Source organism: Triticum urartu, chromosome 4 (assembly GCF_003073215.2).
Source record: "Triticum urartu cultivar G1812 chromosome 4, Tu2.1, whole genome shotgun sequence".
Lineage (NCBI taxonomy): Eukaryota > Viridiplantae > Streptophyta > Magnoliopsida > Poales > Poaceae > Triticum > Triticum urartu.
Window position 1 is genome coordinate 39377453 of NC_053025.1, and position 72089 is coordinate 39449541.

General features: G+C 44.5%; 2 protein-coding genes across 2 annotated transcripts; one reads left to right on the forward strand and one right to left on the reverse strand.

The window, feature by feature from the left end:
* The first annotated feature begins 18844 nt into the window (after positions 1–18844).
* LOC125550517 (cathepsin B-like protease 2) lies at positions 18845–22745 on the forward strand. Its single transcript, XM_048713534.1, has 11 exons — positions 18845–19094; positions 19756–19800; positions 19892–19972; positions 20073–20226; positions 20372–20376; positions 20478–20552; positions 20655–20780; positions 21581–21799; positions 22106–22219; positions 22303–22338; positions 22428–22745. The coding sequence occupies exons 1-11, from the start codon at positions 19023–19025 to the stop codon at positions 22554–22556; spliced, it is 1056 nt and encodes a 351-aa protein (XP_048569491.1). The 5' UTR covers positions 18845–19022; the 3' UTR covers positions 22557–22745.
* A 309-nt stretch (positions 22746–23054) lies between these two features.
* LOC125550516 (leishmanolysin homolog) lies at positions 23055–35583 on the reverse strand. Its single transcript, XM_048713533.1, has 16 exons — positions 35147–35583; positions 34353–34712; positions 34126–34266; positions 33865–33997; positions 33674–33787; positions 33438–33586; positions 27662–27754; positions 27452–27512; positions 26988–27320; positions 26183–26309; positions 25990–26089; positions 25377–25446; positions 25141–25293; positions 24697–24792; positions 24106–24422; positions 23055–23635 (listed from the first exon to the last, which is right to left on the reverse strand). Exons 1-16 carry the CDS (start codon positions 35195–35197, stop codon positions 23444–23446), a joined length of 2490 nt encoding a protein of 829 aa, XP_048569490.1. The 5' UTR covers positions 35198–35583; the 3' UTR covers positions 23055–23443.
* Between the last annotated feature and the right edge of the window lie 36506 nt (positions 35584–72089).

Sequence of the window (72089 nt, forward strand, 5' to 3'; positions counted from 1 at the left end):
CCTCTGCCTAAGGTTCAGCTCCTTCTGGGTGAAGATGTACTTCAAACTCTTGTGATCCGTGTACACATCACAACGGTTTCCAATAAGGTAATGTCTCCAAGTCTTCAACGCATGCACTACGGCTGCTAGGTCCAAATCATGCATAGCATAATTCAACTCATGAGGTTTTAGTTGTCATGAGGCATACGAAACAACTCTTCCGTCCGGCATAAGCACACATCCAAGTCCTAAGCGAGAGGCATCGCAATACACTTGGAACTCCTTATATATATCTGGCAGTACTAGCACTGGGGCTGTAGTCAAACGTTTCTTCAACTCCTGGAAACTTGCTTCACAATCTTTTGTCCATTTAAACTTGGTATCCTTCTTCAACAGTTTAGTCATTGGTTTTGCAATCTTGGAAAAATTCTCAATGAATCTCCGGTAGTATCCTGCGAGTCCAAGAAAACTGCGGATCTCGCTAACTGTGGTGGGTGCCAACCATTCAGTGACTGACTGAACCTTGCTGGGGTCTACTGCTATACCTTATCCTGATATAACATGTCCAAGGAATCCGACTTCCTTCAGCCAAAACTCGCATTTGCTAAACTTAGCATACAACTGGTGTTCCCTGAGCTTCTCGAGAACTAAATGCAAATGCTCTTTGTGCTCCTCCTCGTTCTTCGAGTATACCATGATATCATCAATAAACACCACAACAAACTTGTCCAAATACTCCATGAACACCTTGTTCATCATGCTCATGAAGTAGGCAGGGGCGTTAGTCAGTCCAAACGACATGACCATGTACTCATATAATCCATATCGCGTTGTGAACTTCGTCTTTGGTATGTCCTTCTCTCGTATCTTCAACTGATGATACCCTGATCGTAAATCGATCTTTGAGAACACTTTAGCTCCTTGCAACTGATCAAACAGATCGTTGATCATCGGCAGTGGGTACTTGTTTTTTATCGTCACTTCATTCAAGGCTCGATAATCAACAACCATCCTTAGGGATTTATCTTTTTTCTCAACCAAAAGTACTTGGGCTCCCCATGGTGATGAACTCCTTCGGATGTATCCTTTCTCCAATAACTCCTTGATTTGTTTCTTAATTTCCTCCAGATCATTCGCGGGCATCCGATAGGGTCTCTTGGATATTGGTCCTGTTCCTGGTAATAGCTCTATCAAAACTCAATATCTCTATCCGGTGGCATGCCTGGTAACTCCTCTGGGAAAACATCCGGGTAATCCTTCACTACAGGCATTTCCTCCTGAACAACTCCCGTAAGGGCATTCACTTGGCTCCTTTTAGGCACATGCCTAGACACATACTTAATCCTTCTTCCTTCCGGGGTGGTGAGATAAATCGACTTACTAGCATAGTCAATGCTTCCTCCATACTTTGACATCTAGTCCATACCCAATATTACATCCAATCCTTGCAACTCCAAGATAATTAGGTTGGATGGAAACACATGTGTGCCAATGGTTAAGGGTATCTGGTCACCCCATCGGCTAGCCATATATTCTGCTCCGAGTGAACTCACTAAAAGAGGGGTCCTAAGGGTTTGGGTTGGTAGTTTAAACTTATCCACAAATCCCCTTGATATGTATGAATGCGATGCACCAGTATCGAAAAGAACAAGAGCGGTAAATGACTTAACCAAAAACTTACCTATTACCGCGTCCGTCTGTTCTTCAACCTCCTCCATGTTAACGTGGTTCACTTGTCCTTTGTTGAAGGGCTTCCTCCCAGCGCTTCCATTTCCATTTCCATTCCTTCCTTCGGGGCAATCATTGGCATAGTGCCCTGTCTTCCCGCACTTAAAACAGGTAACCTGACTTAAGTCTCTTTTGGCGGGAGTGGATGGGTTGGAGCGGTTCTGATTGTTGTTAGCTCCGTTCCCATTCCCATTCTTAGCACCATTGTGGCTATGTGATCCTCCTCCAGTGCTGTTGTGACCTCCATGGTTATGAACAAGTCCTCCCGAGTTCGGGGTTAGGCGAGGCTTCTGCTGAGCTCCTGAGTTATACTTCCCTTGTCCATATTTTCTCTTGCGGCTCTCAATCTGCTGTTGTTTCCCTTCAATCATAAGGGCCTTATCTACCAACTCCTGGTAGTTGTTGAAGGTTTCTACCATCAACTGCATGCTCATCTCATCATTCAGCCCTTCCATAAACTTCTCCTGCTTCACGGCATCTGTGGCCACATCATCAGGGGCATAGCGTGATAACTTGCTAAACTCATCCACGTACTGAGCCACAGTATGGTTCCCCTGGCGTAGGTTGCGAAACTCCCGCTTCATCATCTGCATAGCTCCAGTTGAGACATGGGCGGTGCGAAAAGCTTGCTGAAACTGGTCCCAAGTGACATTGGCTACAGGAAAAGTGGTTGTGTAATTCTCCCACCATGAGGCTGCTGGTCCATCCAATTGATGTGCGGCAAAGCGCACCTTCTCAGCATCTGTGCAACCTGCGATGGTCAACTCCCTTCCAATATGGCGTAGCCAATCATCAGCAACTATGGCTCGGTGCTACTGGAAAATACCGGCGGCTATAACCTTAGGAAACGGGCTAGGTTGTCCACTGGCGGTGGGTTGTTGTTGTTGTTGTTGCCCTGGTTCTGAACTAGCAATTGCATCAAGGCATTCTGCTGCTGGATCAACTGGGTGAGCTCCGGCGGAAAGGCAAAACCGATGTCACGTCTCGGAGGCATCTGATGGGTTTAGATGGAAGAGATTTAGAATAGAAAAGGGGCCTAATGAGAAGGCACTACCCATATGCAGATGAGACAAACACAATCATTTCACTCAATCAATCAAGCAAGGGCATACAAACGGTCTAGAACTATCACAAAAGTGCTCACTACTACTATATACATGGGGGAAATACTACTAATAGTTGGTGGTCATCTAGAAATTTTGATCGGTGGAAGACTCCATGATGTCTGCTCCAGCTTCGTCTTCAAAGTCATCATCACTAGGATCGGAATCGGTGTCGTCGATGATGATGTAGTCCTCGGGGCGTATTTCCTTGGGTTCTTCTTCTTCTTCTATTGGTGCTGGTCCTCCCATGAATACTCTGATCTTCTTGACTAGGTCGTCATTCTTCTCCAGTAGGGTCTTGATTTCCTCCTCATATCCATTGTGGGTAAACTTGAGTTCTTCCTCTAGCTCGATGATCCTAGTCTTCGCCTTCTTCAAATCCATCATGTCCGCACACATCTGGTTCTCCTGACGTCGAATGTGCTGGTTTAACTCCTGGATGAAAGATGCAATGGATCTATCTTTCTTAGTGCTGATTATTTCCCATTGCTCGTTTCGGCACCCACATATTTGGTAAATAGTGTCCTTAAGCTCCCTATTGTAAACTTCTCCAATGCATCCCATGGTGATGTGGGCTACCATACTCTTTCCTAAACTCCAGGTTGGTGCATCGAAGGAAAATTCTATGGGTTTAGAGGTTGGCGAGAATGTCCTTCCTGGAACTTGTACTTGAATCATCCAGCACTCCTCTTCAGGTAAAGTGGCGTTGTACGTCCTGCTGAAGCTTGGTATTCCAATATTCAAATACCTAGTGACTTCCTTCAAGTGGCATCCAAAAGGTGTGTCTTCATCCGGTTGTGCAAACTTGTTCTTCATCTCCGTCATCCTAAAGAGTAGAAAATGGAGAGGAGTCAGAAATGAGAAGAGAAGTGTGACCTAGGGTTTATCTTAGTGGTCGTGTCCTACACTCAGCGTGTGCTCTGATACCATCTTGTAGCGACCCGACCTCAGATGGTCAAGTCTCTGTGCTTCAGTGTCATCCCTGGATCGGTAATGCTGACACACACAGTACTCGAGGATTTATAACAGAGTAGCAATCACACACTTATTACATCAAATGTCTCTGAAGAGAACTTATTACACGAATATGGCTTAAGGCCATCTAATGCGATAACAGCGGAAGGCTTGGAAGATAAAGTGAGTCCATCAACTCCAATGGCATAACTGAGCTGCACGGCAACGACCTAACGAACCTTACTCCTCGTCTGAAAAGTCTGCAACATAATACGTTGCAGCCCGAAAACGGGTCAGCACATGGAATATGTTCGCAATATAAGACAGTAGAGCAGAAACAGAATAATGCTATCACTACATGCATATATGGCTGGTGGAAAGCTCTAGGGTTTTAGTTTTTGCGAAAAGCCAATTTTTTCCTACAACAAAGGAATAGATTTTTAATTTAACTATCATGGTGGTTGAAACATCATTGAGAAGGTACCCCCCACTCAATCCCAATTAAAGTGATTAACAACCCAACAGTATTAATTAAAAATGGTGAGATACATGTGATAACCCAAGTACTAGATACTCAAGAATTGTCCATAACCGGGGACACGGCTAACCATGATTAGATTGTACACTCTGCAGAGGTTTGCGCACTTTTCCCCACAAGACTCGATCGCCTCCGTTGGATTTCTCGCACTGCACGGTGTTTGAGAAACGGATGACCGAGACACAGTCTTTCAGAAACGTTAACTCTCTACTCCGGGCACACCATACCAAACCTACAACCCTCTACCTGCTGATCCACCTCTTCAAGAGCTTCACGTAACTTACTCAACTATGCTAGAGCCCATAATAGCTTGTGGCTGCACACGGAAGTTTCTAGCATGAATCATCTCAGTTCCCTTTGAGCCTGGGTGGCGGTCCATAGGAAGATCACACGGGTACCCCGGGATTTCCAAAAAAAATACAGACAACACTGGGTTCCCTAGGTGCCTCAATCCACCCAGTTGTTTGATTAAGTTGCCACCTTAAGTTGAACCATTATTAAACAATCTCACATCTGTCATGAATTTCACTCAAACCCAAACCACGTCTACGAGCATAGCATAGCAATATAAGCAATACGTAGAAGTAACTCCCAAGGGTTTGAATATAACAGGGCAATAGGTTCTACCTCAACAACTACTTCCCAACCCACAAGTTAATGACACCCTAATCATGCAATGTTTGAGGATTGGAACTAATGCATAAAAACTGGGTAATAATGGGATACGATCAAAGTGTTACTTGCCTTGCTGACGATCCGCGAATCCTAGAGACTCGTAGTAACACGCTTCGCACTCCGGGAATTCTATCACAAGCAAACAATAGCATACATAAGTAACAAGCAACGATGCACAAACAAAACTCAAATAAGAGAGGTTGACCAGAAAGTTCAATTTAAGAACTCCAGTATGCAAAAAGAATCAAATCAAACGAAGCAACGAAAGTCAAACGGCGAAAGAAAGAACCTTCGTTTACTAATCTAAAACTAGGTCAAATTTTACAGTAGAAAAAACTTGTTTGAGTTGATTAAACAGAAAGAGGGTTTCGAGACAAAACTCCACGCGCTTGAATCGCCTGATTCCGGTAAACGTGCGAGAAGAAAAACAAAAATTAAGATCGGACCCGAAATCGCGATCAGAAAAAACGCAGAATAAAACCGAGAAAAAGAAAAACGTCGAACAGATTAACGAACGAACGTTCGTTATCTGGATCTAAACGTAGAACGCGTTCGTTAAAACGAACAAACGAGTGAACGCTCACTAAATAAATAAACCAGAGAAAAACCGATCTATTTAGAAGAAAAAAACGAAAACTAGGGTTTCTAAAAAAACTCGAACGGTTTTTCTTTAGAAAACCGGGGCGGTGCGGCGGCTACCTTGGCTCGGCTCGGGCGGGGCTCCGGCGAGGCGGCGTGGGGTGGCGGGGCTGCGGCGGCGGCGGCGGAAGGCGGCGGCGGCTGCTGCGGGAGGCGGTGGCGGCTCCTGGCGGCGGCGAGGGCGGCTGCAGGAGGCGGGGCGAGGGGCTACGGGCGGCGGCGGCTTGGGCTCCAAGGGGGGGCGGCGGCGGCGGTATTTAAAGAGGAGGGGGGGCGGCGGCGGTATTTAAAGAGGAGGGGGCGGCTGCTTGGGGAAGGGGGCAAGGCAGCGGCGGTGGTGGGGAGTCCGGCTCGGACTTGGAGCCCGGGTCAGCGGCGGCGCGCGCGCGCGGGAGGCGGTGGCGGCTTGGGCCCAGCCGGGCGGGAGATTTTTTTTTAAATAATTCCGCCGACAGAAGAAAAATCCTAGAAAAATAAATAAAAATCTAAAAATGCCAAAGCAAATTTTCACCGTCCAAATAAAATATTTAGGACGAGTTGAACATTTTCTTGGCCCTAAAATGCAGTTTTGAAAACGTGCAATTTTTCTAATGCAAATAAAATCCGAATAAAACCAAATAAAATCCAATAAATGATTTTAATATTTTTCCTCCAATATTTCAATTATTTCGGAGAAGTCATATTATCCCCACTCATTTGATTAATATAAAATATTTCGGAGAGGAAAATTATTAAAATCAAAATCCTCATTTCATTATTTGATAAAAATCAAATATGAAAACAAGAAAATCCCCAACTCTCTCCGTGGTTCCTTGAGTTGCTTAGGATTTCGAGGATTGCGGAACGGAAATGCAATAAATCATGATATGCATGGATGATCTATGTATAACATTCCAAATTGAAAATTTGGGATGTTACATGCAGGGGCTCGTGTGTTGCAGAGAGAAAGAGAGGTGGGTGTAGGCAGTGGCCATGATGGCCATTTGAGCTCGGGCAGGGGGGCTGGGGCAGAGGGAAGAGAGTGGATTTGTCTAGCTGCAAAAGTAGCTAGTTCCCAAGATGGGTGGACAAAGAAAGGTCAAAGAGAGAGCTAGGGTGGCTAATGAGAGAAGAGAGAGAGAGAGAGATGAGTTGCTATCATGGGATGGTTTAAGTGGTAAATGAATTTTTACATAGTCAAATGAATCAAATCAAGTTGCTAGAGTAATAAGCAATGATAGATAGAGTTGAGGTAAAAAATTGATAGCAAATGGATCAAGTTTGATTTGAATTTCATTCAAAACTATATTTGAGCATAATTAGTTTTAAGATGGAATGATCTACCTAGGCTAAATATTTTCTTTAGAACCTTGATGAAATGATAGGGATGCATAGAAGATGCTTTGGACAAAGTTTGAACCAAAGAGGGTTCAATTTAATTTGTTTAGGATAAATATTTTCTTTCGAACCTTGATGAAATGATAGGGATGCATAGAAGATGCTCGAGACAAAGTTTGGAAATATTAAATAGGGGAGAACTGATTTTAGGATTGTTTGATCAAGCTAAACTATTTTGAAGTTTATGAAACATGGCAAGATCAACATTGGTGACAAATGCGACTTGCTGAAATTTTCCTGAATTTATTTGAGAATATTTCTGATGGAAATATTTCAAATACTTGAAATGTCCATAAAGTTATTTTTAAGGTTTTCATAAAGATTATGAACATAACCATGTGGTGGAACTCATATATATGGAACATATATGTCCTATGAGCTTCTCTAAATTTTCTCATGTATTTTTGAAACAGAAAAGTATTTTTTATCATTTATTTGCCTTTCCAGGCCTTTCCAAAAATAAGTCAAAAAAGAATCTTAAATACTTTTCAAATGTCCATTCTTCTTATAAATAGTGGCACTATATGTAGTAGGCCTCAAGTATAATTTTAATAACCAACTCCTTTGTAGAAAGAAATACTTAATAGTTCAAATCTGCATTTTGGGGTTTTTGAAAATGAAAATATATTAAGTACTTTTTGAACAGTGAATATTGCAATAAAAATAGTTTTAGGACCTAATCACATGTCATGATCATTGGGCAAAGTTTTAACTCAACGGTAGAGAGTATAAGAGTAGGAGAATTTTTTATGAATTTAGGGCACTCGCAACAAGCAATGTAAATAAATCTAATAAGAAGCCAATGACGATCCAACACTTTTAATTGGTCCAAATTTTCAACCACATAAACTCAGTAATTTGTTTTACGAAACACAGGATGTTACAGACCCCCCCCCCCTTACACAGAATCTCGTCCCTAAGATTCCGGTAGATCTGGGTCATGCACAAGTATCTTTCCCTTCCCCCACTTACACCTTTATGATGAGAACATGCTAGTTCTCGGGAAAGCAGCAAACCTTGACGTTAGTTATTCACCCAACCTAGGGGCAATACTTTTGCTACGCCTCGCACATCAAGCAAATCATGCACAAGAATATATCGTGTGTGGAGGAGTGATCACCATGTTAGCCAACTCCCTTGGTCTCAACTACACTCACCTTCACCCCATTGTTGGTAACATCCTAATTGATATTCATGTTCTTACTAGCGCTGGAATGGTAGTTGTTCGTAATGGCCATCATTGCATTAGAATTCCTGGAGTGGCACACTTCTTACCTACTCCTATGCCTAACCATTTCTCCATCAAGCATGGACAATTGCATTATGTTGCATAGGAAGGAGATGCAGCTTTTGACTAAGAAGGCCCAGAACCAGAACAAGTAGATGAAGAAGAACTCGCCATCGACAGAAGAAGACCAGCCACAAAAAGTAGACTACACCACCTACGCGGACCTCAGCAGCCTCCAGGGCTCTATTGATGATATGCACAACCTCGTTGCATCCCATCGAGGCATGTCCGCCTACATGAACATGAACTTATCCAAGTGGAGCCAAGAGTGGGCCCTGACCAACCGCCGCAATGATCTCGCCGGTTTGGGCTTGCAAAAGTCTAAACTTGGGGGAGGTTACCACCACTTCTACATCAAGATGTGGTGATATTTGAATAATTTGTAATGAGGTTGTGCTTAAGCTCGTGGAGCTTCGAAGCACTCGGGTTGGTCTGTTCCAACACTTTCCTTTTATTTGCTTTTGATTTTTATATATTATCTTTTGCCTTTGCAACTTTTTTGGTTGCAAGTTAGTTTTCAAAAAACAAAAAAAAAGAATAAGCTTTGCTTTGCTCTTGCTCTTTATCTATCCCTTTGGAGTTCGTTTGCATTTTGTTTTCAAAGGAGTTGATCAATGCCGGACAATGAGGAATGCAATAGTAAGGAAGAGAAGTGTGTAAATTTGCAACCATGAAGGTATGTCCTATGACCCCCACCTTTTGCATTAGAAATACTTAGAGTAGATGTAGTAGTAGTATGTGTGATATGTGTAGATGGGAGTAAGTCTTGATAGTTAAGACAAAGGTTTTGTTCTAGTAGCTAAAATAATTTTGTAGCATTTGTTCTATTTAGTTTAGACAACCAAGACTTGCCGTGGAACTATTTTTTAAATGAAACAATATTAACAATGAATAATTTTGCACAAGAGAAAGTCTTTCAAGGCTTGGGAGTTGGGAAAATTGAAGTGGAAGTGATGTTTTAATTGATCAACCCCATGTTGTTAATTTTATTAGACTTGATAGCACTTGTGTATTAAATTGTCTAGAGGAACTTAGTTGAAGGGTGAATGAGATCATGCCAAAAATATGTGTTGTATCTCTTACATGGTGCTTCAGCTCCTTGCTGGTACTATGGCCCCGCTACTATATGCACGTGTACGTGTGTAAATGTGGCTTCATCACCTTTCTTGATGTTATGATGAGGACTCTGTTGGCCAATGAATGATCCATCAAGAGCGATAGCTCAGATTTCGGCTATGAGTTTGTTACCGTACCTAGTGGCAACACTATAAACACATATTATTTGGCTTTCTCTTGAAATGATGATTATGTCATAAATAAAGGGGGCTGATCAAAAGAGCTCGAAAGATACATATATCAGAGATCCATAGTTACCAAACATTAAGCCATAGCGGAAACCATATGCATGATCATTTAGTTGGCATAATCTCGTCATGTGACAATCAAAGTTTCAGCAAACAATGATTGAAATAAAGTGCTTGAGAGCCTTGAGGAGGAAATGATTGTGGGTGTGCTTATGAGCATTAGATCATCATATTTTTACTACATGCTTTTTACTCCCTAACTTATGTTTTAATGGCTCTATCAAAGAAAACTCTGTTGGAAATATGCCCTAGAGACAATAATAAATTGATTATTATTATATTTCCTTGTTCATGATAATCGTTTATTATCCATGCTATAATTGTATTGATGGGAAACTCAGATACATGTGTGGATACATAGACAACACCATGTCCCTAGTAAGCCTCTAGTTGACTAGCTCGTTGATCAATAGATGGTTACGGTTTCCTGACCATGGACATTGGATGTCATTGATAACGGGATCACATCATTAGGAGAATGATGTGATGGACAAGACCCAATCCTAAGCATAGCACTAGATCGTGTAGTTCGTATGCTAAAGCTTTTCTAATGTCAAGTATCATTTCCTTAGACCATGAGATTGTGCAACTCCCGGATACCGTAGGAGTGCTTTGGGTGTGCCAAACGTCACAACGTAACTGGGTGACTATAAAGGTGCACTACAGGTATCTCCGAAAGTGTCTGTTGGGTTGGCACGAATCGAGACTGGGATTTGTCACTCCGTGTAAGCGGAGAGGTATCTCTAGGCCCACTCGGTAGGACATCATCATAATGTGCACAATGTGATCAAGGAGTTGATCACGGGATGATGTGTTACGGAACGAGTAAAGAGACTTGCCGGTAACGAGATTGAACAAGGTATAGGGATACCGACGATCGAATCTCGGGCAAGTACAATACCGCTAGACAAAGGGAATTGTATACGGGATTGATTAAGTCCTTGACATCGTGGTTCATCCGATGAGATCATCGTGGAAAATGTGGGAGCCAACATGGGTATCCAGATCCCGCTATTGGTTATTGGCCGGAGAGGTGTCTCGGTCATGTCTGCATGGTTCCCGAACCCGTAGGGTCTACACACTTAAGGTTCGATGACGCTAGGGTTATAAAGGAAGTTTGTATGTGGTTACCGAATGTTGTTCGGAGTCCCGGATGAGATCCCGGATGTCACGAGGAGTTCCGGAATGGTCCGGAGGTAAAGATTTATATATGGGAAGTCCTGTTTTGGTCATCGGAAGAGTTTCGGGGTTTATCGGTAACGTACCAGGACCACCGGGAGGGTCCCGGGGGTCCACCAAGTGGGGCCAAATGCCCCGGAGGCTTGCATGGGCCAAGGGTGGTGAGGGATCAGCCCCTAAGTGGGCTGGTGCGCCTCCCACAAGGCCCAAGGCGCAGCAAAGGAGGAGAGAGGGGAAACCCTAGGCCTAGATGGGCCTAAGGCCCACCCTAGGGGGCGCCCCCTCTCTCCCCCTCTTGGCCACCTCCCCTTTCCCATCTAGGGCTGCCGCCCCCCCCCTAGGGGTGGGAACCCTAGAGGGGGCGCACCCTCCTCCCTCTCCCCTATATATAGTGAGGCCTGGGGCTGCCCATAACACGCGATCTGATCTCTGCCTGTTGGTGCAGCCCTCCCTCTCTTTCTCCTCATATCCCGTGGTGCTTGGCGAAGCCCTGCAGGATTGCCACGCTCCTCCACCACCACCACGCCGTTGTGCTGCTGCTGGATGGAGTCTTCCTCAACCTCTCCCTCTCTCCTTGCTGGATCAAGGCATGGGAGACGTCACCGGGCTGTACGTGTGTTGAACGCGGAGGTGCCGTCCGTTCGGCACTAGGATCATCGGTGATTTGGATCACGACGAGTACGACTCCATCAACCCCGTTCTCTTGAACGCTTCCGCTTAGCGATCTACAAGGGTATGTAGATGCACTCTCCTTCCCCTCATTGCTAGTTTCTCCATAGATAGATCTTGGTGACACGTAGGAAAATTTTGAATTTATGCTACGTTCCCCAACAAACTCTTCTGTGCATTCCCGACAAGCAAGTGTTGTCTAGAATAGATAGAATAGAGTGTTGCAAAGGTTTTTTATCTAGTAGATCAAGAACTTTGTGTTGATTATCTTTGCTTCACTAACACTTGCACTATAAACATGCCAACGCTACAGCTATGCTAAGTTTTCAGGTTAAGAAGCGGAGGGCTATCTCGACGTACCGATCGTAAGTGAACCAAAACATTCTCGTTAGTTATGTTTAAACAACTGAGTTCCTTATGATTCAGATTTCTCTTTATGTTGGTTTAAACATGGGGGAGTTGATGAGTGATATGTTTACACTCATTTTACCTTTGTTTAAACTAAGATATTTCATTTAAAAGAGACATTCGCTCTGATATTGCCACTAATGACTAATAAATGCAAAGGATTCCACAAATCCTCTCTTTGATGTGTTTCCACATGAAATGGGCTAAAAGGGGAAGAAATCACGTGTGGAAATGGAAGGGGAGAAGAATGAAGGAAGAAGGAATCAATAGGAGGCGTCCATACAAAAATGGAACATAAGACTGTGTTCCATATAGGCGCGAGCGCCCGTATGAGTGCCCTATTGGCATGGATTCCGAGGCAACTCGTCCACCTAAACAACTTTTATTAAAGGGCCCCCATCGAAATATCAACAGAATGAGCACCAGAGCGACGAACACAGCAGCCAGGACCTCTTCTTCATCATTCGCAAACCCTAGCCGCCGCCATCTCCATAGCCATCTCCACCACCACCGTAGTGCTCTTCCATCTATTTCATACTTGCAATCGTGCATCGCACAAGGCATCCACTGTAAGACATATTGCAATCAGTCAATCTCAAGATGTGTTCTTCAATGTTTTCTTCTCGGGATCTGATTTCCATTTGTGAGTAGTTCGGTAAGGTATGGGTTGAGGCATGAGCCTTGCAACCCAAGGTATTTGTTGAAGGGATCAACGGAAGAATTTGACATAACGTCCCATATGTGTGAAATAAAATTGTTTCGTGAAGATGTCTCTTGTCTTGTCTGTGATCTTTATCCCTACAGGTACCCAGGATCATGGAGATCGAGCACCAGTGAGGCTAGGAGCAAGGAGACTATGAAGTGTTATACCGAACACCGGTGACAGTAAGGTTCAGTAGGATAACATGGATCATATCCTTGGGGATAAATGAGGTGTAGTCATTAAACGCCCAAAGCTCTTGTCTGATTTTATTATCTTAATTATCGAGGCAACCTCGCGCGACGGATAGGGCATGTGGTAGGACAACTTTGTAACGCCCCTAGACCGATGTGCCAGGTGTCGTGCAGTTATTCATTGTTGTTGCATTGTCATTGCTTGCGTGTCATGCATTGCATATCATGTCATCATGTGCATTTCATTTGCATACGTGTTCGTCTCTTGCATCTGAGCATTTTCCCCGTTGTCCGTTTTGCATTCCGGCGCTCCGTTCTCCTCCGGTGGTCATTTCTACCTTTCTTTCATGTGTGGGGTTTAAACATTTCCGGATTGGACTGAGACGTGCCAAGCGGCCTTGGTTTACTACCGGTAGACTGCCTGTCAAGTTTCGTACCATTTGGACTTCGTTTGATACGCCAACGGTTAACCGAGGGACCGAAAAGGCCTCGTGTGTGTTGCAGCCCAACACCCTTCCAATTTGGCCCAAAACCCACCTAAACCTCTTCCATCATCTCGGTCGTTCGATCACGATCGCGTGGCCGAAAACCGCACCTCATTTGGACTCTGCTAACTCCCTCTACCTATAAATATGTGGCCATCCCTGAAATTTTCGCGGATGAACCCTAACCTTCGTCCACCTCGCGCCGCCGGACAAATTCGTCCGCGCCGGACATGTCCACCCCGCCCGGCCACCTCGCTCCGACCAATGGGAGCGCGACACCTCAGCTTCGCCGCCGCCCTCAGCCACTCGTGACGCGCCACTTGGCACCGCCGCCTACCTCCACCGCGCGGGCCCGCGGCGCCCAGATCTGGCCCGCCCGGGCCCGGATCCCCGCCGCCCGTCTCCGCATCCCGCCGCTGCCCGAGCGCAGGAGCTCGCCCGCGCGCCTCGCCGCGCCTCCTGCCCGAGACCGGCCGCCGCCGCCTGCTTCGCCCGGCCATCGCCGCCTGCCTCGCCGGGGCGCGCCGCCCCAGCTTGACGCCGGCAGCACCCGCCGCCACCGAGCATCGACGGCGTCGCCCGCATCGCCTCGCCACCTCGCCGGATTCGACCACTCCGGCCACCTCCCCCAACTCCGGCGAGCTCCACGGCCGTCCTCGTCACCCGCGCCAATTGGGATGAGATGCACCCATCCCTCCAACCAAACGTTCCCTCCGATCTGGATCCGCGTCGTCCCGCACCGCGCCATCCCGCGTTGACTTTTTCCGAGGGTATATTTTTTTCACTAAGTCCCGAAATTCCCAGATCCAAGTGCCCATGTTCATAGCATCGTAACTTTGCATCCGTAGCTCCGATTCGTGCATATAGCATATCAAAATGTTCATCTCAGAGAGTACATCATTTCATTCCATTGCATCATTTTCATTTGAGTTCATCTTGATGCCCGGAATGCTGTTAGAAGAGGGCTACTTGAGATAATTGTTGGATCTACTACTCCGTTTAGCTTTTTATCATTTTTACCATGATTATTGTGTGCATGATATGCCCTGATGCTCTACACATGTGTGTGGTGACTAGCACAAGCTTGCCAAGTGAGGCACTTGGTAATTCTGATTTCAGGGACTTAGCATTTCCACTAAGTCCTTGATCTGTTTATCTCATGATGCCATATGTTTATGTTGTTTCCGAGTGATCCGTGCCTCTTTTGAGGATGATTAGTAAGGATGATTTGTTAATCTTATAGTGCTCTACCCATCTATGTCTTTGTTTGCAATTATGGAGCACCCTAGCTTGAGTCAATCGAGTTCTACTTTTGCTACTTTGTGAATCTGGGCAGATTGTCAACTTGTTTGCAATTTTGCCGATGATGTTGTAGTTGATCCGTGCATGCTATGCTATTGTTCTTGCCATGTCTAGATTGCATTTTGTGTGTTCTTAATGGGTGTATGCTTAGATTGTCATGACTTGCACCTTAGTGAGTGCATCGAGCTCGTAAACATGCCTACTTGAGATATGTTTCAGCATGTGCCAGTTTTCACTAAGTCTAAAAAACTGATTATGTTTTTGCTATGTTCACATGCTTGCAATTGTATTTTCTAATCCCTTTTGGCTCAAGGTCACTAAGGGACTTTTGTTAAGCTCTTTGAGTAGCTTCATGCCATGCTTTACTTTGTCATGTTCAGGTCCTGTATCATGTAGTTTTGTCGCTCCGAAGAGGGCTACCTGATCTGATATTCCAGACAAGTGTTAATTTCACTAAGTCTGAGATCTGTTTGCCATATGCATTTTTGCCATGCTTGCTTGAACCTGTTAATGGATGAATTGGCCGTAGCTCAGTGCTAGACTTTTGTTTAGCATCTTGAATGCATCCCTGCCATGTATTTTGTTGTCATGTTTGGGTGCTGTAGTATGTTCATCTCATTGCATTTAGATGGCTACTTGCTGTAAATGGCAGACCGGTGTCATATTTGAATCGCTTGCCATTTCCAAACCGTAACTCCGATTCCGGCGTTCTTTATATCGTTTTCAAGCGATTTCATCTCACCCTTCTAGTGGCACACTTGGATTTCCAAGTTGAGGCCAGGTTCATGTATTCCTTGTCCAATCATGCATATGCATCGCATACCGTATCTCGCATATCATACCATGTTCATGTGTTGGTTGTTTACTATGTTGTGTGCTTCTTTTCCGGTGTTTGCTTCTTCGGGTTGGTTCCGGTAACGTTGTGCTTGTGAGGACCCGTTCATCTACGTCCGTTTGTCTTCTTCATGGACTCGTTCTTCTTCCTTGCGGGATTTCAGGCAAGATGATCATACCCTCGAAATCACTACTATCTTTGCTTTGCTAGATGCTCGCTCTTTTGCTATGCCTATGCTGCGATACCTACCACTTGCTTATCATGCCACCCATATTGTTGAACCAAGCCTCTAACCCACCTTGTCCTAGCAAACCGTTGATTGGCTATGTTACCGCTTTGCTCAGCTCCTCTTATAGCGTTGTTAGTTGCAGGTGAAGATTGAAGTTTGTTTCTTGTTGGAACATGGAGAGGTTGTTCCTTGTTGGAACATGTTACTTGTTGGGATATCACAATATATCTTATTTAATTAATGCATCTATATACTTGGTAAAGGGTGGAAGGCTCGGCCTTATGCCTGGTGTTTTGTTCCACTCTTGCCGCCCTAGTTTCCGTCATATCGGTGTTATGTTCCCGGATTTTGCGTTCCTTACGCGGTTGGGTAATAATGGGAACCCCTTGACAGTTCGCCTTAAGTAAAGCTCTTCCAGCAATGCCCAACATTGGTTTTACCATTTGCCACCTAGCCTTTTCTTTTCCCTTGGGAGTCGCGCTCCTGAGGGTCATCATTATTTTACCCCCCCCCCGGGCCAGTGCTCCTCTGAGTGTTGGTCCAAACTAGAGTCCTGTGCAGCGCCCCCTCGGGGAAACTCGAGGTTTGGTTTTAGTTATATGGAGCGCTCATCTGAGTGTGCCCTGAGAAAGAGATATGTGCAGCTCCTATCGGGATTTGTCGGCACATTCGGGCGGTGTTGCTGGTTTAGTTTTACCCTGTCGAAATGTCTTGTAGAACCGGGATACCGAGCCTGATCGGAATGTCTTGGGAGGAGGTCTATTCCTTCGTTGACCGTGAGAGCTTGTGATGGGCTAAGTTGGGACACCCCTGCAGGGATTTGAACTTTCGAAAGCCGTGCCCGCGGTTATGGGTAGATGGGAATTTGTTAATGTCCGGTTGTAGATAACTTGAACCTTAACTTAACTAAAATATATCAACCGCGTGTGTTACCGTGATGGTCTCTTCTCGGCGGAGTCCGGGAAGTGAACACGGTGTTGGAGTTATGTTTGACGTAGGTTGTTATAGGATCACTTCTTGATCATACTTTCTTGAACGTGCTTTGCCTTCTCTTCTCGCTCTCATTTGCGTATGTTAGCCACCATATATGCTAGTCGCTTGCTGCAGCTCCACCTCATACCTTTACCTTACCCATAAGCTTAAATAGTCTTAATCGCGAGGGTGCGATATTGCTGAGTCCCCGTGACTCACAGATACTCCCAAAACCAGCTTGCAGGTGCCGTTGAACAGAGCAGGTGACGCAACCAAGCTCAAGGAGGAGCTCGATGAAGATCTTGTCCTTTGTGTTGTTCCGTTCTAGTTGATCAGTAGTGGAGCCCAGTTGGGGTCGATCGGGGACCTTTGTCGCATTTGGGGTTCTTCTTTTATTTTGGTTCCGTAGTCGGACCTTGAGTGTATTTGGATGATGTAATGCTTTATTCATGTAATTGTGTGAAGTGGCGATTGTAAGCCAACTATGTATCTCTTTCCCTCATGTATTACATGGGTTGTGTGAAGATTACCTCACTTGCGACATTGCTTTCAATGTGGTTATGCCTCTAAGTCGTGCTTTGACACGTGGGAGATATAGCCGCATCGAGGGCGTTACAAACTTATTCTTGATGCAAGACTCGTGTCGGTCAAGATGTTATTTGGACACATCGCCCACCTTGATCCGTAAAGCACATCTCGATGGGTGACTTCTAGCGCACAAATTAATATCCTATTTGATCCCCGCGTAAGTACAAGGTTGTAAGCATAAGACCTCATACACGTACCTCTTTTTATTATAAGTGTTTAAATCACTATTTGGTTGCTGATCCGGTCAAAAGCTGGATTTGACAATTTGACAAAAACTTGCTAGAGACCATCGCTTCAAGGGAATCTCCCCTCGTGGGTTCGACAACTCAGTGTCACCTCTGGGAAATAAGTGCGGAATACTCTTTTTTGTTCTAATACCGGATCAATAAAAGGAGGTATTAAGGGTTGCTAACTTTATTGCCCTCAAAAATTGCATGGTATTGGTCTGGAATTAGGCCAACATGAAATTGAGGATGTACCTTCTTTTTTTCAACTCCATGTTTGGGTGTGCATGTGGAGGGTTTTCCGCATACTCTCCGCCATTTATTTGGCTTTTGGGTAGTTGGTTCCTTGTTTGGATTAATGGAAGATGTTGACCTTCTGTGCCTTTGCGGGGTATTCACGTGTTTGTGCTAAACATTGTTGCCTTCATTGTGAGTAAGGTTCGGTGCATGCATGTGCGTGAGAGACAGAGAGAGCATGAGAAGGCAAGTTGTTTGCACAAAGCCGGGAGAGAAAAAAAAAAAGCTTGCTCAAAATGGCCTATAAATAACCTGATCAAGCGACATCATACATTTATTAAGAATTAAATCAAGAATGTATTTCTTGCATTTTGTGGATTGTTGGCCCAATAAACCCAATGAGAGGGAGCATGGCCTGAGGGTAGATGCATGAGAAGTCTCGCAATATGTTCAGTTTTAATAAGTTGATTGTGTTTGGCTAGTCATGTCATGTCGATGCCGTCTAATAAATGCCCCAAAGGACATCTGCAGGATGGTGATGTGTTTCACTAAACAGAGCAAATATACGCTAGCCATGTCATGTCGATGCCTTCTAACAAATCCCCCCAAAAGAAATCCATGGGATGGTTTTGCGTTTCACTCAACGGAGCAAATGTACAAAATTGCAAGAGGATTCGCTCAAACAGAAACATCGAAGGGCCTATTTGCAAGATTTTAAAAGCGTGATAGTAAAGGGAAAAAACACGGGAATTGAGAGTCACATCACTACATGCCTGTGTATAAGAGAAACATGAAATTCTTCACGCAAGGTTGGAGTGTGGGAAACTTCCTCTGAAATCTAGTACGAACAAATGAAACGAGTCTTAAGAAGGAAAAAGAACGTGACCCTACAAACCAAAGAACACACGTAGGGAAAAGAAATCATAAGAATTAGAATCCTCTAAAACTCTCCTACAAATCATTTCAACCAAAGAGACCCCGAAGCAACGGCAACGCAAATAAAGCTGATATATACTCTCGCAAAATACAGAGAGAGAATAAAGCTGATATACTAGTACGTTTTAAACAGCAAGCCGTTGATTCTGGCGTGGCCGCACCCGCGCCGTTGCCGGATGCTGATGCCGCACGCCACGCAGCGAGATTGGCCAGGAACGGAAAGGGACCGCGCGCGTCACTCCCACGGTCATCTCCATCTCATCGAAGTAGTCACACAGGCGTGGCGTAGGGAGGCCGGGAACCAATAAAAAAGGCCGTGTCGGGCGAAGAGGAGAATCAAAGCGACTCTCCTGGTAGCAGCAGCTAGCCAGCGACTCCTGCTTTGCTTTGCTTCCTCGTCGAGGAAGAGGAAGAAGAAGATGGGGGGCGTCGGCGTCTCCCTTGCGCTGCTCGTCGCCGTCGTCCTCTCCGCCGTCGCTGCTGCCCCGCAGGTTCGCTTCTTCTCCCCCGACCGATCCCGTCGCCGCTCGAGTCAACTCTCGAAGATCCGGTTTGGTTCGTTACCTAGCTTGCGGAGATAGGGGAACTTTGAGGATCGCAAGCTTAATGGGCCCCGACCGTCCTCGGGGAAGCAACCTCGCTGGGACCCGCAGCGGAGGGGCCTCCCGCGCCGAAGCGCCGTGCTGGTGGAGCTCGATGGCGAGCCAACCGAGGGCCTTTTCTCTGATATAAGCTGATGCCAAACGCTGAAAGAAAGTCGAATAGCTCTGAAATTCTTCTAAAAAAAGCTCTGAAATGAAAATCTGTTTTTTTAATGTTTTTGTGCTGACCTTCTCAGGAAGGCATGTCAGAACGAATGTTTTTATGGCAATTTTAGTTGCCGCGACGATAACAAATTCAGCTAGCAAACACGGCAAATCCTGGCAAGAAAAAATGAACTGAACGGATTTGCCACGCCTACCCACTAAACTTGCCATCCACGGACAACAAAATTTGCCAGACGTTCGCTAGTTATGAGGGTTCTTTTTATTTTGTTCTTTGTGTGCAAATAAGAACAAAAACCCGATCCTAGCACCGAATAGATAGGATCAGGGTGTTACTCGGTTAGCTGAATCACATATATGTTTGCTTAAAATCTCTATGTACATGCAGCTAGCCGGCACAGCCAAGGCAGAGCATTCCCTAGGAATCATCCAGGTGACTTTTAGTCCCACTCAAATTGACACCATCTTCATATCTATTGTTTGTATTACTCTTCATGATATGGTGTTGTATTGTACTGTCGCAGAAGGACATCATTCAGACGGTCAACAAGCATCCCAATGCCGGGTGGACGGCTGGACACAACCCCTACTTTGCAAACTACACTGTAAGCACTAAACAGCAACACCCTCCTGTTGTTCTCATCATCAAGGCAACATTTTTTCCTTCCTTGTATTCTGACCTGAAAATCACCCTCTTCCATGCAGATTGAGCAATTCAAGCATATCCTGGGAGTGAAGCCAACGCCTCCGGGTTTGCTCGCTGGTGTTCCGATCAAAATTCATCCAGAAATGGATCTCCCCAAGGAGTTTGACGCTAGAACTCAATGGTCCAGTTGCAGCACAATTGGGAACATACTTGGTAGGTTCAACAAGATAACTCAATGTTGACCCACTTTCAAGTTTCAGCCAGAAATTGGTTTCCTGCGTCTTTTTTATTACTTTGACTAACTCCATTTCCTCTCTACCTTTCCAATACACTGGAAAACGCGGAATCTCATGAGCAGATCAAGTAAGAATATTCACACTACCTTAAATTGTTAGCTCCATGAATGCTTACTGAATCATGCAAGATGCTCAAGGTATTATGTATGTATTGGTTAACAATGGCAGGGTCACTGTGGTGCCTGTTGGGCCTTTGCTGCCGTGGAAGCTCTCCAGGATCGTTTCTGTATTCATCTCAACATGGTGAGTGCATATGAACGACGTACCTGCTCTCAGACTACTTTCAAACAGGCACGTTTAGTCCTTATCCTTACATAACAAAGTTGCTGTTTGTACTCCTTGCAGAGCGTCTCCCTTTCGGTCAATGACCTACTGGCTTGCTGTGGTTTTCTGTGTGGTAGCGGTTGTAATGGAGGATATCCTATCAGCGCATGGCGCTACTTCCGTCGCAGTGGCGTCGTCACTGAGGAGGTATATATGATACTTTTCTACTTTGTACCATTTGAATGTTCCGATCCTCCAAGAGCGATAAGTTTCTGTTATCTAATAAAGTGGTTGGTGTGTGGAATGTCAAACAGTGCAATGTAAACTCAACGTCTCGGCAGTTGTTAATGCAAGATGTACTGAAATTCTTCCGTAAATCTTACAGTTGAGTTAATGCATAGATGCTATGTGGTGTGAAATGCTAACAGTGTAAATTTGAACCAAAACATAAGGGAGTTATTTCCTCTGTTCACTATTATAAGATGTTCTAACTTTTTTCTAAATTGGATGTATGTAGACACGTTTTAGTGTGTTTGTTCACTCATTTCAGTCCGTATGTAGTCCATATTGAAATATCCAAAATGTCGTATAATAGTGGATGGAGGGAGTAGTGGTTAGTAGGAGCATATTGTATTCTACAGTTTTACTGATTATGTAAACTCATCCCAAGTTGCTTTGAGAAAAAAATACATGTGTCTTGTTTAAAGCATAGGAAATTTCTTGCAGCTTAACACGAAACATAAAATACATGAACCATCGTCAAAATTTCCATTAATCTTCATGAAAATTGATCCCAATTCACATATGTGGCTCCTCTTTCCTCGCCTACCATGGCTGAAAGTTAGATCATGTCCACCCTTGGTGGCTGCTTTGTTAGCTTCATCATTTTGGGTTTTCTCCTGTTCCATATTAATGTATATTTACTTAAATAGCGCTTTCCCATACTGTTTGCTGTATAAAATTCTGCTTGGCATACCATTAACCTGGAAAAAAACACTTTTTGGCAGTGCGATCCATACTTCGATCAGACTGGTTGCCAGCATCCTGGATGCGAGCCAGCTTATCCTACACCAAAATGTCAAAGGAAATGCAAGGTGGAGAACCAAGCGTGGAAGGAAAATAAGCATTTCAGTGTTAACGCGTACAGAGTACATTCTAATCCCCATGACATCATGGCAGAGGTCTACAAAAATGGCCCTGTAGAAGTTGCTTTCACCGTTTATGAGGTAACTTCAGTATTTTTCCTATTTCTGACTTTTAACCCGAGGTTCTAAAAATTGCTATTTAGCAGAAGTCGTGGCGGATCCTGGGTTGGTTGCAGTTACTGAAGTAAATTATTAGCAAAAGCTTAGAAACAACTAACATAGGCACTCTAGTGAGTAAGATGAAGCATGCAATGCTGTTGTACGGTGTTTCTTCAGTTCGCTAGTCATTTGATATACAGCTCATATGCTTGGTGATAAGATGACAAAGAGTCAAAAGGAAGTATCTTATTTCTCGGGTTACTGATTTAGTACTGCCAAATTTTGAAGGACTTCGCACACTACAAATCAGGAGTATACAAGCACATCACAGGTGGCGTGATGGGAGGTCATGCCGTCAAGTTGATCGGTTGGGGAACCAGTGATGCTGGCGAGGATTACTGGGTACCTTGTTGATTCCCCATATCACACTATATGTTGAACAATGATCAAGTCCTGATATGTTTTCTTTGTCTTCTGCTTTTCAGCTTCTTGCAAATCAGTGGAACAGAGGCTGGGGTGATGTAAGTTTGTGACAAATTCCTCGCATTGTTAAATGTTATTAACAGAGTATTGGGCTGAATTAATAAAGAAATATGGTAATGCATTGTAGGACGGATACTTCAAGATCATAAGGGGCGAGAATGAATGTGGCATCGAAGGCGATGTTACTGCCGGTATGCCCTCGACAAAGAACACGGCCAGAAACAATGATGTCGCCTTTGGAACGGCCATACTTTGAGGAGAGCACGAACACAGTTGAAATTAGCTGTTTGCATGTCAAATGAAGCCACTAATTTAACTCTGTGGGTTCCAGGATACTGTATTCTGTACACTAGCGCAAACGCTGATATGTTGTTCAAACAACACTTGTTCAGAAACAGAAGGGGATAATAATGTCAATAAAAACATAAGGATGTCATCTCTTCAATCATTATGTGCTATGTTTCATTTTTAGTGTGCAGAGTTGATCTGTACCACAGAGATGAGCTCATGATGAACGGTACTGTAAAATGGAAGAATCCAAGTAGAGCCACCAGTGCACATGAACTATGATACAAATCGGTGAAATCTGATAGAAGTGTCACTCAGGAAAATTATTCAACGATAAGATGTCGTGTTGGTAACATTTTATCATGAGCTCACTAGCATTCACTCTTTTGACGAATTCAGATTTGACAAGAAAAGGCAGGTATATCATGAATGTGTGTGGATATGAGCATCGGGTTAACATTGATCATGCAAGGCAAAGCACAGGGTCTTCTTCTCTCATTGAAATGCTCTGTTAAGAATGTAGTCATGGATTACAACACACATTAACATTTACATTCTTCCCTCCACTATTCTCCGACGAAGAAGAAAAAGGAACCTACCACCCACCACCCAGCTTCCCACTCCCTGCCCCCTCCAGTCAGACTAACCTTCTAAACAAAGAGAAGACCCAGATACTGACACCAGGCACCCATCTTCGGGTGCCCAGGTGAAATGGACCTCTACTTTCCGTATCCTACAATTGGAAAGCATTGGCTAAAAACGAAAATGAATATGGATAGGGCAATGCGGCTTATACTTTACACCTCTGAGCTTCAGCCAGAGTAAAAAGGGGAAGAAGCGCTCCCCGGGAAGTTGTCATATCCAGGAAGACTTCTTCTCGCCGTATCCTGTGCATGGAACGCCCTTCTCTTCTTCCTCCCTCTTGCTAAAAAGGGTCTGGTCCGAGCAATCAAGACCCGCCCCACATGCCGTATTGTACAACTCGCAAGCGGAGTAGCATACCCGAAGCCTGTTGTCCCCATCCTCGTCGCACCTTTGAATTGAGATCTGATCAATGGAGTAATAAGAATGAGATGAGAAGACAGTTTTCCCTCTTAACAGCACAAACCTATAAGGCCACATATACAAGGAGGGCATAGCCGCATGGCCAATAAAATTGTCTATTAACTTAAACATCACCACTACTTGGCATCGTACATACTGCAATCTATTTAAGTATATATGCTTCTTCAAAGTGGCATCTATTGGTCTATTTGAGGTAAGTTGTGCAACTTAATCTATTATGCTTGTTTTTAGAAGCTGTAGTGAGAGCTAAACTTCTTGTAAGTATGCAGCTGAAGTTAAACATTCCAAAAATAGGAAGATAATCTAAGTGCCACTATTCACCCACTTAATGCTTGCAGCAATTAACAGCAAAATATAATCTCATGGGTAAGCAACTGTGGCTACACAAGTTTGAAATATCAGAAGGAAGTTAATGACATAAACATTTGAGAAATGGTCAGAGGGAACAGTACCCAGCAAGCCAGCCGCTTCGCCGCTGCTGCACAATTGGCATTGTTGAAGAAGTTAAGGAAGGTCCGCCCACTTGGCATCAATCTATTGTAATTTGGCACAAGAACTACTGCTTCGAGTTGCTGTAGTATGCTGAGTTCACTTGGTGCACAATGCTGCCCATCAGAATCCCGAACCAGTACATCATGACACATTGACAGGCTGGGCAGTATTGTCGAACCCTTTTGACAAGTGTAGCCCGCATAATCTGAACATCGAAACTCACATTTACCATTGTCACAAACCCCTCCATGCAAACTACACTGCTCATCACAAACCGCTGCATACAATGAAAACAAGACATTACTATTGCTTGTTCAATCAAGAGCAGAGCAACTAATCAACGCATTGTGAGTTTCCGATGTTTGATCATTCTAAAATTGCAAACTTTACTGATATCACAAACCATGTCTTTCATCCCACAATGCAAATGGATTTGTTCAATATAGGTATGTGAAATTCTTCAGGCCTTCACCATGGCCTAAACCTCATGAATACAGCCCGCAGTAATAGATGTGTGCATCTATAGAGACTTTCAGTTATTAAGCTTTTACCTGTTGAGCAGTCAATTCCCGTCCAGCCACTTTCGCATTCACAGATCCCATTAGCTTTGCATATACCATGACCACTGCACTTGTCTGGGCAAGATCCTGTTGACCCAAACCAACACTAGTTAGTAAACAGAATGAGCACTTCAACATATCAGGATGGCGATCATGCCAATTTCTCAAGAAATGAAGGACTACACATTCTTCGTATGACCAATAATTGCAGATTGTACATGTTGGCTATTTGCCTCATCCTGATTGACAATTCACATGAAAAAGAACACGACAAAAGTTGCATGGCACATTTGCCACCAAAAGAATGTTTCACTTGAACCTCCAGGTTATTCATCATCATTCCCAGGATACAAAATTAGAGAATTTGTGCTGAAAAAGTTAATAACTGGAAGAAAAAATAAAGACACGTCCAGGGCTGTGCAGCTGTATACTCACTTCTACTGCAGTCATGGTCATGAAACCCAGGGAAGCAGTGGCAGGTTCCAGCAATGCAATCACCATTGAAACTGCACGACTTGGGGCACTGGCCGCTTATTTGGACTGGTACGGTGTTGCATAATTCATGATATGCCGGGCAAATCAAGTCCCCTTCAGCACAAAATTAACTTGGGTGAGAAGTGAGAACTAAAGAACAGAGCTTGATTTAATACACCTTAGACAACAAAACACACCATTGAAGCCTGGGAACTGAACTGGGCCACCAGATTCTGGACATGACTTCCAGACGCCGTCAACAGCAACCTATCATTGTTCAACAGCATTTTAAAATTGACAGTAGGAACATGATTCATAATTCATTGCTTGAGCAAATGTGATGTGGCCAGTATCAGAAACAGTATGATGATGCGTTAAAAAACACAAAACATGAAGATAATCACCCAAGAAAAAGAGAAAGCTAGCTGAATGACTGCATTGTAGGTAGCAAAAATAGTATAATCACGTGGCACATCAATCTCCATACAAATCCAATGGTGACAAGAGTTATCGATCAAATCCATAACCATATTCGACATTTTAAAATCTGCACACAAGATTACCATTGGTGCACGTGAAGTAGACTAAACTTACTGTCATTGTCATTTAGTATTTTAGGAGTGAAGAACCGAACATAAGTTCTTATAGCCATAGATTATATTTTGGCAATTATTATGATGAACATTACAAATAACAGACACCACACATGGAATGGAAATATAACACTGCACGAGAATATTTGGAAAAAGACAGGGTCCAAGCACAGTTTAACTTTGTGCAAAGTGATATAATAAATGAAACAGTAGTCACCTCTAAGGAGTTATTTGTGCAGCGATGCTGATAACAGCCATTTCCCTGGGTCATAGATCCACGGACAAACCCAGTTCGCACTAGTGTTGAAGCCATACACCTGTACGTTGGCGAATTTTCAGAAAACAGTCAGAATTGTGAAACGGGGTGTTTTATAATGAGCATGCATCCAAATTATCTTCAGCAGTCTCACCTCGAGTTACTTCCTCGTACTTCACCTAACATTCTGTCAGGTGCTCGTGCACTATTTACGTCAGTGCACGAGCCATCGGAATAAGCAACAAAATATGTGCAGTAATCAGCTAATGATGACTGTCCACCTACAGATGTGAAATTGTGTATGAGAAACTCAAAACATAACATGCTGACATACAAGTATCGAAGGATTAAGAAGGAAAGAAGATAAAAAGGGAGGGTCCTTCTGTTGTTGTGTGTTGTGACGTAATCTAATTACTAGGTGATCTGTACTCATTTTCTGGTGTGCAAGTAATATGTCTCTGTTACAGCACGACAGCAGCCAAAGAAAATGAAGTGCTTTCTGAAACAAAAAATGCATAACAGACCCTAAGATTGAATAGAACATGAAAAAAAGACTTCCAGAAAGAATAATTGATTTTTTAACCTCAAGAGATAGTTCTAAAACTGATCCCCTCAATAGCTTATCAGGATCACCTCTTGGATTAGGTGATTCAACTTACTCTGCAATGGGAGATTATTGCGAAACAGCAGCAGAAGGCAAAGCTTTGCACACTTTTCAGAGAGGATAGAGTGGATTGATGGGGTACTCCCAAGTCCTAACATACCAACAACTATATACTAATTGCACCCAACCAAAGTTATGCATTTAGTACAAAAAAAATAGTGTGCCTCCCCCCCTCAACTAAGAGGAGGTGTAAGAACTAACAGCGATTAAACAGAAAACTTAAATCCATATTAAGAGTTCTCTATGTCATTTGAACAGCCCGTATAATGTCAGAAAAAAGGACCATTTATCTCACCTTTATTGGCTTGAGGGAAATATTGAGCCCACTTGGGCAAGTCCCCACTATAGCTAACTATAGGACAGTAACCTTCTGCCTCCCTATTGTATGTGCATCCTGATAGTTGAGTTGTGTTGCAGCGGTATGCCCCTTTCCATGAATTGCAGGGGGAGATCGCAAACTCTGTTCCCTGATTTCGACCCCAGTCTAAATGCTCAGCCATGCTATAATTAGCTTGATACCATCCACTGTCCTCCAATAATGCTAAAGTCATCTTTGAAACCACTGATCTTGTATCCACCGACCCAGTCATGATCTCATTCATTAAGAGTCTTTTCTCCCAATGTGAACCTGTTAAGAGTGTCAAATGTTAGTGAAGGTTGGAAATCTACACAACTGGGGGTATTCTCAACTCATATAATACGTAAATGTCAGAAAATACAAACATCAAACTATGGAGACTTATGTTATGGCAGCAGTACCTGAGGTACCCCTGCCTCCGCCATCTTCCAATTCCAGCCCACTGAAGTTCTGGGAAAATGCCTAGCACGATGAAGAAATGTATCAATTAGTATGAAGCAGCTTTCTTTATGTAGGTACCATATAAAAATGGAGAAGCGATTGACAGGTGGCAATCACATGAACAATCCAAAAGATTCAACATAGCTCACAAATCTTCAGTTACTACTTACTCCATAATGATGCCTAGAGTGCATTACAACTCGAGGAAGGACAACACGGGTAACCATTCTTCCAAGCTTTTCGTCCAAAGCCTGAACAGTAACCTGAAAAGAGAGAGATTGAGATCAGTGTGCAATGTGAACTAGGCAAGGGGCATAAGCTATCATCAAAAAGAGATATGGCAGAAGTACTTCCACATAGTTTTTCAGGCTATACTACTAATCAATGGAAGTAAACAGAGAAGTTTTGCACTGGAGAAACTGAATATATGTGGTGATGTATATTCTTTCTAAAGCTCTTCTCCCTCAGACTCTAAGAGGTACCCCAAGTATGCTCCTTTGCAGAAAACTTTTTTCCCCACAAACAACTGAACGATATGACTGCACAGTAGGATTTTTTTAGCAGAAGGGACAATAATTGCCAACATAATGCCTCAACTAAATCCTTTACCTAACAGGAAAGAGATATTTTGTGAATCTCTGAACATCAGTGTGCACAAGAGCAGAAGACCGAAAAGATGAGCACCAAACAATGGCCTGTCTTTGTGCCAAACCAATGGACTCAGAACCTAGTGCTGAAGACCAGGTGGCAGGCGTGATGAGGAATCTTTAAATCATTCAAAAGAAGAACCTGGTGCTGAAGGGCTCAAAGATTACAAAAACATGATCCCGGTTTACTACGGTCACAAGGTGCAAATCCATCATGAGCTACACATGCGGAAATCAGTTGTGCACACCCTTGATCATCCTGTGGGGTGTGGATCATGGGCCCACAGGCTGATAAGATAGTTCATTCGCTAAATACTTGTTTGTTGCTACTGAAGTTAAATGCTCATGCATTGTTATATAAGTTCTTTTTATTGCCTGAGTTGTTTAAACGCATGTGTCATCGTAGTCCCCAGCTTTGTGCAAATAAAGAAATATCTCAAAATGTACTTCAACCGGACCAGCTAATCAAAGGTCTTGATACATCTGTCCACTACATAGAATATATGATAACTGTGGTAACAAATTTCTTGCCAACTTAAGAGGTAATCTTTGAAGGTGAACACCACCAACTCAGATGTTTATAAGAGTTATTACTAGCAGAATGCCCGTGTGTTGCTACTATGAAACGATAAAATACGAGTTAGGTCACTTGCTTAGGAAGTCGTCAAAATACGTTGGTGTCCTGCGGCCTTTGCACGTGATTCATGATTTAAAAGTGAAAATATATCAAAAGATCATGCTGCAGGCATTGGAGAATCTTAAGCAATCAGGGTAGGTTCTTTGCAAGACATGATATTTTGAATGTTGAAACATATGAGAATAGGCATTAGTAAGTTGAGTAGTTGACTGCACAAGGTCGTCTATCAGGTAGATGGGCAAGGTCTACCATCGCTTTGGAATTACAATTTGTTCACTCGTTCTCCGATAAAGGATTGGAAGAGCTTGGTTGGAATGAGAAACTGAAAACAAGAGCATAATTTTGAGTTGGAGTCACATTTTTGCATTTGTTATTTGTGCATTCTGCAAGTGTTGGTCTCACATGAAAGTAGTAGCGTACTTGTTTGTTAGTTTTAGGTCCCAGATGTGAGTAAAAGTACATTTGATTATTTGTGTCCCTTGGAAGGTTGCTAGTCCCACATGTGGGTAAGGGACTAAGGGTGCATTTTTTTATTGGTGAAGATTGTTGGTCCCACATGTGAACTCACCACGAACTCCAACCTTTATAAACAAGGAAGATAAGGAAGAGAAATAGAGAACAGAGTTAAGAGTTGAGATCGTCTCTTTAAGAATCCAGAAATTAAAGAGAATCCAGAAATTCACTTGCACAGAACATACACGGTTAACTCCGCCTATGTTGTCTCAACATAGCAAGTAGCCCAGGTAAAGGAGGAGGGTTGTAATAGGCTTGGCGAGCCAACATCAAAACTCAGCCACTCTTATGGAGATGAAACCCAAAAGATAATCGTTGGGGTGTAACCATCTCAGCGACGCGCCATATTAGAGAACCCGGGTGTGGTGTCAAATGGGGGTCGGGCCATCACCCCCTGGTGGCCTGTCATATCTTGATCTGGATACGGTGGCAAGTGAGCAAGGATCGGGTCGTTGCATCCTTAGTGGCACGCTACATCGGCGCCCGGGTGAAGTGAAAAATGAGCAAGGGTCTTCGCATTTGACTCGACGAGCACGAAGGGTTAGGAAGGTAGCCGAGCCTAGGAGGATCCGCTTAGGTAGCTGGAACGTAGGGTCCCTGACAGGTAAGCTTCGGGAGCTAGTTGATGCAGCTATGAAGAGAGGTGTTGATAGTTGGGGACTTAGTTCTCAATGTTATCAGTGTGTATGCCCCGCAAGTAGGCCCCAATGAGAACACCAAGAGGGAGTTCTGGGAAGGCCTGATGGACATGGTTAGGAGTGTACCTATTGGCAAGAAGCTCTTCATAGGAGACCTCAATGGCCACGTGGGTACATCAATCACGGGTTTTGAAGGGGTGCATGGGGGCTTCGGCTATGGCATCAAGAATCAAGGAGAAGATGTCTTAAGCTTTGCTCTAGCCTACGACATGATCATAGCTAACACCCTCTTTAAAAAGAGAGAATCGCATCTGGTGACTTTTAGTAGTTGTCAACACTCTAGCCAGATTGGTTTCATCCTCTTGAGAAAAGCAGACAAGCATGCTTGCCTAGATTGTAAGGTGATACCTGGAGAGAGTGTTGTCCCTCAGCATAAGCTTGTGGTGGCTGACTTCCGCTTTCGGATTCGTGTCCTTCTCCTTCATAGCCTTCTGGGCATCATCGTTCCACCACCAGGTATCTCTAGCTTCACTTCTACTTCCCCTGGATAGGAGTGTAGACAACATAGAGAAGTACAAGGTGCCAAAGAAGGCTGCCAAGCGAGCTATGAGTGAAGCAAGGGGCCGGGCGTATGAGGACCTCTACCAACGGTTAGGCACGAAGGAAAGCGAAAGGGACATCTATAAGATGGCCAAGATCAGAGAGAGGAAGACGAGGGATGTCAACCAAGTCAAATGCATCAACGACAGAGCAAACCAGCTCCTAGTGAAGGATGAGGAGATAAAGCATAGATGGCGGGAGTACTTCGACAAGTTGTTCAATGGGGAGAATGAGAGCTCTAGCATTGAACTGGATGACTCCTTTGATGATACCAACATGCGTTTTGTGCAGCGAATCCAGGAGTCTGAGGTCAAGGAGGAAGGATGAAAGGAGGCAAGGCGATGGACCCTGATTGTATCCCCATTGAGGTGTGGAGAAGCCTCGGAGACATAACGATAGTATGGGTAACTAAGCTTTTCGACCACATTTTTCAGGCGAACAAGATACCAAAAGAACGGAGATGGAGTATATTAGTATTAATCTTTAAGAACAAGGGGGATGTCCAGAGTTGTACTAATTACCATGGAATTAAGCTGATGAGTCATACAATGAAGCTGTGGGAGAGAGTCATTGAGCACTGCTTAAGTAGAATGACAAGCATGACCAAAAATCAGTTTGGTTTCATGCCTGAGAGGTCGACCATGGAAGCCATTTTCTTGGTACGACAACTTATGGAGAGATACAGAGAGTAAAAGGATATGCATATGGTGTTCACTGACTTGGAGAAGGCATACGATAAGATACCACGGAATGTCATGTGGCGGGCCTTGAAAAAACACAAAGTCCCAGCAAAGTACATTACCCTCATCAAGGACATGTACGTTAATGTTGTGACAAGTGTTCGAACAAGTGATGACGACACTGATGACTTCCTGATTAAAATAGGACTGCACCAGGGGTCAGCTTTGAGCCCTTATCTTTTTGCTTTGGTGATGGATGAGATCACAAGGGATATACAAGGAGATATCCCATGGTGTATGCTCGCGGGTGATGTGGTGCTAGTCGATGATAGTCGAACAGGGGTTGATAGGAAGTTAGAATATGGAGACAAACCTTGGAATCAAAAGGTTTTAGACTTAGTATAACTAAAACCGAGTACATGACGTGCGGTTTCAGTACTACTAGGCATGAGGAGGAGGTTAGCCTTGATGGGCATGTGGTGCCTCATAAGGACACCTTTCGATATTTGGGGTCGATGTTGCAGAAGGATGGGGATGTCGGTGAAGATGTGAACCATCGATCGGATGGATGATTGCCACCAAGCTTCTGCGTTCTCTGTGACAAGAGAGTGCCACAAAAGCTAAAAGGCAGGTTCTATAGGACGGTGATTCGACCCGCAATGTTGTACGGCACTGAGTGTTGGCCAACTAAATAGTGACACGTTCAACAGTTAGGTGTGGCGCAGATGCGCATGTTGAGATGGATGTGTGGCCACGCAAGGACCAGGTCCAGAATGATGATATACGAGATAGAGTTGGGGTAGCACAGATTGAAGAGAAACTTGTCCAACATCGTCTGAGATGGTTTGGTCATATTCAGAGGCCTCCAGAAGCTCTGGTGCACAGCGGACGGCTAAAGCATGCTGATAATGTCAAGAGAGGTCAGGGTAGACCGAACTTGACATGGGAGGAGTCCGTAAATAGAGATCTGAAGGACTGGAGTATCACCAAAGAACTAGCCATGGACCGCGTGGAAGCTTGCTATCCAATGCCAGAACCATGAGTTGGTTGGAGATCTTTTGGGTTTTAGCTCTAGCCTACCCCAACTTGTTTGGGGCTAAAGGCTTTGTTGTTGTTGTATGGAACATACACGGTTCTCCCAATCATGGTCCTCACTTATGGGACATTCTTGCGTAGGTTTGTTTCCAACTAGTTGAGTGAGAAGTGATGCGCTGCCTATTGCACCAAGGCATGGAAGAAAATTATGGTCTATCATTCTATATGAATCATATGTAGTGAATATCAAGCCACCTGGGTATACTCCTTAGCAAGGCATGCCCGCATCAGCTATCATGCCAGCCAGTTAATGCTCATTACACATAAAAAGGCTTTAGCACAGATATCATATGGCTGTTGTGAGAGATTTGAAAGCATCAATGCATAGTGGACTATTTAACCACAAGTGTTGAGGTTTGCCAATTGGTTGTTCCTCAATATGCGTACAGGCCTTTCTGGCTTTTCTTATAATTATTGCAATTAATAATATGAGTACAGGCCTTTCTGGCTTTTCGTATATAATGGATTGCGATTCATAAGAATAATCTCATAAGCTGGGTTTATAGCACATATGCCAAACATTCCAACAGGCTCATTTCTTAATAGATAAGCCCCAAAAGTTGTGCAAATATCTCCTGACTTATTAGTACTTATAAACTTGGAGATTATTCATGACTTCTCAGCTTAAACCTAAGTCGTAATACTAGGCTGATATGGTAAGGTGGCAACTAACATGTAAGGCTGCCCAACAACTGTAGTGCCCACTGGATTGTTGAGCGCTTCAGTCATAAACCCTTTAAAGATACTCCCTCTGGTCCTTTTTAGTTTGCATATAACATTTGACTGAAGTCAAGCCTCATAAAGTTTGACCAACTTTGTAGAAAAAAGTGCCAACATTCACGATCTGAAATCAATACCACTAGATGTGTCATGACTTAAAGTTTCATATTATATAATTTTAGCATGGCAGATGTTGATATTTTTTCATATAAATACGGTCAAACTTTGTGAAGTTTGACTCCAGAAAATTCTAATATGCAGAGTAAAAAGGACCGGAGGGAGTAAAAGGTAAATGCAGTTTTGACTGTTACATCTAACCCAAATACAATAAAGCAATCATCGGCACTTAACACTGGGATCCACAACAGCAGATGGAAATATACTACACCAATAAGAGGAAAGACATTGTCAATTACCTGATCACGCCTTCTTTTCCTTTCGTCACGAAAATGTGTGAAGGCATGAGGATCAAAGCCTAGAACATGCATGACCTCATGTATCAAAGTAGCAGAAAGTAACGTTTCTGCTTCAGCCGTCAAATGACGAGGGGCCACATTAACATGTCCTACAAAACATGCATATGTTCAGAATAGCACTAGAACCTCTCCTGCCTGTTAATATTTGTATGTGAAGCTTGAGTGGGTTAACAAACCTGCAATTGCACGACCCCATTGGTCCCGTTCACAGGCTACAGCCCACGCAAGGGTGTTGCCTGTTGTTGGTCTAGTTGTTACTAAGAGTACTAAATCAGCATTAGCAACACCATCTGCAATTCAGGGGAAAAATCAATGGAGAACCAGATCAAAAAGGCTACAAGATGGCCTAATTATAACGGCAAATTACCTTCAATATACGCATGGGGAAGCTGTACGCCTCCATCCTGGCCACAAGCAGAGTACCCACTGAGCCGCAGGTTCCCCTTGACAGGTTCGACAGCTAAAGCTTTTCTGAACCACTCTACTGTTTGTCCCAGTGCCTGCCAGTAATCCAACTCAGCATTTAGCACACAGAATAACATGACAATAGCGTATCCTGACTTTTTTAAGCTACGCCACATTTCAGATCAAGTGACAGACAGAACCACCAAAAGCACAAGAACTGCACCTTCCGAAGTCGTTGCTTCTTGTCCTCCCCAGCTATATCTTCAAAGGTGCAATTGTACCAGCAATCTCCCACCAATGGTGGGTCTCCGTGAGGAGAACAGATAGGTGTTCCTGGTGCTGATGGTACAGGCGGTTCACCAAGCTAGCAAAACCAAACAGCAAACTGAGGATTAGAACCAGGATATTAAAGCAGCTCCTGGCGCGATCATAAGCTTCCGCCAGACCTACCTTGACAATGTCACCGACATTTTTACAATCCCGGTCGGGTGAGTGCCCAACAGCATCATAGTTGAGGTATATCCGTATTGGCTTCTTGACATTGCTCCGTGGAGCACGCCAAGATGACACCCCCAACAATTGCCTGCCTCTTACGCGCTCCACTTTCTCTCGGGGCACATGGTATACTTGTGGCATGACAGAATACTCCTTCCGACCAGCGCGTCGCCGCTGATGCAGTATCTCGTCGTGGATGCAGGAATGGCTAAGGTAAACATCCTTGTCTCCAGCATCAGCGCTTTCCAGAGACAATGTTTTGCCGTCGTCGGAATTTGCACTAGCTCCTCCAGACCAGACTAGAATCAAAACAATCTGCAGCACAAGCAAGAAGGAAAGAATTAGTTACGGGTAGCAATATAAATGCAGCAGCTCCTTGTAATGGTACTGGACCACAGGCGGTAAGAACTGCATCAGCAAATTGAATAGGCAAACAGCAAGGAATCCATCCAAAAACGGCAAGTTTTGATTCATCTGCTTTCACTAGTCTAACTGCGACCCAGATGCCCAAAAATAGTAGCTCCTCCGGGAGAAACATTCCCTTCCTTGCCCAAGAAAGTCCGCGGCGGAACAGTAAAACCCTACACCAGAGAGGGCAGGCCAAATCTACCAAATCGCCACGAGAAATCCAAAATGCGAACCAATTCGTACGAAATCCCTCCCAAGGCGAAGTGAATATCTGGACCATTTCGCCCCAAATCCACGAAACCCGGGGGGCTGACCCCGGCCGGATCGAGGGAGCAGCTCACCTGGAGCCTGACGAGCCAAAGCACCCTCCCGCGGCGGCCGCTCGCGTCCATGTAGTAGTAAGCTGGCCCCCGCAGCGTCCCGCCGCTCCCATTCACCGCCGCCGCCTCCCCGTCTCCGCCAGCCTCCACCTCATCCCTGGTCCGCACGGAATCAACGCCCCCTCCTCCTGCTCCTCCTTCCGCCTCACGCCGCGCGCAGCCTCCGCCGGGGCGACGGGTCCTGACCACGGCGCCTCCGCGCGGGCGGGGGCGCAACCGCCGGGAGCAATCAACCAGATCGAGGCCGGCCGGCGGGCGGGCCACCGCCCCCGAATGATTAGGGTTTGGTGGAGGCCCTAGCCTACCCCGGGGCTCCGTCCGAAGAGGGGAGGGGAGGGAGTAGGAAGGAGGAGACGACGCGGGTGGGGGTGGGGGTGGGGGGACGTGTGAGTGGTGGATTTAGTCGTGAAGGCTACTACTTAGTTGTTGTTGCGGCAGCAGTACTGTCGAGACGAGGGGGGGAGGGGAACGGCAACAGAGACAGAGACCGGATTAATAACGGGAATCAATCAGTCAGTCGATCCAACGAACGAAGCGAACGGGTTACTACTAATTATCGAACTCTGTCTCCGTTTGGTTCTCTCTCGTCCCCCTTTCCGTGCCTCGGAATTTCTGGCCCCCCTCGGCCACGGCCTTTTCACGCCCGTGCCGGCCAGCGCGCGTGTGGCGTGGGGTGGGGTAGGGGTAGGGTGGGGTGGTGGTATTTTTACGGCTGATGTACCATCGGGCGGTTCGGTTCGGTGGCCGCGCACCGCGGGCTTTCGGGGCGGATACGCGGAGCCGTTTCGCGTTTTTTATCGTTGCTTTTTATGTTTTCTCTCTACCGTTGTGGCCTTTTCCTTTTTAAAAATCAAAAAATCGCCTTTGACGGCTTCCGTTTCCGTTGGTGTCGGGCGCTCGCCCGTACTAACGTAACTTCACCAACTTCCTGCCCTGAGAAGTGAAAACAACGCGAGATTTAAGCGAGTCCGAAATCGAACAAGGCTCCTAGCGTGCGTGCACGCGCCCGTGTGCTTTGCTTCAGGTTTTCCTCTCTCCTGGGTCGCACGTACGCCACACACACGCGCGCACTGCTTCTACTTTTGCTTTACGTGCTCTTCTCTTCTCTTCTCTTCCAGAAAAAGAAAGGAAAGGAAAGGAAACAAGCCTGCATTATTCCTATTCCACTGCGGCAGAGGGACGATGCGACGCGCCGATGCGCTTCGCCATCGGCGCAATCACCACTCACTCACCGGTCGCCAGCCAGCCAGCCTCCTGACACCTACCACGAGACAACGAGTCGTCGGGTCTGCGTCGTTCAGCTCATCTGTGCTTTTGCTTCCGCAAATGGGCGGGCTGACGCGGCTCCGCGAAGCACTAGTTGGGTCTGCGGCTCAGCTAACCCCAGCGTACTAATTGGGTCAGCGGGGCCGGGCCGGGCTAACCACTCCCGCCTCGCCCGTCGTCAAATCCGCCGCTGCCAAATGGGCGCCGCCGGCGCAGCGGTGGAAGCCGTCAGCAGCTACCACGCGCCGAGCACTAGGACTGGGCGGCAGCGCTGGCTCCCGGGTTTTGGAAAGGGCCGGGCAATTTTATACTATGGTGAAATGAAAAAGACGGTACGTGCTGCTGAACGGCACGATCATTTGATCCAGATCTGTGTTCGGCTCACGTGGCCCACTTGATCGCCTTATCCACCGAGGTGGCTGGGGGCTTTGATGGCCAACGATCGGGTCGACTGGTTTTTGGCGCATGTAAGTCAAACTTCTGATGATGATGGTGTGGGCGGCCACCCGGTGGATGCATGCCTACTCTTCCTGCTCTGCTCGGTGTGTCGTTATGGATAACGGACGGTTCCATGCCGACCGTCTGCCAGCATCTTTATATGTTTTTCGTGGTATACTTGTTTTCCTCTATTTTATTCCCTCCGTCCCATAATATTAGATGTTTTGAGGAGTACTTTGTTTCATGCTACTACGTGGTTCCAGATTTATAACTAGTTATATGTCAGCATCCCTCCTCATGGACCGATAGCTATGGGCTAGGCCCACCTACCTCACTACTGCAGGAGCTACAGCCGCAGCCCCCATTGCAACTACAAGTATCGGGAACAACGTACAGGGCCGGCTATCCAGTGGATCAACGAACCGGCGGCGGTGACTACCTCTCTCCCTTATCTCCTTCCTTTTCCTTTCCTCCAGTTCATGTGTTCTTCCTCCATTAGTGTAACCATTCCTCTGTAATCATCATCATGTACCGAACCTTGTGTTGGAGTGAGATTAATCTAGAGGGAGATCGCTACTCTAACATCTGGTATACAGAGCCAGGCACCACCCTTCCCCAAATTCTTCCCCCATTTTTTCCCAACCACCAGACCATGGATCCGTTCCTCCAGGAGTATCTCGAGCGGCTCGGCGCCAGGCTCGACGCCTACACCAACGCCGCCAGGTTCCCTCGCCGAGAAACTGAACGCCCTTGACGTCAGTTGGACCACCAGTTCACCCGCAGTCGTCCACAACCCACCATCAGCAACAACTTCACCGGAGAGCACAACCAACGCGTCGGTGCCGGTCCCGGACGTCTCCGGCTCCACCACCAAGGCCCAGGAGATCCCCACGGTTGCCCATGATGCAGCCCCGATGTGCATCACGATGGTGCCCGTCACCTGTTCGATGGAGTGCTCGACCCAAGTTGACACCATCGACAGCGTCGACGAGGTCCATGACGCCGCTACCGCCGTCCACCTCGAGCCCACGGTCGATTCGATCCACCAAGCAGTTGATCAGCTCGCTCCGGTGCAGGCAATGGCCTACATCGGCACCAACACTCCCTCTTGTGACGAGGTTGTTTCTCCCGTGACGACCACCACCAACGTCGACCCCAAGGCTGGCGTGCAGGAGCTTGATGCCCTCTCTGTTAACACCTCCACCCACCTGACGAGCAAGGCGGACCACGACGTCGCCCTCATCATCCGCAGCGACCCTGCTCCGCCGGTGCTGACCAGCTGTTTGACAGACGGCCTACTCCAGGATGGCGAATGGGTGAAGCCTGTTCATCTGGTGGACAGGAGCAAAACCTCATGCCTGCCACCGATACAGCAGGGAATCGGGCAGCAACCATGGCCGTCACCTGTGCGAGTGAGAACCAGACATAGCGGACACCTATTCAGGCCTATGCCATGGTCGTCTTTCAAGTTTCATTCAGATGCAAGTTATCAGGAGGAGACATGTTCAGTTTCTTGTTGTGAGGTAATTGTCGTGGAAGATGATGTTGTTTTGTGCCTTGGCATTGCTGGCGGATGCATCACTAGTGCTTCTGATTATGTTTGGTGGCCACCGGACCATCAGGCAAAGACGAGGAGCACATTACAACAATTTATATATGACGCTCAGTTGCATATTTTCATGGGAGTATCAGTGGAGCAGCAGTCCTGGCCTATTGAGCAGCTTACCTTCTTGGTTTCCAATGAGCCAAGGGACTGTTTTGATGGGACTAGTGCACATGCTGGAACAAAGAGAATGGAATTCAACATTCAGTCTGCTTTTCCTAACTCTCTTGAACAATTCCAATGGGAAGTTGCATGGACATTCGGTTCTGGGAGGAAAACATCTGCTGCTAGGCCCTGCCTTATGCATAATATGCAGTTTCCCTTGCCACCCGACAAGCCTCGAGCAGTGCAAGGCATACTTCATATTATACCTATCTCATTGCGTTGGATTTTTTTTGATCCAAGAAGAATTTAAAGGCAGTGGTCGTGCTTCAATCAACTTCCGAGTAGTGTCTACCTTCAGTTCATGCAAATTTGGCCATTTCTGTCTTTTGCTCCAGCTGGTATCACAATGCAATGGCAGTGGGGCAAGCATCAATCGAGGACAAAAATTCACAACATATTTTTATGTTGCCTCGTCCCCTTTCTGAACCAATATCATGTGAAGTTAATCATGGCTGGTATTTGGACACTCTCGAACTATTTGTGATTCAGGCTGTACATTTTGCAACAGTGCTTCATTATTCAGATAATTCTATTGTCGGTGTTATGGTTCTTGTCGTTGATGGAAGCAACATGGGTTCTCTCTTGGATAGCCTATCACTTACCTGGCTGGGTTCAGACAGAGTTCACTGGTGCAGAATGTTGTATAATGCAGGGGAGAGCAACAATTTGAATTGCAGCTGTTGCATATGTTTGGGCATCCCACTGGCAGGAACTAGGTTAATTCTGATTGCTTTGGAACTTCTTATCACACAACCAGGGAAGCATATGCCCTTGTTGCAACCCAAGACTCCATGGTCACATCTCGTCCCACAAAATCTTCGTACAGAGTTCAGAAGCAACACGAGAACTACTTCAGAATATCTGCACCTCACTAGGGTTCTTTTGGAGCTGACTCAGTTTTGGGTCTTTGCCGGTCATATCAGTACCTCGTCAAAATATGGGTGGTGCTCTTGTTGTGGTACACCCCCAGATGCATATCTCATTGTTGCTCTTGATTGGTTGGGCTATAGCATCAATGGTTTATTGCAAGAAGGGAGGCCATGGAATTCTAGAAGTTCTGCTACCTGTGGTGGCTTCCATGCAATGAACTCTAGTTCCGAAAATGATCCTCAAACTCTTATCACGATGCGACAATTCAGTTGTGGGCTGCTCTCAGTTGAGGACTTGCATCTATTCCAGTACCCTTATTACAGGTTCCCTTGCTGTAGGTATGAGAGGTTCAAATCTGAGGGAGTGCAAAGCGATGAACAGTGTGCAGTGAAGTTAATTCTGCCAGCACTTTCTTCTTGTGAGCAATGGAATCTAGGACGAATGAACTTTGCAAATGTTGAAGGCCTGCAAGTACCATGTTCTATTCCCTGGCTCTCGTATCGCACTCTGCATATGCTCAGGCTGGTGTTCGCAAGGAACCACTCCTATGAATCAGCAGAGAAAATGCACCCTGCAAATGGCTACGTCCTCGACTCCTTTGGTGGGGCTTCTGCCAGCCACAACAACCACTTCTACCAATCAAGGATGTCTTGGGATCCAGGAGGATTGAGCTTGCAGTCCAGGGCTTGCGAGTACCATGTTCTATTCCTTGGCTCGTTGATCGCACCCTGCATATGCTCTTGCTGCTATGTACAATGCAACTCCCCTATGGACCGGCAAAGAGCGGGAACCGGCTTGAGGGCAAGCCGGTTGTTAAGGGGGAGGGGATGTCAGCATCCCTCCTCATGGGCCGATAGCTATGGGCTAGGCCCACCTACCTCACTACTGCAGGAGCTACAGCCGCAGCCCCCACTGCAACTACAAGTATCAGGAACAACGTACAGGGCCGGCTATCCAGTGGATCAACGAACCGGCGGCGGTGGCTACCTCTCTCCCCTATATCCTTCCTTTTCCTTTCCTCCAGTTCATGTGTTCTTCCTCCATTAGTGTAACCATTCCTCTGTAATCACCATCATGTACTGAACCTTGTATTGGAGTGAGATTATTCTAGAGGGAGATCGCTACTCTAACATTATAAATGTCTTCTGGGGTGAAAATACAGTTAAATCAAGTAAATGTAGGATAAAGTTAGCGTAAACATTCAAGTGGCAACTATGATCTTCTCGCCTTCTTCACCCTCGACTCACACCCCCTCGTAGTCTCCCTCTGCTCCATGCCTTCCCCGACACACCAATACGCAAGCACCTGCTCCAAATTTCAATATCATATTATATGAACAACAAAACTAGGGACGAGATTTGGGGGTCTAAAAGGACAATTCGTCATATTTATCATAGCTATAACAAGGAAACTGACCAACAAGTGCAAGAAGTGGAACATAGTAGAAGCTCACCCTGAATCATGTCATCGTACTAGACATTGTTTCTCTACTTCTGTCGAGAGAAGTGCATATTACACCCCTCAACTCTAGCCCTAGTCTAATATACAACCCCCAACTCCAATACCATCTAGTTTACACCCTCCAACTCTCAAAACCAGGCGGAATTCAACCCTCCCCTCCCCGGTGACCGGTTTTGACCTGTTGACTGGGTGAACAGTAAATTCAAAAGAAATATATTTTTAAATACGTTTTTTCACCGGCTGAACAGTAAAATTTTAAAAAGTTCTAAATAAATAATAATAAAATAATTTTGATTTTTTAAAATGTTGATTTTTTGTCCGGGTGAACAGTAAATTTCAGTAAAAAATAAGAAAACAAAAATTTCTGAATTATATTTGCATGAAATAGTTAACAGTTCGGGCTGATATATTTTTTTTGTTAAGAGACCACTGAAATGTCCAAACAAGCTGAAAATTGTCACAGACATCACGCGCTGAAAAATCGTCCACGCAAAAATAATTCGGTTTTTTTGGAAAAAAAGTATTTTTGGAATTTACTATTCACCAGGTAAAAAATCGAAACTGCTTGTTGAATTTTATTTCCAACTTTTTTTTGAATTTACTGTTCACTCATTGGAAAAACCAAAATATTTTTTGATTTTTTTGTTACTGTTCATCCAGTCAACATGTCAAAACCGGTCAACTGGGTTAAAACCGGTCAACGGGGAGGGGAGGGTTGAATTCCGCCTGGTTTTGAGAGTTAGGGGGTGTAAAGTAGATGGTATTGGAGTTGGGGGGTGTATATTAGACTAGGGCTAGAGTTGACGGGTGTAATATGCACTTCTCTCACTTCTATCATATATGAGATTGTTAATCACACTTTCTTAAAAAACTTGATAAAGGAGGCTTTGTTACTTAAAAGTTTGAGCACTAAGTAGATTTAAGATTAATCTTTTTCTCCGGAGAAAAATGATTTAACCTCAATTTTACACATGTGGTGCCTTTTGAAGCACCATATCAAACATCCATTAACAAAAATAACAGATCCCACAAAGCCATCACAGTGATGCCAACATGTACCTTTTACATTGTACATTAAAAGAATTTGTTTTATACTTGTATGATGAACAGAATAGCTAACATGCTTTGAAACCTATGAAGACTGTGAAAGAAAGCAAAAGTTTTATGCCACATAATGAGGTTTTTGTTGGAAAACATAGTAGGAACAAAAAAGTCCGTACCTATGAATAAAACTAGCAGCACTATGAAGATGCAGGTCCTAATTAGATCGCTTACCAACCTAATGCAACGGCTGGTCAGGCATTTTGTCGTCGCTAATAGCGAATATAGATGGTTCGCGCCGACCAGCCATGAAGCAACACCGAAAAATTTATCAACAAGCGCGAGGAGCAGCTGGCTTGGAGCAACCGTGGTTGGGCATTTCATGATCAGACTGTTATTGCCAAGGTGAAGAGTTCAAAGGACAATATGAAGTCCAACAAACACATAAAAATGAGATTAAAAACTGTCAGAAAATTAAGAAACTCCAGAGTGATAGCATTGGATTATATTCAAACAGCTAAGAATCTGACAGCTCCCTTTACTAAAGGGCTATTATGTGTTGTGATAGAAAGTGCATCGAGGGAGATGGGTATAGATGGGTATGAGACTCACATGAGTTGCCATGGTGGTAACCCAACCTATTTGATTGGAGATCCTGTGAAGTAGGACCTGGGGAAACAGACCAATGGTAATTTGAGGAGAGTAACTTTAACTAACCCACTCCGTTGAAGATGTAATGCTTTCGGATATTGCATGGTAGGATGACTACTGTCTTAATGTGTTCTGGAGCTTATGTAAGCAAGATGCTATCCTACAGAGCTCTCTCTAGAGGAACACACCTATATGAGCTCGACTGCTGGTCACAGTCTATGAGATTGGGGTGATCTCGAGCAAGCTCATGAATAGGCCAGGAGTGTGACTAATATGCTTCACCCGAGGTGTCAGCCTTCAACACTCTAGTACTAGTAAGACATGTGGTGAAACTTATTTACGCCAAACTGACAATTCAAGACATACTCCACTGTTCAGTTGTGAAGGAGTGTAACTACTTGCTCTAGGTGAAGTTCAACCTTAACAGGTCTTCACTGAAACACTGGTATATCAAAACAGCAATCGGAACAGAGGACACAATGGACCCTCCAGATCTGTTGGCGGATTGTTGAAATATGGGGTGGGCTTTAGGTCCGTCTTACAATTTCAGAAAAATCTCTAAGGGCCCATGTAGGTGTCATGACAAGGGATGGTGGAAAGTTTAGCCCCCTGCTAGTGGAGAAGGAGTTGGACCTTCTTATAAGAGATTCTCTTCAACATGCTATTGGAGCTTGAGAAGAGAAGAGGCCCTCGCGCACTCCTCCTCCGTCGCCTGCCTTGCCACACCTCATCACGATGCGCCACGGATTGCGGGAATGAGCCAAGCCGAGCTCACACCTATGCGATTAGCCAAACCCTAGCCGCTACGAACATTTCACATTTGCTCCACGCGCACCGCCCCTGTCGTTCCTTTTGCCCTTTTGTTGCTGCTGCCGCCAGCGACTCCATTCCGTTCACCGCGTACAGGGTTGACAGGAGAGCAAGCCTCCGAAACCTCGCCTCTTCGGATCCTGTACAAGAGAGGGGCGATTAAGTTTTTGGGGAGCGACTACACGACTGCTCGCCTTCGATCGACCACTTCCTTTATGTCTGCGTCGCCTTCGTCATCACCATGTCCATCGGCACCGAACATGCCGCTGCCGAGAAGAAGGCCGCCGAGGATGCCGCCGCCGCAGAGCCTCTGCCTGGCCTACTAGAGGGTATAACTCGCTTTATCTCGCTCCTATTGATTTCTATTTTAGCCATGCTAGCGTTATACTTAGATGGATCTTCTATTAGCGTAGTATATGCTTGCATGATCGAATATCAACATGTGTTTATTTTTATCAATGTTATGCTAATTTTTTTGTGGATTAATTCAGTCAAAAACTACCTATTTACTCAACATGTTTATCCAAATATAATTTAGCTTACGGTGTACCGAGGCTCTGGCAATTTGCTAGCTCCGCCATTGGTTTTTACCGTAGCCCCAAACTTTGCTACCAGCAAACATTCGCTAGATTTTTTTTTCTCCAACCGGGCTCACAACCCCTTTCCATTAATTTTGCAATCAATGGAAATACATCAATCTGTCTGTAGTATCAGTTCAACATCACACACTAACTAGGCACCGAGCCAAATAGAGCAACTACCAGCAAAAGGGGACTGAAAGGGGGGAGCGAGTTGGTGCATCGCGAGGAAACCCACCGCATGATGACCCTGAAACGGACCATCAGCTATGGGGCGAAAACCTAACGACACAACAAACCAGCGTTCAGATAAAAGACCGTCTAGGAGATAAGACTCCTCAAAGGAGGTGCCAAAAGACAACAACAATGATCCAGCGGGCATCAAACCCCTGTGGATGAAGGCTATGCTAGAATAAGATGAAAAGCTAGCCGGTCTGGATACCATCACCATCTCCCAGAAGAAGCCTGCCTCGCGAGTATGATCTGTCCGCCAGAGCAGCCGCCACATGAGCCAGCCTCTTCACACCTGCCTGGAACTTCGTCTTGTCCTCCTCCTTAAGTAGCCCTGCCCAATATAGCATAAACGAACGAGGGTGAAGACGGCCTCTAAAGGAGTGCGAGCATCATATTTTTCAAAGGTAACTTTGTTACGAAGGCACCAAATCCCCCACCAAATGCCTACAATTATCATCATATAGAATTTGTCCCCTCCCGGAAATATTTTGTATAACCAAGTCAGACTTTGCCATAGAGATCGGGGGCAGCAGGAGACCCCTACTGTCAATCCCAGCACACCCCAGACTGTGCGAGCGAGCGGGCAAGTAAAAAAAGAGATGATTAGTAGTTTCCATGTTAGTACAGAATGAACACACAGGATCCCCTGGCCAATTCCTGCGGCGCATGTTGTCACACGTAAGCACTGCATTTTGAAACAACTACGACAAGAAAATTTTATTTTTCAAGGGGGTTGTAGCTTTCCACACCCATTTGTAACTGGGACCAGATAAATCTCTCTCCAACCATTCATATACAGATTTAGTGGTAAATTTCCCTTTACTAGTCAAAGACCAGGATACTGAGTCTGGGTCATCATTTAGGTTTTTTTTCTTGCCTCGTCTACCACCCACTTCCATTGATCCTCTAGCTCACCAATGAGCCTACGCCGAAAGGTAAGTTCATAGTTGTTTTCTACGAAAGAAGCAATAGTGCAATCTTGGTTCTGACAAATGTCAAATAGAACAGGGAAGCGATCTCATAGAATACTATCATCTAGCCATGGGTCATGCCAAACCCTGGCCAAATCCCCACAATTGATGTTAATTTTCCTCCTAGCCATATATGTTTCCTTGACTTTCATGATGGATTTCCAACAAGGAGAATCAGAGAAACGACTGCGGATGTTTGCAACAGTTTTGTTTCTGAAATATCTTGCACGGATAATACGTTGCCACAGCCCATCACTAGTTTCGAGCTTCCACCACCATTTGAGCAGGAGGCTAATGTTTTGTTTATGAAGATCCTTTATACCCAAGCCTCCAATTTTTTAGATCGACAAAATCCTGGTCCATTTGACCATATGACAGGCACATTTCTTATTCTTCCTCCTCCAAAAGAAACGCCTACGATGTTTATTCATTTTTTCAATAAAGGTTTTGTTAAAGAGAAACATGGACATCAAATATGATGGGATTCCATCAAGACTAGAGTCCAATGGTGTTATCCTAGCCCAGAGGACGCTGCATAGGCCACCCATGCATCCAGTTTTTTGATCATCTTAATATCCAGGAAGTCCAACTCAATGTTCTTAAGAGTGGAATAGGTGACTGGCACCCCCATGTATCTCATAGGTAAAGTGCCCACCCGATAACCAAACATCTCTGCATATACCAGGTTAGTATCATTATCCCCGCCAATAATGAATACTTCACTTTTTTCAAACTTAATTTTTAACCCTGACCTAAGCTCGAACATATACAATAGCAATTTGACATTGACAACCTTGTCTATGTCATGCTCGAAACATAGGACCGTGTCATCACCGTATTGTAGGATACACACCCCTCCCTCAATCAGGTGAGAGGCCAATCCTTTGATGAGATCATTTTTTGAGCAGCAAGTACCATCTTAGTCAAGCACTCAGCTGCAAGGTTAAACAAGAAAGGAGAATGTGGGTCGCCTTGTCGTACCCCTTTGGCACTTTGAATATACGGTCCTATCTCATCATTGATCTTCACACTTACTATCCCATTTTTAAGGATTTGCGAAACCCACCCGCACCACTTGGTAGTAAAGCCATGTTTAACATGACAATCAAGTTGGAACTCTCAGTTCACTTTGTCATAGGCCTTCTCGAAATCGATCTTAAGAACTACTCCCACATGCTTTTTACATGAGTATAGTGCAACACCTCATGTAAGGATAAGATACCATCCACAATATGCCTCCCCTTAATGAATGCATTTTGTTGAATGCTAAACATTTTGTTAGCAAAGTTGCCAGCCCTAAGGTCCATGACTTTAGTGATCAATTTATAGAGGCAACATAGCGAACATATGGGCCTATACTGCTGGATCTTTTTGGCATATGTAGTTTTAGGAAGCAACGTGATGATACCATAGTTCAAACGTTGCACATCCAGCTTGCCTTCATAGAACCACTCAAACAAGCTGAAAAGGTCCGCACTCACCACATCCCAACAATGTTGGTAAAATTCAACAGGGATATTGTCCGGACCAGGGGCTCGATTAGATCTCATCTCAAATAAAGCCTTTTCAATTTCTTCAAGGGAAAAAGGTCGTGTCAGGTCCTCATTATCCTCAAGTGAATTTTTTTCATCTTGGGACTAGAGGGAGGCATCTATGTGACAAATATTGCCAGGGGATGGTCCAAACAAATCTCTATAATATGTAGTAGCATGCGACAATAGGTTTTCGGTCCCTTCTACAATCACTGAACCGCACTCGAGCGAGATCATAGAGTTTTTTCTACGTCGCCCATTGGCCACTTTATGGAAAAAGTTAGTATTATTACCCTCTTTTAAGAGCCATCTCTCATTAGAGAATTGATGCCAATGAAGTTTTTCTTCTACATATAGATTATTAAGCTCAACTAGGATGTCCAACTTTCTGGTATAAGCCTCCCCACAAAGACCAACAGTTTCCTCAAGTGTTTCTAATTCTTGCAAGTCAAGTTTAATAAGGTTCTTCCTGATTTTATTATGTCCAAAAATATTCGAGCCCCAACCTTTGAAAAATTTCTTAAACCACTTCAATTTGATATTTAAAATATCAATAGGGTCATTAGTATAAACTGGTAGGGCTGGGCATTCGGTTCTGGGTGGTTAGAGCTTTATCCTCGCAAGGAATTCTCTCTCAAAGGCTTCGAGGTGGGTTGCTCTCAAATGACAAAAGCCGTATTCTAACTCTGAGCAGCCAACCCTTTATGGTTGTAGGGGGTGGGCTATTTATAGCCACTAGGCAACCCGACCTGATTTGTCCGAAATGACCCTGGGTCACTAAGGAACTGACACGTGTTCCAACGATCAGATTTCAAACACACACGGTAACTTTACTTGGGCTACAAGCAAAGCTGACTTGTCCGACTCTGGACAAGATTCGCTCTCATAGTCTTCACTTGAAGACATAGGTTTTGGTTAAGCATCACTTCAGTCATTCTGACTTTTTCTCTTGGACCCCACTTAACAGTACGGTGGTTCCTATGACTCAACAAAGAAGAAAAAGAACTACGAAAGATCTAAGTCTTCGAGCTCCATAGGCTTCATGCGATGTCTTCTCTTGTCATAGTCTTCAATGTGAATATCTTCACATACCACCTTTGACTTCAATGTCTTCATATATTTTTAGGGGTCATCTCTGGTAGGAAAACCGAATCAATGAGGGACTTCTACCTGTGTTATCCTGCAATTCTCACAAACACATTAGTCCCTCAACTAGGTTTGTCGTCAATACTCCAAAACCAACTAGGGGTGGCACTAGATGCACTTACAATCTCCCCCTTTTTGGTGATTGATGACAAACTAGTTGAAGTTTTCAACGGGGAATATAATATGTGAAATTGTAAAGGATAAGGAATTGTCTTCATAAGTTGCAAGGGCTCCCCCTGAAGATGTGCATATGAGTAATTTGCTTTTGGAATGCAAATGCACATGGCAGGTTGTACTTGTGGAGATCCTCTTCAACTTATGATGACAATTCATTATGCATGTGAAGGTATGTGAAGATAATGACATGCATAATGAAAAATGGACGTCTGCAAAATGATCTAAGTGCGGAGTTTATCGTCGCACATGCGGAATTTATCATCGCATCACAAAGTAGCAAATAAGTAGCAGACGACCATCGAGTTTAAGTGTTACAACTCAAAGAATCAAATGTATCAAAATGAGAGTTGTAAACACTAGGCAAAATATAAAGCAACCGCCCATATGGACCCGCTTGAAGACTATCGAACTCATATGCTTCTCCCCCTTTTGTCAGTAAGGACCAAAAAGGTTTGAAGACATAGAGCATCTACTCGTTCCCATGAAGAGTAGGTGAAGCAGCAGGGTCGTCGGTGGTGATCGGCAGTGCAGAAGAACTTGGAGCAGTGTCGAAGCGTGCTGAAGGAGGGGGCGGTGAAGTAGCATCGTCTTCGTCCTCGATCACTCGGGCATTCACAGTTGCCACAAAGGAAGAGAACTCAGAGTCTTCAAGAGATGGAGTTCGTCGCAGCACTGCCCTTCGGGGAGGTGTGGAGTCAAATTTGAAGCGTTCAGAGAAGCCATCCTCTTGAAGATCATCTTTAGAGCACATAAGCGTCAGCCCTTTCCATGTGCGTCGAGAGGTTTCATGGGCAACAAAGGCATTCTTGGTGGCAAGATTGCGAATGCGGTTAACATCCACCAAGAGGCTTTGCATTTGGCGCTTCAGCCAGTCATGATGCCTATCCTGTTTCTGATGAAGAGCCACCAGAAGCTCTCGGTCATTGAGAACACGAGATCGCTTCTTGGGTCGTTGGGCAATAGTGCTTTCGGTGGCTTCAGTAAGGGCACGATGAGGTGCACGTGTAGTTCCAGCCAGAGGATAAACACGAGTGACTGCTTCAACTCCTTCAATGTTCTGAGAGAAACTTTGATGCTCCGCATTCTGAAGACTAAGAGGCTCCTTGACAGGCTCAGGATAAATGGCTTCAACGGACATATCCACATCAGGCAGAAAGATTCGATGATTGCGAGCAGATGGCTGATATGAGATAGCGGAGTGGAGTTTAATCAGCCGCATTATCCATGGAGCATAGAACTTCAAGCCAAAAAGATCAGAGCCTGATGCAGCAAGTTGGCGGATGAAGAAGTCTTGTGCATTGAAGCATTTGCCATGAAGAATATAGAAGACCAAAGTCTTCATTGCACCTTCCAGCTTGGCATGTGGAGAATGCCCTTTGATGGGCCAGAGAGTTCGCTTTATGATGTGATAGATAGTCCTTGGCAGATACTCAAGGTCTTCAACAAAGAACTCCTTAGGATATGCATCATCTTGTGGCAAGGGCTTCATCATACTGAGCATCTGACTCATGTTCGGTTCAGGCTTCTGAAAGATGTTCTCCATAGCTTCACTGTGAAGCTGACAGCCAGGTTCATAGAGATCTCCAGGAGTGGGCAGACCAGTGAGCTCAATGATATCAAAGGCTCTGGCTTCATGATGAACATTTCCTGTCATCCACTCCAGGATTCAAGTCTTCGGATCTCTGTTGTAGCCACGTATGTGAAGTGTGGCATAAAATTGGAGCAGCAACTCTTCGTTCCAGTACTCTTGGTCGGTGACAAAAGGCAACGGTCCAACCTCTTTGAAGCAATCCAGAGCTTCTTCCAGACAGGGCAGACCAGCTATTGCTTCGGTGTCAAGACGCTTATGTGGGAAGATGCGACCTTGATTGTACAGAATGCAGGAGTAATAGCTTCGCTGTGGATAGCTCCAGAACCGATCAGAAGATATTTGTTCCCTTGAGTAGGGGTTCTTGGAGCTATGGAAGAAAGTGTTGTCTGCTTTGAAGCTGTTGACATTGAAGGATCCAGGTGCTGATGTAGGACCTGGAAACCTGGGCAACCTTGGAATTGGGTTCTGTACCTGAGGCATGTGCTCAACATGATAGTCAACTAAGGACCAACAGCAGGCGCAGGAACAGAAGCAGTAGCATCGTTGGCTTCGCTGACTTCTGGTTCTTGGGTTGGTGTAGGCTCCACATTTGCTTCAGCCATGACAGCGTCAGTGGCTTCATTGGTGTTGGTGGTGGCAGCCTCAAGATTTTCTACCTCCACTTGATGAGCTGGAGGGTCGAGCACAGACACGTTCTCCGCGAGAACAGCTTCGTCAGTAGTTGGGGGAGTGGGGACACGTTCTTCTTCTTGGGTGTCATCGGCTGATGCAGCCGGAATGTCTTCAGCAGCTTTAGCTTCAGATTCAGAGACTGGAGGCCTTGGTCCTTTGCGAAGCCTGCGTAACGCTGGCGACGCTTTTGGAGAAGGAGTTGGCTGGGCCTCAAGGTCATCTTCTTCTTGTTCTTGTGGGTGATCAGCCCATGATGCATCCTGAGCTATTGGCGTCAGAGGACGACCAATGCTGATGAGTTCGCTGTGCGTAAGCACATGCGATGATACCTGTTGGTGCTCGATCTGAGGAAGAACTGCATCATCTTCAACATGGTCATGGTGACCAATGTCTTCAGCAGCAGTGGGATCAGCTGCTGGAAAGTCTTCAGCTTCATGAGCCTCTGTGAAAGTAGGCTCATGGACAGTCAGTTGGCACTCTTGATGTTCAGTGGCAGGGCGAACCATGGAGATGGGTTCAACAAGTAAGGGCTCTGTGGGAGCAGCCCGTTCCTTCTTGGTCTTCCGCTTCTTCTTGGAGGGAGCAGCATTAGAGGCTTCAGAATGTTTCCTCTTTCTGGCTTCAGCCTCAACAGTCCTTGTCTTCTTCAGTTCTGAAGCGGTAGACCTGGCTTTTGGCTTCGAGCCAGTCATGCTGGTTGGGAAGACAATGGGATATGCTTCCTGCCTTGGTGCGTTGGGTTCGGCCATAGCGGGCTTCTTCTTCTTCTTCTTCTTCTTCTTCTTCTTCTGCTTTGCAGCCATCCTGGGGTCGATGCCAGGATGACCAAGAGCCTTGCGCTTCCCAGTCTCATTGTAGGCTTGCACACTCTTGTCAGCCAGGACCTTCATGCGCTCACGAGAACCTTGAGCTTCTGCACGTTTCTTGAGAAAGGCTTCTTTGAGCTCGTGCAGCATAATCTTGAAGTTTTTCACCTCTTGCACGCTGAGCTTGGCCATATGCTTCTTGAACTGAGCTTTCTCAAAGTCAATCTTTTGCTTCAGTTCGACGATGCGCTGAGCTAGAGCTAGCTCTGAAGTAATGGCGCCATGGAAGGCGACACTGAGGCCAATTGGAAGTTGCAGATCTTCGAAGCTAAGGTTGGGCGTGTCAAACCACTCATCAATGAAGTTGTGGATGATTTCCACGTCAAAGAGAGGCATATCATTGAAGATTTCTGCTTCTTCTTTGCTCTTGATCAGTTGCTCAAGAGCGTCATCTGCAAGATCTTCATCACTGGACAGATCAATGGCATCCTTGCGCAGAATAGCAGCAGCAGTCAGTTCTTGGCTGGTGTGTGGCAGAGGCATCTTGACTTTCTGGGGCTTGGAGATGCGTGACAGATCTTCAGACTGCACACTGTCTTCAGGAGGTGCAGTAGCCAGTGGCTTCGCCCGTGAGAGTTTTGGTGTTGAGGCAGGCTTTGAAGCTTTAGGCTGCTTCAGTTTCTTTGGCTTCGGCACTCCAGGCGCTTCATCTGATTCAGCTTCATCTGCAGGCTCATCCACGGCTGTCCCTTGAACCACGATATGAGTGATGAGACCTTCCAGGTTGTAGAAGGGCCCAACAAGATTGGGTTCAGCTTCGCGGGTGCCATCTGCACGGGGAGCAGAGGGACCAGGGTTGAAGTCTAGTCCCAAAGACTTCTTGTTCTGCTTCGCCGAATTCTGGGCAAACTGGAAGTTGCACTTGAACAGATTGTCGTCTCGACACCATAGCAGTGACGATGGGTCAGCATCCGCAAGCTGTGGTCCACGGACCATGCAGGGATAGAAGCCTTGTTCAATGGCTTCATCTCTGGACCTGGGTTGAAGATTTTTGTAGAGGATGTCTCCCCATGGTCGCTTGATGGCATTCTTTTTAGCATATTCCTTTGTCACAAATCTGTACTTGAACCACTGTTCTGCCCAATATCGTCGAATCCATTGGATTCGTGTCTTGCGCTGATTGTAATCCTCTTCAGGATCTGTCTTGTAAAGCTCTGAGAGGTCATCAGGCAAATCTCTTGATGTTCCCCCACGACGCTGTCTGCCACCCTTCCTTGCTGATTTCTCTGCAGCCATGAATTTCAAACTGAATGGCTTCAACACGTTCAAAGGCTTCAAAGGCTTTCGCTTGCTGGACAAACAGGAACTGGCTTCGGGAGAATTTATATGATACTGTAAGAATTCTACAAATGAATGCAGACTATGAGAACCAAGGGATTCTCCCATGGACATGTACCTGTAAGAGCATTAAGGTGCGAGGGAAGGGGAAGAGGTCATATGCATTCTCAGAAGATTTTGAAGATAAATCAGTTTAGAAGACATTGACCTCATCATGCGAAGACATTCACTCATAGATAAGGAGTTGGTTCCAGATTTGTATGAATCCGCGGATCAGTACAAGTGAGGAATCTAACTACTTTGTGAAGCATAAGTGAACATACTAGGCATAATATGAGATGCGGTATGAAGTGGATCCAACATGTGTGAACAGAAACTACTTGTGGTAGAAAGTGACGAATCTGTAGGATCAAAGGGGCCGTAAAAAGGAGGTTTTTATTTACCACACAAGGAACTGCTAGACGGAGTGGAAGAGGAGGCCGAGTAGCTCCATCGTCCGTGCCCTAACTTGGCAACGGAGGACACCTACGGTGACGGCGGAGAGGACGATGTCCACGGTCGGCGTGAAGACGGCGTCGGAGAGGTTGCGGCAGCTAAGCGCTTCGTCGCCGGCGTCGTCGAGGGCTAGCGGTGGCGCTAGGGTTCATGCGAGAGTGGAAGAAGAGATAATGACTGTGGTGAGGCGTGTATTTATAGGGACAGGGGCGGCTCAGTGTTATTACACAGGTGCCCGTGGTGATTCACATCTGAGGAACACGTGGCCATCATGCAGCATATCGGCTCAGTGTCTCTGTATCTTCTGCTGACAAGGACGCAGAGAAGACATTTGACAGTTTCAAGAGGATGCATATGATTTGGAGAGTTAGAGTTTGAGATAGAAAGCATAGAGAGGTTAGGGTCCGATCACATTCACTTAGTTCAAAAGATTCAACAAGAAGACATAGCTATAAGTGAATGCTGTAGAGGACAGAACACTAGTATATATACAATCAACATAGTGAAGATAATCATGAAGACATGTTGAGATTGGAGCCAAACCAAATGTGAAGACATAGCAAATGTAACGCAATGAGTGAAACACTTCAAACATAACATTTGGTGGTGGCGTTACCCACCGTATAGGAAGTGTTAGACCCAGACACGATGCACAATTATCGTGGCGCTCCGAGGTCAAATTCCTCATTAATGTATTCACACTTAGAATGCATGTCTTCATTGATTGAAGATATACTTTGCTTCGTGTGTTGCACATCTAAGTCATCAATATTCACAAGTGTTAGGATGTGTGCCTGATCACAGGACATTTGAGGATTCCAAGATATTTAGCTCACACCGTAACTTGCAAAATCTCTTCTCATCCAAGGGCTTGGTGAAGATATCTGCCAATTGCTCTTCAGTGTTGACGTGTATGATATCAATATCTTCCTTCACAACATGATCTTTGAGAAAGTGATGACGAATCTCAATGTGCTTTGTCTTCGAGTGCTGAACTGGGTTGTTGGCAATCTTGATGGCGCTTTCGTTGTCGCAGTAGAGTGGAACTTGCTTCAGATGAATGCCATAGTCTTTGAGTGTTTGCTTCATCCACAAAAGCTGAGCGCAGCAAGATCCAGCAGCAATGTATTCAGATTCAGCAGTGGAGAGAGATACACAGTTCTGCTTTTTTGAAGACCAACATACAAGTGATCGTCCCAGAAAATGACATGTGCCTGATGTAGACTTGTGATCAACCTTGTCACCAGCATAATCAGTATCCGAGAATCCAACTAGATCAAACTCCGAGCCCTTTGGATACCATAATCCTAGAGTTGGGGTGTAAGCCAAATATCGAAGAATTCGCTTCACAGCTAAGTGATGCGATTCCTTTGGTGCCGCTTGGAATCGAGCACACATGCAAACACTAAGCATAATATCTGGCCTAGATGCACATAGATAAAGTAAAGAACCAATCATGGAGCGGTATACCTTTTGATCGAACTCTTTACCATTGTCGTCGGGACCCAGATGATGTTTGGCTGGCATTGGCGTCGTGAAGCCTTTGCAGTCTTGCATACCAAACTTCTTCAGGCAATCGTTGAGATACTTCTCTTGAGATATAAAGATGCCATTGCGTTGCTGTCGTATTTGAAGACCAAGGAAGAACTTCAGCTCTCCCATCATGGACATCTGGTATTGCTCTTGCATCATATATCCAAACTCTTCATTGTATTTCTGATTGGTGCAGCCAAAGATAATGTCATCCACATATATTTGGCACACAAACAGTTCACCATCATATGTCTTCATGAAGAGAGTGGGGTCGAGAGAACCAGGTGTGAAGCCTTTGCTCTTCAGGAAGTATTTGAGTGTGTCATACCAAGCCCGAGGGGCTTGTTTGAGGCCATACAGTGCCTTGTTGAGCTTGTATACCATGTCAGGATGCTTTGGATCTTCAAAGCCAGGCGGTTGTGCAACATACACTTCTTATTCAATCTTGCCATTGAGAAATGCGCTCTTCACATCCATTTGATATAGAAGTATGTTATGATGATTTGCATAGGCCAACAGTATGCGTATGGCTTCAAGTCGAGCCACGGGAGCAAATGTTTCATCGAAGTCAATCCCTTCCACTTGAGTATATCCTTGAGCAACGAGACGAGCTTTGTTTCTGACAACTTGACCATGCTCATCTTGCTTGTTGCGGTATATCCATTTGGTGCCTATTATATTGTGCTTCCGAGGATCAGGACGCTTAACCAGTTCCCATACATTATTCAGCTCAAACTGTTGAAGCTCTTCTTGCATAGCTTGAATCCATTCAGGTTCCATGAAGGCTTCTTCAACTTTCTTGGGTTCTGTTATTGAGACAAATGCGAAGTGCCCACAAAAATTTGCTAGCTGTGTTGCCCTTGAACGAGTGAGCGGACCGGGTGCATTGATGCTATCAATTATTCTCTCAATCTGCACTTCATTGGCAACAGAGGATGTACAGGGCGAAGATTTTGCTCTTGCTGATCATTGTCATTGTTAGAGGGATTGTCTTTAGGCTGAGCATTGTCTTCAGGTTGATCAGGTGCGGAGATGATAAGTTCCTCTTCAGGTTGAGCTTCAGAGGGTATGATTTCTCCAGTTCCCATAAGTTTGATTGATTCACTGGATGGAACTTCATCTAGCACATTTGGCAGGTGCTCTCTTTGTGAACCGTTAGTCTCATCGAACCGCACATCCACTGTTTCAACCACTTTATAATGAAAGAGATTGAAGACTCTGTAGGAGTGCGAATCCTTTCCATATCCAAGCATAAAACCCTCATGTACTTTTGGTGCAAATTTTGAAGTGTGATGTGGATCCTTGATCCAGCACCTGGCGCCAAATACTCTGAAGTAACTGACATTTGGCTTCTTGCCAGTAAGGAGCTCATAAGATGTCTTGTTCAGAAGCTTGTGAAGATAAACACGGTTGATTGTGTGGCATGCAGTATCAATGGCTTCAGGCCAGAATTTTCTTGGAGTCTTGTATTCATCAAGCATCGTTCGGGCAAGTCAATGAGTGTTCTGTTCTTGCGTTCGATGACGCCATTCTGCTGTGGCGTGTACGGAGCTGAGAATTCATGTGTGATGCCCAAAGTATCAAGATATGTATCAAGGCCAGTGTTCTTGAATTCAGTGCCATTTTCACTTCTGATGTGCTTTATCTTGGCGCCATAGTTGTTCATTGCTTGATTGGCGAAGCGTCTGAAGACATCCTGCACTTCAGTCTTGTAGAGGATTATGTGCACCCAAGTATATCTAGAATAATCATCAACAATGACAAAGCCATAGAGACAAGCAGTAGTAGTAAGAGTTGAGTAATGAGTGGGACCGAAAAGATCCATGTGGAGCAGTTCGAAGGGTCGAGTCATTGTCATGATTGTCTTCGAGGGATGCTTGGCCCTCGTCATCTTTCCTGCTTCACAGGCACCGCATAAGTGATCTTTCTTGAACTTGACGCCCTTGATGCCTATGACATGCTTCTTCTTTGCAAGGGTGTGGAGGTTCCTCATGCCAGCATTGAGACAGACATTAAGTTGAAGCCAAGGGATTCAACAAGCACGACTTTATCCATGTGTTGATCCTTTGAGATTGCAACTCTACCTAGACCCAATACCTTGCTTTTACCAGTGTCAGCAAATGTGATGTGACTTTTGTCAGATGATCGTAAAGTTGAGTCCATGAGAAGGCTTCGCTTGCCAGCCATGTGATTGGTACACCCACTATCAATAGTCCATTCTGAAGCTGCTGGTGTCGTACCCTACAGTGTAGTTAGGGGGATAGGCTTCACAAAGAGAATTGTGAAGCAAAAACATTTGACGAACCAGTGGGTTATGAAAGCTTAGATCGAGATTTGGACTGATAGGGCGAGTAGCAATCGATCCAGGAACAAAGTACATAATAAGACCATTCGGGCATTTGATCTTGCGCCCTACAAGGTGTTTAAGGTCCCCAGCAATAGCGTCAGACGATTTTGGTTTTCTGCTGGAGACCCTTCCCTGCAAAAGAGAGTTAAGCTTTCTTAGCCACCCACATCTTCAAGGGTGGCTTAGAAGCAATAAGTCTAAGTGCAGCATCTGAGAATTTTGGCTTTGGAGCCCTAGCAAAAAGTCTTGCAGGAGGACAATAGTACTCATAAGAATAAGCAGAATAGTTCTTGGTCTTATGAACATGGCGGTTTGATGAACCACGCTCATATTCATAGGCCTGAGTATGGCTTCCCTGCAAAACATTTGCGTTAGTTTGACTCCGGTGAGTCCTCTGTCTGTATGAAGCCTTTGGACCGTATGAAGCCTGTGGTCTGGGGTTTGTCTTCACCTGTGGTGTCATGATGACATTCACATGAAGATTCTCCAAACACCTTTTGGTCACCCAGATCTTCTTCATAGGCGGTCCATTCCTGTAGTTAGTACCAATATACCTGGCAAACACTTCACCATTCTGATTCTTAAACAGTTTATAGTTTGCATCAAAGGATTCATCAATGATAATGGGGTTAGCACAAGTGAAGCCAGATAGAGTGGATGGATCTGCTGAAGGTTCCTTTGCAGCAACCCATGTGGTTTTGGGGTACTGCTCAGGTTTCCAGTAAGAGCCATCGACATTCATTTTCCTTACGAACCCAACACCCTCTTTCCTAGGGTTTCGGTTCAGGATCTGCCTTTTGAGGACATAACATAATGTCTGATGCCCTTTGAGACTTTTGTACATCCCTGTTTCAAGCAATGTCTTCAACCTAGCATTCTCATCAGCAATAGCAGTGGTATCCTTAGCAGAGGGGTTAGTTCCCACATCAACAGTTGAAGATATTGCAACAGTAGCAGCAGTAGAACATTCGGCAACAGAAGTAGCATTATCACGCTCAATGCATTTAAGACATGGTGGTTCAAATCCTTCCTGAGCTGAACTGATCTGTTCGGCGCGAAGCGACTTGTTTTCCTTTTGAAGATCTTCATGAGCCGCTCTCAATTTCTCAAGATCTTGCTTCCTTTGAAGATAATCATAGGAAAGCCTTTCATGAGCTGTTGAGAGCGTTTCATGACGACTTTCAAGTTCCTCATACTTAACGTGAAGATTTTTTATGTCTTCAATTAAGGACTGAGATCGAGTCATTTTAGCGTCTAACAGATCATCGCTTTTGTCTAACAGTTTTTGAATGTGTTCCATGGTTTTCTGTTGTTCAGTTGCAATTTTAGCGAGAGTTTTGTAGCTGGGTTTGGAACCACAATCAGAGTCATCGTCACTAGATGTTTGATAGTGAGTAGAGCGTGTGTTTACCTTGGCACCGCGTGCCATGAAGCAGTAGGTGGGAGCGGAGTAGTCCTTGTTAAATGCATCGATGTCGGTGATGGAGTCATTGTCTTCAGTGTTGAAGATGGACTTGGCAACGCATGCTGTAGCCAGACTCACAACGCCAGAATCGGACTCCTCCTCAGACTCCACCTCCGCCTCCTCAGATGCGGACTCCTCCTCTGAATCCATTTCCTTGCCAACAAACGCACGTGCCTTGCCAGATGAGCTCTTCTTGTGTGATGAAGACTTTGAGGAGGACTTGGAAGAAGACTTTGAGTATTTCTTCTTCTTCTTGTCATCAGAATCATACTCCTTGCTCTTCTTTTTCTTCTTGTTCTCAATGTCCCATTGCGGACACTCAGAGATGTAGTGGCCAGGTTTCTTGCACTTGTGGCATGTTTTCTTCTTGTAGTCATGAGCAGAAGCTTCATCATTCCTTGAGCTTGATCATGAAGGCTTTCTGAAGCCTTTCTTCTTGGTGAATTTTTGGAACTTCTTCATAAGCATAGCAAGCTCCTTTCCAATGTCTTCAGGATCATCAGAACAGCTGTCAGATTCTTCTTCAGATGAGGAGACAGCTTTTTCCTTCAAGGCATGAGTTCGCCCATAGTTGGGACCGTAGATGTCTCTTTTCTCAAAAAGCTGAAACTCATGTGTGTTGAGCCTCTCAAGTATGTCAGACGGATCGAGTGTCTTGAAATCAGGACGTTCTTGAATCATCAGGTCTAGGGTGTCAAACGAACTGTCAAGTGATCTCAGGAGTGTCTTGACGACTTCATGCTTGGTGATCTCAGTAGCGCCGAGGGCTTGAAGCTCATTTGTGATGTCAGTGAGTCGATCAAACATGAGCTGGACATTCTCATTGTCATTTCTCTTGAAACGGTTGAATAGGTTGCGAAGGACACTGATTCTCTGACCTCTCTGGGTTGAGACGCCTTCGTTGACCTTGGAGAGCCAGTCCCAGACTAGCTTAGATGTTTCCAAAGCACTCACGCGGCCATACTGTCCTTTGGTCAGATGACCACAGATGATATTCTTGGCAGTAGAGTCCAGTTGAATGAACTTCTTGACATCAGCAGCAGTGACACCTTCTCCAGCCTTGGGAACGCCGTTCTTGACGACATACCATAGGTCAACGTCAATGGCTTCAAGATGCATGCGCATCTTATTCTTCCAGTAGGGATATTCAGTTCCATCGAAGACGGGGCACGCAGCGGAGACTTTAATTATCCCTACAGTCGACATAGCTAAAACTCCAGGTGGTTAAACCGAATCACACAGAACAAGGGAGTACCTTGCTCTGATACCAATTGAAAGTGTGTTATATCGACTAGAGGGGGGGGTGAATAGGCGATTTTTATGAAAGTCTTCAAAACGTGGAGGTTTCGAAGACAAACAATAGAAATAAACCTATTACCATGCAGCAGAAGGTAGACTACACTAGGCAGACCATAGTCAAGTATCCAATGAAGTGAAAGCACAATGACTTATAGCAGCTAGGTAGTAAGGATCAGGTAGGAAGATATTATGAAGCCAATCAGAACAAGCAGTCACTCAGTGAAGACAAAAGATAATGCAATCATACAATGACTTCACAAGACCCAATCAGTAAGTAAAGGGAAGGGAAGGATGAAACCAGTGACTCGTTGAAGACAATGATTTGTTAGACCAGTTCCAGTTGCTGTGACAACTGTACGTCTGGTTAGGGCGTCTAGGTATTTAAACCTGAGGACACACAGTTCCGGACACCCAGTCCTGAACACGCAGCTCAGGACACCCAGTCCTCACCGTATTCCCCTTGAGCTAAGGTCACACAGACCTCGCCCAATCACTCTGGTAAGTCTTCAAGGTAGACTCCCAAACCTTCACAGACTTCGTTCACCGGTGATCCACAATGACTCTTGGATGCTCAGAACGTGACGCCTAACCGGCTGGAGGATTCACAGTCCTCAAGTGTAATAAGTCTTCAGATCACACAGACAGGAAGACTTAAGTGATGCCTGACACTCTTTGGCTCTGGGTGGTTAGGGCTTTATCCTCCCAAGGAATTCTCTCTCAAAGGCTTCGAGGTGGGTTGCTCTCAAACGACAAAAGCTGTATTCTAACTCTGAGCAGCCAACCCTTTATGGTTGTAGGGGGTGGGCTATTTATAGCCACTAGGCAACCCGACCTGATTTGTCCGAAATGACCCTGGGTCACTAAGGAACTGACACGCGTTCCAATGGTCAGATTTCAAACACACACAACAACTTTACTTGGGCTACAAGCAAAGCTGACTTGTCTGACTCTGGACAAGATTCGCTCTCATAGTCTTCACTCGAAGACATAGGTTTTGGTTAAGCATCACTTCAGTCATTCTGACTAGTTCTCTTGGACCCCACTTAACAGTACGGTGGTTCCTATGACTCAACAAAGAAGAAAAAGAACTACGAAAGATCTAAGTCTTCGAGCTCCATAGGCTTCATGCGATGTCTTCTCTTGTCATAGTCTTCAATGTGAATATCTTCACATACCACCTTTGACTTCAATGTCTTCATATATTTTTAGGGGTCATCTCTGGTAGGAAAACCGAATCAATGAGGGACTTCTACCTGTGTTATCCTGCAATTCTCACAAACACATTAGTCCCTCAACTAGGTTTGTCGTCAATACTCCAAAACCAACCAGGGGTGGCACTAGATGCACTTACACCAAGGCCCAGTGCAAATTGCTGTTTTTTTGCCTATTTCAGTGTTTCACAGAAAAGGAATATCAAACGGAATCCAAACGGAACGAAACCTTCGGAAACGTGATTTTTGGAACAAACGTGATCCAGAGGACTTGGAGTGGATGTCAAGAAACAAACGAGGAGTCCACGAGGCAGGGGGCGCGCCCTCCCCCCTCGTGGCTAACCGACCTACTTCTTCCTCCTATATATACTCATATACCTTGACAACATCCAGGAGCACCACGAAACCCTATTTTCAACCGCCGCAACCTTCTGTACCCAAGAGATCCCATCTTGGGGCCTTTTCTGGAGCTCCGCCGGAGGGGGCATCGATCACGGAGGGCCTCTACATAAACTCCATGGCCCCTCCGATGATGTGTGAGTAGTTTAGTTCAGACCTTCAGGTCCATAGTTATTTGCTAGATGGCTTCTTCTCTCTCTTTGAATCTCAATACAAAGTTCTCTTCGATCTTCTTGGAGATCTATTTGATGTAACTCTTTTTGTGGTGTGTTTGTCGAGATCCGATGAATTGTGGCTTTATGATCAAGTCTATCTATGAACAATATTTGATTCTTCTCTGAAATCTTTTATGTATGATTGGTTATCTTTGCAAGTCTCTTCGAATTATCAGTTTGGTTTGGCCTACTAGATTGATCTTTCTTGTAATGGGAGAAGTGCTTAGCTTTGGGTTCAATCTTGCGGTGCTCGATCCCAGTGACAGAAAGGGAAACAACACATATTGTATTGTTGCCATCCAGGATAAAAAAGATGGGGTTTATATCATATTGCTTGAGTTTATCCCTCTACATCATGTTACCTTACCTAATGCGTTACTCTGTTCTTATGAACTTAATACTCTAGATGCATGCTAGATAGCGGTCGATGTGTGGAGTAATAGTAGTAGATGTAGGCAAGAGTCGGTCTACTTGTCACGGACGTGATGCCTATATACATGATCATGCCTAGATATTCTCATAGTTATTTGCTTTTCTATCAATTGCTCGACAATAATTTGTTCACCCACCGTAATACTTATGCTATCTTGAGAGAAGCCACTAGTGAAACCTATGGCCCCCAGGTCTATTCTCCATCATATTAATCTTCCGTCAACAAGCTATTTCTATTACCTTTTATTTTGCAATCTTTACTTTTAATCTTTATCATAAAAATACCAAAAATATTATTTTATCATCTCTATCAGATCTCACTCTCGTAAGTGACCGTGAAGGGATTGACAACCCCTTTATCGCGTTGGTTGCGAGGTTCTTATTTGTTTGTGTAGGTACGAGGGACTTGCGTGTGGCCTCCTACTGGATTGATACCTTGGTTCTCAAAAACTGAGGGAAATACTTACGCTACTTTGCTGCATCACCCTTTCCTCTTCAAGGGAAAACCAACGCAGTGCTCAAGAGGTAGTAAGAAGGATTTCTGGCGCCGTTGCTGGGGAGATCTACGCACAAGTCAAGACATACCAAGTACCCATCACAAACTCTTATCCCTCGCATTACATTATTTGCCATTTGCCTCTCGTTTTCCTCTCCCCCACTTCACCTTTGCCTTTGCCTTTTCTTTGCCTTCTTCCCGTATGCCTTTTTGTTTGTGTTTCCACATGCCTTGTATTTGCTTGCATCTTTGATCGCTAAAAATCTATTGATATGGATCCACTTAAATTGTTCTATTTGGATCATCTTCGGTCCTTATGCGCTCGTGCTGAAGCCCCAACTAGCCTAGTTGATGGGAAATCTTTAGATGAGCTTGTTCGTTTTGTGCGTCACCATTTGTCTGAAAAAGGGAAACTCTTATGGGATCAAATAAATAGATTGCTATGTTATGCTTGGAATATTTGTGATCTTACTTGTTGCTCTAAGAACCCTAAAAACACCTCCCCTACCTATGTGAGTTTAATGATAATGAAATCCTATCTTCTTATGCAAAGGGTGTTTATAGTTACTACGATATCGAACAAATTGAAGAATTTGTTGCTTTTAAGGGTGCTTATGAAGTTGCTTCTTTGATTGAAAAGTATGATATTACTCTCTACGAATCTGAAAATTTTGACATACTTAAATATTGCTATGAAAACTATGCTCATAATGTCTATGTCAAAGAATTTATTGAAAGAATGGTCGTTGCTTCGGAAGAAAATAATGATATGCATGAATCTATAGATAATTATGATTTCGATGATTTGATTGAAATATCCCTTGATGAACATGATGCTTTCTATTCTTGTGGCCATGATGCCAATATTTATGAAGATGAATTTGCTATTGCACCCATACTTGATGGTTCCTTTGATGAAAAGCATGATTGCAATGATATTATTATAAATTCTATTAACGTCAATTGTGCTGATAATATGCAAAACCTCAAGCTTGGGGATGCTAGTTTTGCTATGACTACTATTTGTTGCAATGATCATGATTGGGGTGATTCTTCTTATGATCTTGAAAATTTATTTAAGCCCATGATGAATATGGGATTGATAATAGTGTTTTCAATATTATTGAAAGTGGGTTTGGAAGAGTGTCAACTTTAGATCCCACATATTTGGAGAATGTTCAATCTTATGAAGTTTTTGATAAAAGTGGGTTTGGAGAGGTCATGACTTTAGTTAATGTTAATCCCACTATTTTGGAAGAGTGTCAACTTTGCATGCATGTGGATCATGTTGAAAATATTTTATGTGATAGCTATTTTGTTGAATTTGCTTATGATCCTACATGTAATTATTATGAGAGAGGAAAATATGATTTTAGAAAATTTTGTGTTACTAAATTATCTCTCGCTATGTTGAGATTTCTATTGTTTCTTTCTGCTTCCTTGCATATGCTAGTTTTTGCTTGCAACGATAATTTGTTTGCCTATAAGATGCCTATGCAAAGGAAATATTTTAGACTTAGATTTGTTTGTCACGTGTTTCAAGATGCTCTCTTTGTGCTTCAATTCTTGTCTTTCATGTGAGCATCATTGAAATTATCAATGCCTAGCTAGGGGCGTTAAACGATTGCGCTTGTTGGGAGGCAACCCAATTTTATTTTTGTTTCTTACCTTTTGGTTCTGTTTAGTAATAAATAATTCATCTAGCCTCTGTTTAGATGTGGTTTTATGCTTTTAATTAGTGTTTGTGCCAAGTAGAACCTTTGGGAAGACTTGGGGAAAGTCTTTGCGATCTTGCTGTAAAAAACAGAAACTTTAGCGCTCACGAGATTTGCTGCCATTTTTTACCGGAGAGTGAGATTACGTTGATTCTTTTTGCAGATGATTAATAGATAAATTCCTCACGTCCAGCAATTTATTTTAGAATTTTTGGGGTTCCATGAGTATTATAAACCTACAGATTACTACAGACTGTTCTGTTTTTGACAGATTCTGTTTTTCGTGTGTTGTTCGCTTATTTTGATGAATCTATGGCTAGTAATAGAGTTTATGAACCATATAAAAGTTGGAATACAGTAGGTTTAACACCAATATAAATAAATAATGAGTTCATTACAGTACCTTGAAGTGGTGGTTTGTTTTCTTTTACTAACGGAGCTCACGAGATTTTCTTGTAAGTTTTGTGTTGTGAAGTTTTGAAGTTTTGGGTAAAGATTTGATGGATTGTGGAACAAGGAGAGGCAAGAGCCTAAGCTTGGGGATGCCCAAGGCACCCCAAGGTAAAATCCAAGGACAACCTAAAGCCTAAGCTTGGGGATGCCCCGGAAGGCATCCCCTCTTTCGTCTTCGTCCATCGGTAACTTTACTTGGAGCTAGATTTTTATTCACCACATGATATGTATTTTGCTTGGAGCATCTTGTATGATTTGAGTCTTTGATTTTTAGTTTACCACAATCATCCTTGCTGTACACACCTTTTGGGAGAGACACACATGAATCGGAATTTATTAGAATGCTCTATGCGCTTCACTTATATCTTTTGAGCTAGATAATTTTGCTCTAGTGCTTCGCTTATATCTTTTAGAGCACGGTGGTGGTTTTATTTTATAGAAATTATTGATCTCTCATGCTTCACTTATATGATAGGCATCCAAGATCGGTATAATAATAACTTTCATAAAAAGTGCATTGAGTACTAGGAGAAGTTTGATACTTGATAATTGTTTTGAGATACAAAGATGGTAATATTAGAGTGTGCTAGTTGAATAGTTGTGAATTTGAGAAATACTTGCGTTGAAGTTTGCAAGTCCCATAGCATGCACGTATGGTGACCGTTGTGTAACAAATTTGAAACATGAGGTGTTATTTGATTGTCTTACTTATGAGTGGCGGTCGGGGACGAGCGATGGTCTTTTCCTACCAATCTATCCCCCTAGGAGCATGCGCGCAATGCTTGGTTTTTGATGACTTGTAGATTTTTGCAATAAGTATGTGAGTTCTTTATGACTAATGTTGAGTCCATGGATTATACACACTCTCACCTTTCCATCATTGCTAGCCTCTTTGATACCGTGCATTGCCCTTTCTCACCTTGAGAGTTGGTGCAAACTTCGCCGGTGCATCCAAACCCCGTGATATGATACGCTCTGTCACACATAAACCTCCTTATATCTTCCTCAAAACAACCACCATACCTACCTATTATGGCATTTCCATAGCCATTCCGAGATATATTGCCATGCAACTTTCCACCGTTCCATTTATCATGAAACACATCATTATAGTCATATTTTCTTGCATGATCATGTAGTTGACATCGTATTTGTGGCAGAGCCACCGTTCATAATTTTTCATACATGTCACTCTTGATTCATTGCCCTTCCCGGTACACCGCCGGAGACATTCATATAGAGTCATACTTTGTTCTAGTATCGAGTTGTAATCATTGAGATGTAAATAAATAGAAGTGTGATGATCATCATTAATAGAGCATTGCCCAAAAAAGGGGCAATGCTACTATCCTTTTTTCCACACTTGTGCTTCAAAGTAGCACCATGATCCTTATGATAGAGAGTCTCTTGTTTTGTCACTTTCATATACTAGTGGGAATTTTTCATTATAGAACTTGGCTTGTATATTCCAACAATGGGCTTCCTCAAATGCCCTAGGTCTTCGTGAGCAAGCAAGTTGGATGCACACCCACTTAGTTTCTTTTGTTGAGCTTTCATACATTTATAGCTCTAGTCCATCCGTTGCATGGCAATCCCTACTCCTTGCATTGACATCAATTGATGGGCATCTCCCTAGCCCAATTATTAGCTGCGTCGATGTGAGACTTTCTCTTTTTTTGTCTTCTCCACATAACCCCCACCATCATATTCTATTCCACCCATAGTGCTATATCCATGGCTCACGCTCATGTATTGCGTGAAAGTTGAAAAAAGTTTGAGATTACTAAAGTGTGAAACAATTGCTTGGCTTGTCATCGGGTTTGTGCAGGATGAGAGCATTCTTGTGTGACGAAAATGGAGCATGACCAAACTATATGATTTTGTAGGGATGAACATTCTTTTTCCATGTTATTTTGAGAAGACATAATTGCTTAGTTAGTATGCTTGAAGTATTATTATTTTTATGTCCATATTAGACTTTTGTCTTGAATCTTTCGGATCTGAATATTCATGCCACAATAAAGAGAATTACATTGAGAATTATTCTAGGTAGCATTCCACATCAAAAATTCTGTTTTTATCATTTACCTACTCGAGGACGAGCATGAATTAAGCTTAGGGATGCTTGATACGTCTCCAACGTATCTATAATTTTTGATTGTTCCATGCTATTATATTATCTGTTTTGGATGTTAATGGGCTTTATTTTACACTTTTATATTATTTTTGGGACTAACCTATTAACCCAAGGCCCAGTGCAAATTGCTGTTTTTTTGCCTATTTCAGTGTTTCACAGAAAAGGAATATCAAACGGAATCCAAACGAAATGAAACCTTCAGGAACGTGATTTTTGGAACAAACGTGATCCAGAGGACTTGCAGTGGACGTCAAGAAACAAACGAGGAGTCCACGAGGCAGGGGGCGCCTACCCCCCTGGGTGCGCCCTGCCCCCTCGTGGCTCAACCGACGTACTTCTTCCTCCTATATATACTCATATACCCTGAAAACATCCAGGAGCGCCACGAAACCCTATTTCCACCGTCGCAACCTTCTGTACCCAAGAGATCCCATCTTGGGGCCTTTTCCAGAGCTCCGCCGGAGGGGGCATCGATCACGAAGGGCCTCTACATCAACTCCATGGCCCCTCCGATGATGTGTGAGTAGTTTACTTCAGACCTCCGGGTCCATAGTTATTAGCTAGATGGCTTCTTATCTCTCTTTGAATCTCAATACAAAGTTCCCCTCGATCTTCTTGGAGATCTATTCGATGTAACTCTTTTTGCGGTGCGTTTGTCAAGATCCGATGAATTGTCGGTTTATGATCAAGTCTATCTATGAACAATATTTGATTTCTTCTCTGAAATCTTTTATGTATGATTGGTTATCTTTGCAAATCTCTTCGAATTATCAGTTTGGTTTGGCCTACTAGATTGATCTTTTTTGCAATGGGAGAAGTGCTTAGCTTTGGGTTCAATCTTGCGGTGCTCGATCCCAGTGACAGAAAGGGAAATGACACGTATTGTATTATTGCCATTGAGGAAAAAAAGATGGGGTTTATATCATATTGCTTGAGTTTATCCCTCTACATCATGTCACCTTACCTAATGTGTTACTCTGTTCTTATGAACTTAATACTCTAGATGCATGCTAGATAGCGGTCGATGTGTGGAGTAATAGTAGTAGATGTGTAATCGTTTCAGTCTACTTGTCGCTGACGTGATGCCTATATACATGATCATGCCTAGATATTCTCATAATTATGCACTTTTCTATCAATTGCTCGACAGTAATTTGTTCACCCACCGTAATACTTATGCTATCTTGAGAGAAGCCACTAGTGAAACCTATGGCCCCCGGGTCTATTCTCCATCATATTAATCTTCTGTCAACAAGCTATTTCTATTACCTTTTATTTTGCAATCTTTACTTTTAATCTTTATCATAAAAATACCAAAAATATTATTTTATCATCTCTATCAGATCTCACTCTCGTAAGTGACCGTGAAGGGATTGACAAACCGTTTATCGCGTTGGTTGTGAGGTTCTTATTTGTTTGTGTAGGTACGAGGGACTTGCGTGTGGCCTCCTACTGGATTGATACATTGGTTCTCAAAAACCGAGGGAAATACTTACGCTACTTTGCTGCATCACCCTTTCCTCTTCAAGGGAAAACCAACGCAGTGCCCAAGAGGTAGCATGTTATAGAAGAGATAAGGGACAGACGAGAATAGCGGTGTTTTTTAACTGAGGCTGGGGTGCGGTGCCGCTGGGATATGTGGATTTTTTAATCGTAATGGACGGTCAAAACAACAAAGCAAATTGTGTTGCGGGGCTGTTACATTTTAATTGAGGTTGGCCCTCCACGTTAGTAGTGCATTACTTCGTTCCCGTCTTTCTCTCTCTTCTAAAAACAGTACTTTGTCCCACCTCTCAATAAAAAGTTGTAGTACTTCGGTGTATTCGGGACTTCGGGTACCAGACGCATACAACCGAAGTTACCGAACAAAATTCGGTTTCCCAAGACGGCCAACCGAAGTTCTAACTAAAGTATTCGGTTTCGGTGAATTCAGTTTCGGTACCGGTTTATTTGGTACGGCTTTCGGTACTCAGTTTTTTATGCCCACCCCTACAAACTAGCCTAGACCAGATCTCGACCACTAAAGGGAGAAAGTCCGAATTATTCAACCAGACATTATCAAACTTAAAGCACCTATTTCCCGGTGCCCTAGATGGTGCCACCCCCATCCAATAGAAGTGGATTATGATCAGAAATCTCCTTGACCATTTTATGAACAGAAACAAGAGGATATAATCCTCCCAATCAGATGACATCAGCACCCTATTAAATTTTTCCAGGGTAGGATTCTCATGTTTGTTAGACCAAATGTAACAACCTCCTGACATACTGATCTCTCTCAGCTCTAACAGGTGAATGGCATAGTTGAACACGTTAGAGAAATGGGACATGGTTTTTTGTTGTTTTTCTCCCCGCTATAACACAAAATATTGAAATCCCCTCCCACTAAATAAGAATGTGAGTATTATGGCACATAGTGGACATTTCTGCCATAAATTCAGGTTTCTGCTCATCATGAGTAGCACCATATGCAACCATCAAGGCCCACTTACTCTTTTTGCTTCTGTCAAAAAGGTCAATTTGTAAAATAAATTTCCCATGCTTCACCCCTAGGATATCAAACTTATCTTTATTCACACCACAAAGGATGCCTCCAGATTTTCCCCTAGAAGGGTTCCGCTCCCAATGAAACTTTTGATATGGATCCAGCTTCCTAAAAAAGGAAGGAATGTAGTTGCTTTTCATAGTTTCTTGCAAACCAAGAAAGTCCACCCCATTGGCATTAATCATGTCAGTGAGACAGGTAGACATGCCTTTCTTACCTGCCCCCTACAGTTCCAAAATATACCTATCATTTATATCGCTCCGGTTTATCTCTCACCCTGGTAGGTCTGCCAGGATTCATAGCATCCCTACCATCCTCCCTTTTCTTTTGACTTCTAGTCATAGGCCTAACAGAGTCGTTAGGGGATGAAATGACCACTGTTCTTCTTCGCTGGTTTTTCCTCTTTTTTGCCTTGACTGGACAAGAGTAAAAGGTTCCTCTTCTTCGTCTTCTTTATAATCCTCATCCCAGGTCAAAGATAATGGAATGTGATTACCCAAACCATCATTAATAGTTATGTTATGGGATTCTTTGTCATTTTTTTGTCAATAAGTAAATTTCTAGATGTCTCTAGTTCACGAATGACATCAATAGTGGCAAAATTATCATCAGGGATTTGTACTCCCATAAGGGATGCACGCAACACAATATCAGTATTAGATAGGACCGAAAACTTATTATTAGTGTTGAGAATTTTTTTACCTTCAGCATCATGTTTTTCAGTCTGTTGGCAGCCCTGTCTTCCACCCTCTCCAGCTTCTGGAATTGTCTACGTGTAGCCATGTCCCCAGGCACCACAGAATCGTGCATGGGTGATCCAGAAGGTGACTCAACTGTGTACATACTGCAGTTCTCTCCCCCCCTCCGTTGAACCTTCTTCAAGAGGGACAATATGAGGCAAAGAAGGCCAGATCACATAATCTGACAAAGGAGGAAACACAACTCCATGAGGATTATCGCAGTGCCGAAGAAACATAGGAGAAGGAGGGATAGGGGTCTGGATAATTTCCCAAGCACCTTTTTATAGTTGATAGTAGGGACAAGGAACATACCCCCACTATCATTCTTCACCTCATCATCATTGTGTTCAAAGGAAATTTTGTTCACAGGAGAATCATAATGAGCCATTTTTTCATTATCATGCTCTCTAGCCATGGATTCAATCAACAACTCAGTATGGTTCCCCTCATCAATGTCCTCCTCTTCATCATTTTCAACAACAGCAGGTAAACGTTGCGAGCTTTTATCATAGCTCTAGGATGAATGATTCCCCACCATAGATGCATTAGTCTCCCCTTGTTCAGTAGAGGAAGAAGGGTATGAGTCCACCCTAGCTTTCTTAGGGAACGAGGGGGGGGGGGTGCACTGATGTCCACAGCGACCGAGGATTGGTTCTTATCCCCCCCCCCAACAGACACGATTTTCTCAACTTCATAAAAGAAATCATAGAATTGTTCACCCAGCATCCCCTCAGTATATGGAGGAACTTTTTCACCTTGTCGGTGTCAAAACCGGCGGATCTCGGGTAGGGGGTCCTGAACTGTGCGTCTAAGGTCGATGGTAACAGGAGGCAGGGGACACGATGTTTTACCCAGGTTCGGGTCCTCTTGATGGAGGTAATACCCTATGTCCTACTTGATTCATCTTGATGAGTATGAGGATTACAAGAGTTGATCTACCACGGGATCGTTGTGGCTAAACCCTAGAGGTCTAGCCTGTCTGATTGTGATCGTCTCTACAGACTAACCCCTTCGGTTTATATAGACACCGGAGGGGCCTAGGGTTATACAAAGTCGGTTACAAAGGAAGGAAATAATACATCCGGACGCCTAGCTTGCCTCCCACGCAAAGGAGAGTCCCATCCGGACACGGGAGGAAGTCTTCTATCTTGCATCTTCATGGCCCAATAGTCCGACCCATGTCACATAGGCCGGACGCCCGAGGACCCCTTAATCCAGGACTCCCTCAGTAGCCCCCGAACCAGGCTTCAATGACGATGTGTCCGGCGCGCTGATAGTCTTCGGCATTGCAAGGTGGGTTCTTCCTCCGAACACTTCAAAGCGTTTGATCCGAAGAGTCATACTCGACTTTTCATTTAATGTCATACCCATTGGCTTCTGCGCTTCCACCGCTTCGTCTTCCACGTGTCAAGCGAACACAAAAGGTCAAAGTACTTTTTGCACATACCATCCTGGACATGTAAGAAGGGCGTCTATTTAAAGGGACTGGATCTCAGATCCCATTTCACATCGAACGGAAAATCCTTAGAGCTTGCTAGGAGAAACCATTCCAACATGGCTATCATTCCCAGTTCTTCCTCCCGCCCCCATAGCTCCGAAAAAGGCGATTGGGGGAAATGCTCAGTATCCCACGGCCAACTAAGTATGCTTCAAACGCAGGGATTCCTCCCCCCCCGCGTGGATCTAGTCCCTGTCCGGGCAGGATTAACCACTTTTACGGGCAAAGCCCTGGCGGAAAATTTCCCCATGCCAGCCAGGGGGTGTCGGCATTCTAGGAACGGGGGTCCCCAGACTTGCCTGCCTGCGGCCTGTGGCGTGGCTCAAAGGGGGCCCCAACACGGCCCATCTTCATCAACACAGACTTAAGACCCTCGCGAGGGGCCAAGCCTCGCGGGGCGGACGACGCGGAGCTTCCTCAGGCACGGCCTCACCAGGCTGGCTTGCGAGGAGGCAGAGAGATCAAGGCGGGGTACCTCACGAGGAGCCCGTGACGCAAGCCATGACGACCAAGGGCGCCAGGCGGGCGCCAGCCTGCGCAGTGTCCTCCTTTCCCCTTTGGTGCAAAGGGGGCA

What these genes read in the sequence shown, in the direction of transcription:
- LOC125550517 (XM_048713534.1), top strand. Translation starts at nt 19,023, where the DNA reads ATGGGGGGCGTCGGCGTCTCCCTTGCGCTGCTCGTCGCCGTCGTCCTC. An exon ending in TCTGTATTCATCTCAACATG is followed by an intron (nt 20,553 to 20,654) that starts GTGAGTGCATAT and finishes TACTCCTTGCAG; the next exon opens with AGCGTCTCCCTTTCGGTCAA. An exon ending in TTGCTTTCACCGTTTATGAG is followed by an intron (nt 21,800 to 22,105) that starts GTAACTTCAGTA and finishes CAAATTTTGAAG; the next exon opens with GACTTCGCACACTACAAATC.
- LOC125550516 (XM_048713533.1), bottom strand. Translation starts at nt 35,197, where the DNA reads ATGGACGCGAGCGGCCGCCGCGGGAGGGTGCTTTGGCTCGTCAGGCTC. An exon ending in AGAAGCAACGACTTCGGAAG is followed by an intron (nt 33,998 to 34,125) that starts GTGCAGTTCTTG and finishes GATTACTGGCAG; the next exon opens with GCACTGGGACAAACAGTAGA. An exon ending in TGACCATGACTGCAGTAGAA is followed by an intron (nt 24,793 to 25,140) that starts GTGAGTATACAG and finishes TTGGGTCAACAG; the next exon opens with GATCTTGCCCAGACAAGTGC.